The sequence below is a fragment of the Pleurodeles waltl genome, chromosome 7, assembly GCF_031143425.1.
Source record: "Pleurodeles waltl isolate 20211129_DDA chromosome 7, aPleWal1.hap1.20221129, whole genome shotgun sequence".
Lineage (NCBI taxonomy): Eukaryota > Metazoa > Chordata > Amphibia > Caudata > Salamandridae > Pleurodeles > Pleurodeles waltl.
The window spans coordinates 912,134,477-912,206,565 of NC_090446.1; the positions used below are offsets into that span (position 1 = coordinate 912,134,477).

Consider the following 72,089-nt stretch of genomic DNA (forward strand, 5'->3'; position numbering starts at 1 on the left):
AGATGATGGAGAATTGGGTAGCGGCAAGGCCAACAGTTGTGTTGGCTCACAACATCAGGTGTTGGGCAGCGCTGCTCTTAAAAACCTGCCCTGGAGCATTTTCTTCCTTTTCTGTTTTGTGTTGCCAGGCAACAGAAGGCCCCTTTGTTAAAGGGCCTGTCGGACATTATCAGGGAAGGAGAGGTGCGTTAGCAGAAGAGGAAGCAGCCAGATCAGACTGGCATGGCAGAGGAGCGTTTAACAAAGTGCTATGCTAGTGTTTCGAGGCCCAGGGGCTTGAAACACTGGCTGGGTCAGGCTGCATGGTCCATGTTTTTGACCCCTTCCCTGTACCTTGCAATGGGGCGCCCCCTCTAATGGGCCTCGCAGCACTGGATCAGGCTGCAAGGTCCAGGTACGGGGCCCGCTTCCCTGAACCTTGCTCCAGTGCTGCAAAGCCCAGGGAAGGGGGTCCCCTCTCCCAGGCCTTGCAGCGCTACACTGTGGCTGTGAAGCCCAAGGAATGAAGCTCCCTCCCCTAGGGCTCGCAGCACACGGACTAGCTTAATGGAACTGGGGAACCAGGTCATAGCATCTGCTCTAAACCCTGTGAACCTGGCAAATCACATACATCGCTCCAGGCCTAAAACAAAATGATCAAACCTTTTGTAATGTAACTGGTGCTTGTGTAGACCAGCCTTGAAAGACTTTGGGCTGGCTATTTTTCATTGTTTACAAAGAAATGTCATGCTAATGTTTAAGAATCCTTTTGAGGAAAGACCACAATCTACACACCCCGAGGCACTGACATTGAGTGGTAACATTTCAGATTCCAAAAATGCAAGCCTGGCATGTCAGGCTACATCCAGTTATTTTGGTATGCAAGGGAGTCTTCATTTTAGTGCAGGTGCCAGGGAGTTTCGCTATTTCATCTAAATGCTCTTTCTGCGTCCTCAGCGATGACGTGCGGACGTTAGAGTCCTCCCCCGACCCGAAGCAACCCGCAGTCCCTGATGCTTTACAGAAATAAGTAGTCTGTAACTTTCAGTAGAGTATCACCCAGGTAGTTTACCACAGGAGTGAGTTGAAGGACTGAACGGAGAGGCAAGGGTGTCTGCAAATAAAATAACAATGGCCAGAATTATTTTTCACTCTCTTGTCGAGCACAACATATAAGTCTAACTGCTACAGCCTAGATTCTTTGCTGCTAGAGCCCATGATCGTATTGCTTTCACTCGTTATAAATCAATCGCATCAGTGTCAGTACACATCCGTGTAGGCATAGCGCTGCATCCAAAATCTGTTTGAAGTCAACGTGTGCCCAGAATAAAGCTTATCATGTTCACATAGGTGGCCACGTGCTATTTACAAGGGGCAGTTAAGATACATGGGGTAGCAGTTGGAAATGAAACAAAACTTCCTTTCGAATATATATATATATATATATATATATATAGATAGATAGATAGATAGATAGATAGATAGATAGATAGATAGATAGATAGATATATATATATATAGTTCGCGTTAGAATGTGGCCAAACAAAATGGGGTAAGAGAAAACATGTTTTTCAAAAGTGTTTCACCTGCTGGGCCACTTGTGGTCATAGAGCCGACAAATCACTTCACATCTGAAAGTTAGCAGTAAGTACAGTTGATATGGGGACCGTGGACACGTTATTTACAGTTTTGAAAAATATCAGAACGTGATAGCAAGTGCTTTATACAAATAGGTTATTAACTAGTGCACTCAAAATAGCTCAGGCGCTAAATTAGTAAGTCACAGAAGTATATTGTTTGTTCTCTTACTTTGTTGCATCTTTCCATTTAAAAAATGAGAACACAATTTAAAACGAGTATAGGCTTAAAGAAAAAAATATTAACATTCTTTTTGTCTTATTACAATTGCATTTCTCAATTTTCAGAATTAATACACAGTTTAAAGCAAGTGCAGTCCTGTAGAGAAAACGAACATTATTGACGTTTCCAAACTGCAAAGAGCGCTAAATAAAGCTACAAAAACACACAACAAACCCAACAACAATGCCATGTCACAGTCACCTCACGTTCTGGGACTGGTGTTGTGCATGACTCGTGACTTCCAAGTTCTCAGACTGTGTAGGTGTGGCGTTTCTGTGTTTGCAATGTTTTTACATGTGGCATCTCTAAATAATAAGAATGCCTTTTTGAGTGACATCTAACTACTACTTGAATGTTAGACGTGTTAGTGATTGTAAATTTTACCATGTTTTGTAAGGTTCTAGAGTAGGGGTCTCCAGCCTCTTCTTTACTAAGAGCTACTTATGTTCAACGAAACTCATGTAGAGCTACTAGTTTTATTAGTGTGTAATAGTGTCCACATTGGATTCGGTTACATTAGTGGCCACCTTTTTACAAGGTTACTATCAGCAATCACCTCAGTGCATCAGCGATGGTTGCCAGCAGTAACGTAGTAAAGACATTCTCCATATGGAATGCCTCTACATGGATATTACATAGCAGCAATAGCTGCAATGCGTCTGGTACCAAGGTAATAACATTTGTAAAAAGTCCCCCCAATGCCACATGATTTATCACTTAAGTATCAACTTTACATATATTTTGGAAATTCAGCCATTTTTCTTCAAATATCAGCTTGGAAATAACAATATTTTCATCTTGAATGCCCAATCACTATCATGGTATATGAATATTAATTCAACTAAGCAAAAGATTCTAATTTGCACACAGAAGAGCTACTTACAGTAGCTGGAGAGCTACCAGTAGCTCACGAGCTACTCGTTGGTGAAGCCTGTTCTAGAGTAAGGATTATAGTGCTATGAGCTGTGCTTGAGATGTATATTGTATCTGTAGCAATAGGTATGGAGTCCAAAATAAACTGGACAATAGTGTATCCTCTGTGGCTTTATCAATAGCACTGTACGTCTGTCAGCCACTGCTAGCCTCCCGGTATGGCAAACTTCTGCAAAGCTCCCTTTAATAAAGTCTCACACTCCCTTCCCCACATTTCAGTCCCACTTGCTGACTCACCTATGATGCGTTCCCCATAGTAGGTCTGTCATACCAGTTCCCCCACCTCCCTTAGCTCAACGCCAAAGCGAGAACTCTTTAGTAACATCCTCGAGGCAATGTGATGCAAGAATGTCCTAATGACACCAAAAGCATGAGACCAATTCTTTGAAAAAAACATTAAGCATGCTGTGATCTCAAAGAACTGATATACGTGATTGACCACTTTATATGCGCTGATGCAGGGATTCTTTCTATTTGTATTAAACTAACACATGATGCATGAGGCCTTATTTACACAGTCCATAATAAGTGGTAGCTGTGAAACACAGCACAGCAGTGGATGAGCAATAAAGATGCCTTTACATTTTGCTTTTATCTTGTCACATTTGCTCTGTGTTCAAAGGTTGATGTCAAGTGTCAGGCTACATCTTCTGACAAATTGCTGCTTATTCCTTTAGCAAGGAGACTGGTGTTTAGTTTCCTTTCTCTGAGTGCAAAATGAGAGGATTTTGTAAATTCAACTAAGTGATAATCTTGCTTTGATACAGCCCTACTTTTTAATGAATGTTTTCCTTGCCATGGACCTCCTAGCCATAATGTATTGCTACGAAGCCCAGGAGATGGGCCCCCTTCCTTGCCCTGGTAATCGTGGATAATGGCTGACAAGCCCAGGAGAGAAACCCCTCCTACCCCCCCCCCCCCCAACATCCCCACCCGACCACACTAGTCCTCATCACAGCCAGGATCCAGACCTGTGAGGTGCAGGGGAGGGAGACACTCTCCTGGGCCTCAGAGTGCTACATTTTGGCAGCAAGACCCAGGGTAGGGAAAAACATTAATTTAAAGGCAGGATTGAACCAAAGCAAGGTGAGCAGTATAAACCCGGGATAAGGGCTGTCAGTGAGACAGGTTCCTCTAGGTCTTAGGCCATGTGGCAATTCAAATATTACTTTGGAAGAAGTCTATAGTGTGATTTATTTTGATACAGTTTAGAGGACAAAACCTTGATGAGTATCTCAACAATGACTTTGAAAAACAAAGTAATCCTTGTAAGTGAGGTTGCTCCCATTTACATTTCACACGTTTTGCCTAATTTACTTGCCTAAGAGTATTTAACTTTTCCTGGATTTTGTTGTAAAGTATTTTCTAATGTGGGATATCAATCTTTTATTGTGCATACTGTGGAATGACTCACATATTGGTATCTTTGTGAATTCACGTTGTGGCTGGGTGTTTATAACTGGTCTTCATTGAGATTATTGATCTCAATTTAATGCAGTCATGACTTCAGAAATTATAAAAACTTGTGAAGGCTCCATGTTGGAGGAGCTGTCCCCCATGTACTGGCTCACAATAATACTATGTAGTATTGAGTCATCCATGGAAAACCCGCACTGGAAGTTCTACTGCTTTCTGCTGGATTGGTGTCATGGGGCAGCCTCAGCCCGAGCCTCCCCAGGATCATCATCAAAAGTAGGTGAACCACCAAGGGGTCAAGCCACCCCTGTGCTTACCTTACTGCGGGATGCTGAACTACAAGGCACATCCAGGAGGGTATAGTCAGAAACATTAAGGAACTATCGCTCAGATAATCCCTTCTTCTTTGACTGCCATCTCCCCAGTAACTGCTTGGCACCACAGGATCTTGGTTTGGGCAGCCCTGGAGCAGACACCCCAGCTCCAGTATTTCATGGGAAGGGGGGGGGGCATCAGGTTTGCTGGCTTCTCTAGGGATGCCCTCACACCCCCTAATCACTGTCATTGGACTTTGCCGCTTTTAGATTCAATACATAGCATTGGCTATTTTTGCTCATGCTCCCGCAGTAATACTGTAGGTTTAATTGGGACGGCTGCAGTATCTATACCAGCTCCAATTTCGCTAGACACCTCTGGGCTCTCTTCAGGGCTCTCTTCAGTAACTATGCCAGACTATGGCAGGCCAGGTAATTTTGTAAGGTTGCAGCACCCACGAACTCTACCCTGGAACTGGGCAGGGTAGTCCCTGAAGTTGTTGCTTGGTCGTCCGACAATGCCGGTCCGGTAATGGGTTGCAGGAGGGGCTCCTTATCAATCTTCTGATAGAAGTTAGTTATTAGCCTTGGGGTGGATCTGAAGGCAGCCTTGCTCTCAGCACTTTCAATGCTAGCAGTCAGTAGAGTGGCGGGAGGGGAGATGAGGGGCCCTATTTGCTCAGGTCTATGATGGATGCCAATCATCCCCGCCATGGTGATTTTAGTTCTCGTCCTCCCAGATACCTTGCCTTGGAGTACGCCATGATCAATTTGTTAGATACTCCTCAGTGAATGCCTCAGGACCACCTGGTTCTTGTTGTTGTTTTGCCTACTCTTCAGAGTCTTGTCACTGTGGCGTGGTGCACAAGACCCCAGCTGGCGGCCAGCTATTTGAATGTCCAGATGCTGTGAGTGGGCTAGTACCATTAGCGCCACTTGACTACCCAAGCGCTATTAAAAGCTATTAAGCAGAGCACTTGTAACTGCAAGGGAGGGAAGCAGCTGGCTACGATGCGCTCTCCGTGATCCACATGATCCACATGCCAATAGCACACAATGAAGCTGCGGGGGTACGGCTGTCAGGGAGCACACAGAGTGACGCAAGCCCCACCGAGACTTAGCCCGGCCGCCTCCGCCCTATTCCTGCTCTACCCTTGGGTACAGGTTCTCACACCATGACCGCACTCACCTTAAATCCCATCAAATCACTCAATGCATGTAGTACACGGTGGATTGGTTGGCCTGATTAAAATCTCTTTTCTATCTCGCTTCTATCTTTGTATCCTTGGGTACTTGTTTCCTTGTAACCTTGTTTCCTTATATCTCTGTATCCTCGCTCACTTCAATAGGCAAGGGACTACTTAGCTGCTTGGTGTTCAGATGATTCTTTCAAGATTTATGCGGTTTCTACAGTTTGCACTGGTTGCAGGGTTGTTGTAGAATTGTCCTTAGGTAAGCAGATAGGATAGTAAAAAGATACCCCCTCCCACCACCCCAGGGCAGTGCAAAGCAAGGGAGAGGGCTCAGGCCAAAATATAGCAATAATAAAGCCAACCAGCCAAGCAACCCGCTAACTGGAGCTCCAGAAGGCAGGATTAGGCACAAATATATGTAAGCAGGTGTAATAAAACTCAGAGATGTAGATGCAAATGCAAATGAATGGACCGCCATCCCGGCTTCCTCAGGCCTTCCTCAATACTTTCAAGCAGGATAAGCAAAATTAGCATAGTTAGTGAGGGTGCAGGCTCTCACTGTGGGTTACCAGTGTTATTGATGCTGGTATTCGTCCAACTGGTTAGGTGGTGCCCACTAGGCTGTAGCGCAGGAGGCCAGGAGCTGCCCGCTCATAGTGCGGTGGCTGTGCAACGCACTTCAGGTAGTTCAGGCGCACAATGACTCAGCCTGCCTCAGCCTGTTCAACAGACGGCATAGGGGCCAAGATTGGTGGGGGCTGGGTCACGAGAGGGTCACCTGCCTCTCACCTTCTCCACCGGGCCACTTTCCACTCCCTCGCCGCACCGGTAATCCACTGATCCGGAAGCGGAAACTTCTGCTTATCGCTTCTCCTCTGCTGCATATCACATCTCTCCTTTGCTGCTGCGTATCACGTCCCTGCTCGTCCTCATTAAAAATGTACAGTTAATGTGTACACATCTGCTTCAAGACCATCAGATGTGAGAATGGCTGAACCGCATGTCACACTGACTGCTTGGATAGGGCTTTTCCCCAGTCTGCATTGGCTGGTGGGTTTTCATGTTGGACAAGTGACTAAAGCTCATCCTACATCTACCACATGCAAATGGTTTCTCCCCGTGTGAACCCTACTATGGGTGATCATGCTTGCCATGTCACTGAAACTCTTGCAACATTCACCACATGCATATGTTTTCTCCCCAGGGTGTCATCTGGTGGTTAAAGTTCCTTCCACATTCAATTCAAATATGCGTTTTTTTCACCCTGGCTCGTTTGATTTGTGAATGTCTGGTTGGAGGCTGGGTGACTGATCTGGATATTCAATGCGTCTTCGTTTTTTCTCATGCTTGATCTTTCCTTTTCAGTTATTTTCCTATTCTGCTTTTCCTTTAACTTTTCATGAGTTGTGCTTTGGTATTATCCCTTCATCCCAAGCTTCGATATCCTTCTTTAACCTTTTTCTGAATTTGAGTTCTGTAGGTGTTCGTTCATGTGCGATCACCTTTGATGAACTAACAAAACTCTTTCCACAGTGAACACATTTAAATGGCTTTTCCCCTGTGTGACTTCACCAATGGATAATCAGATTGGAATTTCGACTGAAAGCCTTCTCACACTCAGCAGAAGTGTGAGATTTGTTGGGGGGTGCTGTACTCAGGGGTAAAGCGGGGCTTGTGGGTGTACCAATAACGTTTTCACATTCATTAGATAAGTCTGGTTCACTTGCTGAAGAGATGTCTTGCTTCTTGTGGGTCTTATTCAGTCTTCCATATGCCTCTTTTTGATCTGATAACTGAACGATCTAAACACTGTACTGGCCCAGCCTAGTGTACTGCGCCTTCTCCATGATGCACAACCACACAGTGGTCGCTGGGGTCTGCCTCTGGTTCTTCACAATATTTAGTCACACATCTGTGACTAGGTTCAGCATATTTTTCCTGATTTTTCTCTGTGCATTCATTACTTTCATTTACCTTTTGCTTAACATTCAAGGGTGATCAAAGGATCTGTAAGAGAAAGAAAATGTTTGAATAGGAGAGAACTGACACACCAATAAAGGACCCAAAAGAGCAATTTTCCAATCAGTTTTTCCTTGCTCTTGTTGATCGGTCAGTTGCATGCAGACGATACAGCAGCTGAAAAATCAACAAAAACAACTTGGCTTTCTCTATAATATTTGCAGCTTCAAAGACATGATAAGCGGTGATCTACAAAAGTTTTGCAATGATCTGCAACATCTTTCCTTGCTCCTGTCTCCCCAGAAAAAATTAAATACTGTAGAGGCTTTTCAGTATATTTATATTAAAACAATGGAAGACATCTACCCAAATTGTGTGCTTACCTTAAGAGTTTCTTTCATAATTCCACTGACAGTAGCATCTGCTGAATGCAGCTTCTCACAATTCAAGCTGATAAATGTGTAATTATGCTCAGCAGTGTCTCAGGAATGACTTTCAGGATTGGCCATTCGTTCAACTGAAGAAAATACTGCACAAACATTGGCTACAGTTGAATGATTGATGTGTTTAGCAGAAGAAAAGCTAGGCTAGAAAGATCCCATTTAGCATGTTCCGCTACACCTGATATATTGGTTTGTCACAACGCGTCTCAGTACTGCGCTGCCGGGAATAATTCACTAAGCTCTTTACTGTGTTTTTTTCCAGAATTCAACTTCCATTTGGGGTTTTGTTCCTTTTTCTTTGTTGTTCCCTATTCCGGGAATGTGACGACTGGGTTGTGAATTGTATGCTGTTGTTTTGTGGCCACTCAGGTTCCAATGAACTTTTGGGGCATATCCTGATGGCCTCAGGCGCTCCTTGCCACCTAATCATTGAAGTAGTCAGTAAGTGATGCACTCATTTTATTATCTTGTATTACTTTTCTCTTAGTTATGATAACTGGTTACATTTATATATTTGTATTAGGATGTAGGTGAAATGGGGCACATTCTATCAATAACTTCCAGATGCCTACAGAATGTGATATGAAGACAGTAATTTCTTTTTTTGTCTATTGCTGCCGCATCCCTATTTTCCCCAAGGTGAGAAGCCCCATAATGTTGGAACCAAGCACAACAATGGGGCAGTCTTTTGGTGAGATGGAAGCATTTCCATCAGAATGCTGCCATCCTGTCGCTAACACCTTCTACATTGCCAACACCAAACCAAAAACCTTTGTATGAAATTCCCGTACATCTGCAGGATAACTTCATTTTAATCACCCCGATACTAAACATCCCCCTAATGAATCAATACAGGAGAGCCACACAATGAGGATAAACTAGAACGTTGAAGTTACTGTCTTTATATTTCACTGGAATTGTATTTTTATGTACTTATCAATTCACTCAGCTCCCCCATTATCAGATCGCAATGTTTCCTTTTCTCTGCTTCTTTCGAATTGTAGATTTGCTCTGTAGTTTTCAATGACCTTATCTTCTTGTGAGGAGAAAGTATTAACTCTGTATTCTAAAACCTAAAGCTTTGTTTCTACAGAACTTTGCTGTCCTTTCTTAATTCTGACCTGTGATTTATAAAGTCTTCAAATAAAAAATAAAAAGATGATGTATTTGAAATCAACTTTATTTTTGCAATAACTTGTTGCATAATTTCAACCAATGTATTTTCTGCAATGCCCTTGAATTTTGATCATGCACTAATCTGGAAACAATCAGTTAACATGGAGTAAGGATGTCCATCATCATGAGACCTGTGTCTAGCTTTTCTGTTCAATGTGACTACTGTAGCCCACTTAATACAGCTTTAAAAAAGAGGGGTTTATTTAATTTGGGTATTTATCTTTTTATCCCTGTTACTAATATCTACACTATGACACTTCAGGAATGCCAAAGAAGATCTATAGTGCTGTGATGCCACTTTCTGTGTTGTCACTCAGGGAGCCAAATCCCAATGATCTCCTGAACCCCAACATCGAATGATCCCCAAAATACACCTTAGGCAGCTCAGCTCCATGAGTTTTCCAATTGCTCATTGACCTAATGGCAAGCGGCTTCCCTCCCCATTAATACACAAGCTTAGCAGCGTAAAGTCATAATTATAAACTAGGACCGCTCAGAAACTGAGTTCTAGATCACCATTAAGTTTAAACAGTTTACCAAAAAAGCATCAAAAAGAGTATTAAAAAGAAATTTGCATATTCTGAAGGCCTGGATACTGAATCATGAATCATAACAGAAACCCTAGTTAGCCAAGCTATATTGTAAGTGTCAAACTCATAAGGAGTACTGAAGGCACCTTATGTAAGGAAAAACCCAAAATAATCAGAGACCCAGGAAGAAAATGGAAAGTTGCCCCTGATCCTTCAAATCTGGGGGAAGGGGTTATAAACAATCTATGCCTATTAATTAATAAACTACGAACTCGGCATGGCATAATCATGGTTAGGTTGTATTGGCAAACCAAAAAAAAATGGAAATTTGAAAGACTCTTAACACTACCTTAAAGTAAGAGAAAACTTCCACTTGCTTCCTCAGCAATTACACTCTGGAGATGTACAATTCAATATCTAACATTTTCTTAACAATTGCTCAACCAATTATATTCTTCTACTCACATCTGAAGTAGCGGCTCACAGAACACAGATATATAATAAAGGGGTTGCCCAACTTAACCCTCTTGAATCTTGGGCTTATTTATAACATGGTGTCTCCCTATCTTCATCACTGTTTCTCTTTTTGTTAAACAATCTTTCACTTCACTATATGGTTTGTTGTGTCGCACTTGGACTATAAATAAGGACACTTTTTGTATTGGAGGATTTTACTTGGACCTACATTGATACTGGGTTATTTTTTGTGTATTGATTTTCAAGTGAAGAGAACACACTCCTTATACAGTCCTAAAGAGGCTAGAAATGAATAGGCCGAAACGTGTTTTCCATAAGGAGTCCACAACAAATAATAATGAATTTGAGAACGTGGAGATTACCAGCCTAACCATATTACGTGTGAGATATTCTGGACATTAGGCATTTGGTTTTTGAACAATGGACTGACCCAAAGAGAAAGACTAAAAACGTTCCGGCCATCACCTATGAAATATTTTGTTTTAAGCACAGTGTGAGTTGTACATTATTTCTTTGTAGCATATGTCTATATAATTGTGTCACCAGATTGATTGGTTTTGTAATATATGTTTCCATAATCTGGTCTTGAGAAAGGCATTAATTGTTTCTATTTCCTAGCAGTATTTAACATAAGTGAAATAATGAAAAAGGATATGTGGCGAATACAAAAACCATAAGTCCAGAAATAATTGGTATATTATTATTGACAAATATTTTCTAGAAGTATCTATCCCTCAAGAGTCAAACCTTGATGCTATATTTGTATGTGGGAACTAGCAGCAAAAATCCTTCAAAATAGCGCACAAAGTACACAATGAAAGTTTAGTTCCCAATACATGCTTTCTAACACTACAGTGCAGTTACGTCATTGCTCTTCGTGTTCCGCGCGAACTGTAGAGAAAGAAGGCTTGCAGCAGGTAACTGACTGGTGCAGGGAATGAGAGGAGCAGGAATGAGCAAAACACTGCAAGCTGTGTCCATATTAAAAAATAATGGTGTCTGACATGAAAATGTGGCACAACTATACTACATTATTTATCACACTTCTATGTGAGATAATCATTTCCTTTTAGGCACAACATCATTAATTCATCTGTTACTGTCATATGCATCATTAAAATTACTAACTTCCACAATTAGTCAACCAAAATTGCACATTGAAAAAACTTTGACATCACTTCATGTGATGTCACTTCTAATGATGTCAAACGCAAATTAGGGGGCTCACATCATACTTTTCTCCCAGGGCCCCAAAAGTACTCGGGCCAGCTCTGCAAAAGAAGCAAAAAACATCAGGCTCTTCTGACCTCAGAAAGTGTGAAAGGGCATTGCTGCCTGTAACTTTATATGCCTCCTCTCCGTAGTGAGGAGAATGCGTCTGTGTCTGTCTTGTTGGGCCACCTCGCTCTGTCTCTCTATCTCTCTCTCACGTGTTCCTCTTCTTTCTATCCCCCTGTCTTCCTTGGCTCTGTTCTCGTTCTCGCTCTTTCGGGAATTGTATAGCTGTCTGTAGCAATATCCCACCTCTAGGTGCCCGCAGCACATCTATGTTTAGGGGGAAACTGTACACCAGAAATAGAGGTTTTTCGTTTCTCTCTTTCGTGCTCCATCTCTCTCTCGCAGCACCCCTGATATTTCGTAAATAAAGAACGCAGCTCTGTTAGATTACTGGGACGCTCAAGTAGTTGTCTGTGTATTTAACACCTGTTCTTCTAGGCTTGGGACCTAAGCACGTTTCTGCCAGTGCAGCTCAATCTGAACAAACAGGACTCCCTTCCTTTTAGGTTTTGCTTGCAACCCACATTGTGATTTCAGCGAAAGTTATTTTTCTTTTTTTTAAAAAGCTTAAAAGGGGCTTAGAGCCCACCCATTCCTTTCCTTTACTTACCATTGGTTGCCCCCGTGTCAATCTCATTTCCTTGCTTGCTATTTGTTGACAACTCCATCATCCTCCTGGGCTTTAGTCTTCATCCCTTCCTCCCTGCCGTGGTGCATGGACCAATTTCTGCTTCCTGTGGCCAGTGTGCTTCCAGTGACCACCGGCTCCTTAGGGTTCTTTTTTAAATTTACTTTTCGGCACTCCTGTCGTTCTTTATAACTCACTCATCCGCCACCTTTGTTTCCCACCCTCCTCCTTATTGTTGCTTTTTAAAAAAAATGTCCCCATGTTTATGATGCAAACTTGACCCAAAGGTATCGGAGCACTTTAAAAGAGCACATCTTACATTACACAAGGACACATTCGCGTTTGACTTTTCTGGCCCAGAGACTTTCAGTGATTTGCCCATAATCGCAGGATGTTGAGCGGACGCCGAGGCTCGAACCTGGTTTCCTTGTTCTGCAGGCAAAAGTTCTGCCATAACGCCACATCCTCTATTAAAAACTTTAACAAAGCCAAATAACCCACGCAGAGTTATTTAGCTTTGTTAATGTTTTTTTTAAAGATGTTGGACGCTGCTGTTCTACATGGCTTAAAATAAACAAAAATAAAGTGCTGCAATTTGGTCAACGCGGGGCACGCCTTAGCGCTTTTTTTTATGTACTTTGAGTCATTATGCACAACAGCTGCTGTTTCTGTGCGACATCTTTAAAAACACATTTTCACCTCCAATATGTCATGCAAAGGCGAAGCTATTGGCTTTGCCAATGCTTGTTCAGTACTCGAACGAACTCAACTCTGACGAAAGAAATGCCCCTAAACTACAGCATCCTTTTGGGCGCTGGGGCTCGAATATCCGGCTGCTCCAGTACAGATCCACCGTCACATATCATTTTTCCAGGTACTGAAACCCCGGCGCAGTCCTGACAGCCTCCACTGCTGTCACTGGCAGTGCCGGAGCAGAGAGCGCAGTGCCCCGGGCAGGTCACTCACTGACACAGCGTGTTCTCCTCAGCACACTCTATCATGCCTGTCCTTGAACCATGACACAAGCGCGATAACTTAGACAGCTAGGACCATTTTAGACCAGGGGCTGGGGGGTTAAATTGACATCATTCTTCAAATTCTTGGCCGCCCCTGATTGGCTGCGCCTCTCCTGTTATTTCCCTGTCACTGAGCTGGAAGGTGGCAGAGCGTAGGAGACATCAGCGAGGCCAGGGAGAGCGACTGTCACCGCCAGCAGGAGAGAAGCACCCGCGCGGGCCCTCCCCGACCATCACCATGATGGCGGTGGGCAGCGCCAGGGCTCTGTGCATCCTTCCCGTGCTGCTGTCCGCCCTCGCGCAGGCACAGCCCGACCAGCAACAGGTGAGAAGGGGCAGAAGACGAACGCCTCCCTCACCTGCGAGGACCCGGGGCGAGGGCGATGGCTTAACCGGGGGCGAGGGGACGCGAGTGGTAAGGGACAGGTATGTGGAGGGCCGGCGGGCGAACGGGTGTGGATGACGTGTCCTAAGGAGGAGTGCGTGAGGGGTGTGAGTGCGTGAGGTGAGGGTGTGCAGCTATGGCGAGCGTGAATGGAGACAACCGGGAGTGGAGGTAGGGAGGGGGGCTCTTGATATTGAGGGCGCGTGTAAGTGGAGGTGTGAGTGGAAATAAGGATACCGATTTGTGGAAATCGAAATGAGGTTAGGGGAGATGCGGGGAAAGTGAGAGGGAAGGTGGGAGTGAGCGGCGGATGGAGGGGCGAGTGGGAATGTGAATGATGTCAATGGAACTATGACGGGGGGAATAGAACGACTACGAATGAAATGAGTGACGGTGAGTGAGTGGTCATGTGGATGAAATGAGTGTATACACACAGAAGGGCAACTGTTGATACGAGTGAGTTTAGTTGAGATACAGAGATGTCAGTTTTGATACAAGTGGGTGGGTGACTCGGGAAAACTAAAGAGGGGTGCCAGCGGCTATACAGAGGGAGTGGAAATATGAGGCGTTAGTGGGGGCGTCAGAATGTGAGTGACGGCGCAGGAACGCTTAGTACAGATACACTGAAGATGTGGGGGTATTTGAAATGTATTTATAGGGATGAGTGAAAGTATCGAATTGTGGTTGTAGGTGCAGAGGGTGAGTGGTGATCTTGAGAGGTGAGTGATGATGTGCATGGAGTTACAGAGGGGAAGTGTTGACACCAGTGACACAGGGGAGATGGAGAGCCACGAGTGACGAGGTGCATGGGTGACCTGTGACACTGGACAGGGACAGAAATGTTGAAGGGTGAGTGGAGGGTGATCACGTGTGGTAGAGCTAGGCAAAGAGATGTAACAGTGAGTAGTCCTCTGGTGGCGAGAAGAAATAACTGAACACACGGAGGTGTGAGTGGAGAGGGGACGAGGCGCTGTCTGACGATATGGAGTGGTAAGTGGGGATGTGTGAGGTGATAGGGGGCTTTGCGGAAGTGTGATGGAGTAAGTAGCTTGCAAGAGATGCAGAATATTTGAGTGGACGATGCAAATTAGTTTTGTGAAGATAGCTTATCACATATGTGGTGTGGGAGAATGTGCAGTACTAAGGGGGTCTGAGAAGAGATTTGGGCAGGAAGAGATAGTCTATGATGACAAGTGATACCGAGGGCCCTGTTATGTTATGGATGGAGCAAACACTGATTGGATGGGGTGAGTAGTAAGTGATATAGGAAAGTGACTGAAGATATGGGGAAATGAGTGGAAATATGGTGGTCTGAGTGGAGAAGCAGAGGGGTATCGGGGCTGTGATAAGGGTCTGTGGTGGTGGTTGCCATTAGATCCACCAATATAATGTTGAGGTGACTGGAGATGTAGTTGACGTGATTGGTGGTATGGAAAAAGCAAGGGCAGATGCTGAGGTATTGAGGAGAAGTGCAAGGGTGGGAGGAAATAGGGTAAAGGGCAAAAAAGCTATGGATGATGAATTTAAATAGAGAAATAATAAAGGACGATCGCAAGTGGCACAATAGTTGTGGAGAGATGATCCCCTGTGCCCAGAAGTAATGGTACCGTGTGGTATCTCCTCACCATTAATGTACCATTATGAGATAAGGACACAGTAATGGGGAATAACATGCTGGTCAGACTTAACAATATCAATGTGTTTCCCATTACTTGGTAAACTAGCAAACTTGAGTTCAAAATTCTTTTGGCTGGTGGAACTCAGTTCTGGTTCCAGCACACCTGATGTTTCTGGGTACCGTGGACAAAGGTGGAGTGCTATCTGCACAAACAGGGGATGGTAAAATGGAGGGGTGACCGGGGATATGAAACTGAATGGAGACTTGAATCAGGGAAATTTGTCTATGAACAAAATGGGTGAAAATGTGAATGTTGAGAGGTTGGGTAGGTGAGTGGAGATACGTGCGTGTAGGTGTCAATGAGGATGAGTTGAATGGATGCACAGATTGGTGAATGAAGATGTGGATGACATGAGCAGACAAACCAATGAGGTGAACAGCAGGATGAAAGTTGTTAACCTAGAAGAAAATGCCAGGAACGAGATGTGGGTGAGTGGGGACCTACAAGAGTGAACATATGCAGGGAGGATCAGGAGAGATGTTGATGCACTTCATTACGATATGAATTAGGTGAGTGGAGACAAAGTGGACAACTTTTGCTCTAGCGACTGAATAGAGATGGGGGAAAGCAGCTGCTTTGAGTTAATGGCAATTGAGTGCTGGTGTCAGTGAGGTGAGAGGACTTACGCAAGAGATAAATGTCAATATATTGAGCTGTTATCATGTATATGGAGAGTAGATAGTGAGTGTAGTTATAGAGTGTAGTGAGTATAGTCATGGAATTGTGAATGAACATATTGAGTTGTGAGTGGAAGAGCAGAGGGATGCCTGGATGAGTTGAGATAAGGATGGAATAAGCACTTATATTGAACTCATCGATATTTGGAGAGGTGAGTGGAACAGTGGATGAGATGAGGGGAGATACAGATCTGCTGAATTTAAATACTTAGGACTAGTGTTCGATATTTATATATTTTGCAGGGGTGGGTGGAGATATGGAGAAGTGAGTGGTAATATGGCAGTAACATTGGCAATTAAAGTTCCCCTGGTAAATCAAAGTAGTCAAATGTATGTTTGTTCCCTTTGTATATCACATGCCAAACAGTTCATTATTAAAGTACCCAAATATTGAATTATGCATTATAGGTTTTCCAAACTAAGCTGCCATCATCATACGAAATGGCATTCTGAAACTCTTGTTTTTGGTGATTGCTCATGACCTAAGGATTGGTAAGAACATGCTTCTTACTTTTTACTAAATGGCTCGTACGTGTATCTCTTGCAAACAAGACAATATTCAAACTTTGCAACTGCTGGAGAATACCGTATGTAACCCACCCTTCAGACCTCAAACTGTCAGTTACTGCCAGGCTGATGAGATCTCCCATTTGTTCTCAGCCATTGTGCTGCAATTCCGATTTCAGGATAAAATTCAGGCAGTTTTCACCTGTTAGACAGACCAACTTGTGCACGAATATTATGCTTCCAAAATGACTCTTGCATAGAGGGCATCAGCTCTTCTTTATCAAGGTAATTCTTTGTGTTTATTCATTTATCAGCTGATTTTTTTTTTTTTTAAATAAGCTTTGGTCTGGGATTGTTGGGAAAGAGCAGGATTGCCACCTATGTTACTTCTTCCACTGGGTCATCAGAGGTAGGAAAGAGTCCACCATAAACAAAGCAATCCACCTCAATATATTCTTAGGTTTTCCGAACACAGAGTCAAAATTCACAAGAGTGTATGGCAAAACCTGGTTTCTAGATTGTTGTTTGGGACACCCAGAAATGGTGGAGAGTTCAGTACTAGTCCGAGTGTGTGTGCCAGAAAATGTGTTGGCAAAAAAGAAATCCGAATGGGGTATATGGCAAACATGTTTTCGACTGACAGTTTTTTAGATTGATAGTCTTGGCTGTCTACATATATTTGGATTGAAAAAATAAACGAAGTACGCATCTTTTCCCTGTGCCTCGACGGTTCATGCAAGCAAGGATGAAAGCTTTGGTATACTGCAGACATTTAAGACGAGGGAGTGATAGAACCACCTAAGAGAGAGCAGTAGTCATCATGTTGTCCTACTTTCATAGCAACCCTGAAAGAATCTCTGTCTGGGAAGGACCGAGCCCTCTCCTTTAGGGTGGGCTGAGCGTTGCCTGAGTTTGGTACTTGATCGTGGGCACCTTCTAGCTCCTGATTACTGCTTCAAGTCGTGCATGCTGCCCTTCCAGGAACCATCTGCATAGCCGCCATCTTCTTCCGTTCCTCTCCTTTCTTGGGCTGCAGCTGGATTCTTTGCCTAAAGATGGCGGGAGAGAGGCGCTGAAGAGTAGGTACTTACCCTTACCTACTCGAAAAACCCTCTGCCTCTGTGCGGAGTTCTTTCAGGCGGTGAGGATCTTCGGTTTTGTTGAAAGAGGAGGGTGCGAGGAAGGGATTCGCTTCTGTAAGCCGTAGGAGTAAGATTACATTTTTTTTATCACGGTTTGTGTGAGGCAAGTGAGACTTTGGACTGCCAGCGAGGCTGCCCCGTTTTCTATCCACGATGACCAGGATTGGAGCAGAGAAGAGGACGTCACCAACCAGGCCCAGTCACTGCACCCTCACAACAGCAGGGGGCAGGCGAGTGCACAGGGAGGGCTGGCGGTGTCAGAAGGGCTGGTGTGACAGGTCGTGTATTCTGGCTGCTCGTGGGCTTGTTTTATGGTCTGGTGGTCCAGATGTTACTGTTAATGTCCCAGATATTACCAAAACATTGGCTGCACCGAGCAGAAAGGCAGAACGCTGTACCCTGCAAACACTCGTCCAGCGTGCCTTCACAAGTTCAACACTACCCCGTTTTGCAAACGCGGATCACTAGTTTAGCTACCGGAATGGGGGACACTTATTTGTGGTGTTCTGGTCCTATTTTCTGTCCCACTCTGGCGCTGCCGTGCACACTCGGGGAGATGGAAACTAACCTAAGAGGATATTCATAAAATACGGGATAATTCTAACAAGCAACACGAGCGACCTTTCACTGCCCTCTTTTCCTTAGCTTTACTTTTCTAGTTTCCTTGCTCGTTACATCAGTAGATTTCTCTTTAGAAAACAGCTAAATGCAATTGCGTCAAGGCCTCCCCCTTACCCCGACAAGGCTCGAGACATGTTGTAAAGGGAAAGCTAGGCGTGGGCGGTAGAGACTGCTCAGTGAACCAAGCGACAAAGAAAGACATTATGAAAATGTCAACACAGGGCCGAGAGCATCACATGGAGTTACCACAAAAGAGAAAGGAAAGAAAGGTAGTAGATAGGAAATGGAAAAGAGAACGTGGAGAAAGAAAGATGTAAGAAATGGTGGACAAAAGGTGAAATTAATCTTGGAAGAGTAGAACATTGAAGAAAGACAGGTTAAAAAGAACAAATGAAAGAAGTGTTCATGGATGAATGAAAAAAGAATGAATTCACAGAAGAGTCCAAGGATCCTTCAAAAAATGGATGGATGGGTGAAAGGAAGAATGGATGAAAGCGTGAATGGATGGAAATGGTTGGATGAATGGACTGATGTGTGAACAGAATGGTCTTTGGATGGATGGAATAGTGTAGATGGATGTCATAAGGTAGCATGCAAGGATGGAAAATAAATGTTGGCTAGGTGGATGAAAGGATGAAGGGAAGGATGAAATTAACTGAAGGATGAAAAGCAGGAAATATAGATGAACGGGTAGGTGGAGGAAATAGTGGGAGGATGCATGGATAGCCAGATGAATATTAGGGAGAGCAAAACTATTCTAGGAAAGGTTGGACTTACTACTTTCATCCCCTCGGTGTCATTTCATATTTGATTTAAAGAGTGGGCCATTTTAATTTTCTGGTTACTCGCTTCTCCTCACGCAGGTCGTCTACGGCGCTTAGAACAGCATGAATATAGCGTCGCTGTGTGCAGTGAGGTAAGAAAACCCCAGTCACATTACCGAGGCAAACAGCTGACAGGCCCCGGGGTGCAGAGCGCTGCGCTCACGGTGTCAGCAGGGGACCTTCCCGTCCTTTCTGTGGAGTCACCGGGCTCGCTGTGGTGAACAGAAGCGGCCAGTTGATGTGTCAGCCCGCTTTCCGCTGACTCATCCCTTCAGCCCTAGTGTCTGTGGTGGCCCAGAGGGGCCTGGTCCGCCATTGTGCTCCTCCCTGCCTGGCCTGGAGACACGGTCGGATTGGGGTTACAATTAGGCCCGGGCACTTCCAAAACAAGTGGCCCACATTCCCTGATCGTCCCTTTCATGGATCTCACCATCTCCTTAGTCTCATTGGTATCTGGCCGGTTATTTTCTATTATTTCTTTGTAGTTTTTTTATGGTGTGAACTCCACCCAAAGATATTGGAGCAATTTACATGAACACCAGTTAGATTATTACACAAGGTAAAATTCATTTTTTTATTTTAGGTGAGGTGATTTTATTTTAGGAGAGATTAAGTGATTTGCTCAGTCACAGGATGTGGAGCTGACGCTGGGACTCAAATCTAGTTCCAACCTCTGCAGCTCAGGCTATGGCGCTACATTTAACCGCTTTCATCTGGAACACTGATCTTTTAGTAGACTTGTTTGATTTGTGTTTTATGCAGTTCTGGTGATGAAACACTTATGCATTTCCAGGTCGGTAATTCTTTTTTGGTCTTTTTTTAGTGCTTTTCAGCCAGGTGGACCTAACACCAGAGTACAAATAACTCAAAGCATTGCTTCCCTTTATAAGGCACACCAAGCAAAATAAACCACGTGGAAATGTGTGTTTCAGCTTTACAGGAGGGCTCTAGAAGAGCCGGCCCCAGTGACAGTAGGGCACTTTCCTCTCACATGTCCTTGTTCGGGTGGTAATCCCTCAAACTCCATTCCTTAGAAGTGCAATATTGAAGAAGCCTCAGTCTCCTTGTTATAGGAATGAAAGATAAGTGCAGCTGCTCACATCCATACATTTATTTACATTTTTACACTTGTTGAGAATTTTCTATGACTTTGTAGGAGTTGGGAGATGGTGCCATGAGATCTGGGATAAGATGCAATGACCCTGAAAGAAAACAAATAGAGACAGTGGTTGTCATTTAGAGCCTGTCGGTAATCAGTATTTGCCAGAAACTGGTAGTTGTCCCCTCCTATTGCATCTTCTGCCTCATTTAGGGTGTGATGTGTGTGATTTGCCTAATGGTGGAGCAACCACTGAATCCATCATCATGAAACCCATTGCATGGAGCATCCCCCAGTGGAAATTAAAGGGGCTGCTCTGATTTGTCAATATGTCGGACCTCCCTTCATTGTTTTTTATTTCTCCAAAATGGCAACCTCATGGGGACAGCAACCACTACTTGGGAAAAAGCCCTCCGATATTGCAGGTAGCCCTAAATTGTACAAGCTGGCCACACAGCTGAGGTACAAGAGATGCGTGGCTTCTTCTGCCCTCATTTAGCAAATGGCCCTCCATATTCTCAATGAGGCTATGTCATTCTTAAGAACTTCTGCAAGTGTGCCATAACCCAGCAATATGCCGTGATATTCAGCTAGTGCGCCCACAGAACACAGGCAAAGCACTAAAAACATTTCATACAGGGTCTCCTGTTATTCTAGAATTCGCAGTCACAGAAATAAAGTGAGTACCACTGAGTTGGGAAACAATGAACTTCTGATATGGATTGTCAAGAAGCCCATTGTGAATGTGTATAAGACTTCACACCAAGATGATCTGTAAATAGTTCTAGGTTTATTCAGATTACCCCTTCATCCACAGCCACCTTCAGCTCCTCCTCCACTTCTCTGCCGCTTCTATAAGAGGGAGATTCTGCATTCCACATGAGATATCAACAATCCCTCTCAGCTGCTAATCACACCTTCAAATGATGAGCTGCATCAGTGATACCACACCCATCAAACCTGGCCTTCAGCAGCCCTGCTACTCCAAGACCAGCACATGCACAGCTCTGCTGAGACCCTTCATCACTTTCCTGACAGCATCCCTTGGATTTTCACGACTCAAACCCACAAGCAGTTGTGCAATTATGCACAAGCTTGATCTGCAGCATGGGATTCTTTTCCTTGAGTTAGAGATGCACATAGCTCTCCCAAGGCACCTCATTCTTATTGTGCCAGAAACCGGTCCACAGATATCAGTATACTTAATTTCAATTATTCTTGACATATAGCTGTATAACATAGTATACAAAATACTGCCTAAATAAACTTGAAATGGACTATATAGACACTTTATTATAATGCAAAAATATTGTTTTATTGATCAAATGTAATTAATAACAGAAGGAACCCATTGCTAAGGTGAGCAATCATGATCAACCAAACCCTCTTAATTCGAAATGCCTTTAAAATGCTCTGAATGATACCAAATTGTGTTTGTTTCACCTGAATATACAACACAAATTTTTATTCGCCATAGACCCGCACCCGCCTGCTTAAAGATAGCTTAAAAAATTCAAAATTTGCTTATTGAGATTCAGGAAAACCCCAAATAATAATTGAGCCTCAGTGTATAAAATGTAGTGCCCCTGAGGTCGGTGGAACATTTTCATTCGCTGAGAAAAGGACTGAGTAGGCCATTGTCCCAACTGCCTGGCCAGCTGTTCAATGTAGGAGGAAATGTTTCTGCTGGGAAAATGTAGGTGTCTGGTGTCCCCCAACTTTTGGGGCTCTCTTTGACCCATTCTGCCCATTCTGTGGGGATAAAAGAGAGCCTTGAATCCCCTCAGTACAGTTACAGGGCCCATGAATTGAAAAAAGCCATCTAAAGCTTGACACTGTAACATCTGTCAGCACTGGGTCATAATGCCTATTCAGAATTTGTTGCTGTCTGTGGGGTGGATTTTATTTGCTTGGAGAGACTGGGTGGAAATAAGGTCCTGTCCACATGCTGTCAGCAATTGGTGATGGCTGAAGTCTTCCTCCAGTGGGACTGCATTGCCGTCAGGAATCTTTACCCATCATGGCCGGCCATGCTTAGCAGGAGGTTTGTATCTCCGAGCAATATGTATAGCTACTGTTGATGAGTATACACCATCCATTCACCTTCATAGACCAGTATGAATTAAGGCACATGCTACTGGTACGTGTTACTTCATTCAAAATGAAAAACAATGCTCTTGAAACGTTCCCCTAAAAGATACCTTTGAAATGTATTGTAATCAACACCCATAATTACCACTAATTAAATTATTTGCATGCCCTTCTTATACACTATAGTCGTGTGCTTTTGAAACATAGGCAATGTATTTAAATGCACAAAAATCTCCTCTAAGATACAATCGTCAAGAAAACTTTGACATTGTTTTTATAGATGCTCATTGAAATATTTAATTAAAATCAGGTCATTGTGATAATCCACCATTCAAAAATTTCGAACACATACCTAATATGTGTGAATGCCTTCAGCGAGCTTGGACAAAATAAGAAGAAGAAGTGAAGATGATTTAAAAAAAATAATAATAATGTTGAGAACAGCCGTACACTGAAGTCCTCGATGAGCACATATTCAATAGAATAAAGACCTAGGTCTCTCCTAAGAGTGTTGACCTAGGTGCCTGTAAGAAGGCCCAGTGTCAGCGAGCACACTTCCACTAGGCTACTTTGATTCTTTCGTGATAGGGCCCTCCATAGCTAAGCCTCTAGTGAACGCAGCAAAGAAACTACTTCAAGTACCGGCTCCCAAGAACACCAACTGTTCGGTTACAAGGAGAAAAAGTGATAGTAAACACCCAGAAGTAATGTCACAGTCTTTCAAGAATTGGTATTTTTCTCCACAACTGGAGAGAAACATGTGTTGCTGTAAATTTAAAACACACACAAGTATATTTTCTCACTTTCCCCAGTAAGACATTCTCAGTGAGCTTGATAAACCTACCTGGAGCTGAACCTAAATTCATAACTTTATTTAGAAATTAGTAACTATTAATCCGGAGAATACTGAAGTTTCTTATTTTCAATTCTAGTACACAACCTGTTGATGGGTATAAGCAATGAACTAATTGATCACTCGGCTCCTAATGATCAATTCATTTCAATCCAATCAATGTTATGGCTCTCAGTTCATCGCTCTCCACCTCAGCTATGCAATACATATTAGATTAATATGTATGTTCCCTATTGTACTGTAACAGTGTGAAATGTTTATTTCTGTAAAACACACCCTACTATTTTTTGGTTCAGGAGTGCAATATTAGACCGTTAAACGGACAAATAATGTGTGAAGATTTTCGAGCCCAACCATGATTGAACAGTCAATATAGAAATAAATGTTGAAGACTGTAACCACACATTGTGAATACAGTAATATTTCAAATATCAACATAAAAACCTGCTACACAAAGCATCTATGGGCCGATTTAGCAGTACTTTGTGCCAGTGCAAAGTCACAAAAAGAGAAGCAAAGTAGTGCAAAATGTTGAGAAAGTATTTACTTTTCTTGAACTGGAAAGTAGCCGTAAAAAGTAAACAAATAGCATTGTGCCTTACTTTGCGTTACTTTGCGTTAGGTAGCATCCTGTGGGTGTTAGATGGGCGATCCAGCACCACCACCCATGGTTTTTGACGCAAGGATCCATCTACTAATAATGGTAGACAAGGCTTTGTATGCAAAAATAGCATCTCCTTGAGACAGGCACTAATAAGGAGAATTGTTTAGGGATCTCCATCCTCTCACACATAGCCTGTGCTGCCTTCTACAGCACACAGGCAATGTGAGAAATGTTTTAAAAGATGTCTAAGCATATTATTTTGCACTGTGGTGTGAAGGTATGAGACTGGCATCAGGCAGCCTAAAAGAGCGCCCACCTGGAGAAGAAATCATCAGCTGCATACTCTATTACATATGGCACTGACCTGCTCTTTCCTTCTAATGTAACACAGCACAGCAACTTTGGCTGCGGTGCTGCACTGCTCTATAAACTAATACATCTCCGCCGGCCCCCTTGACTCCTATGGCTGGAGCCTATACTCATGAGTACCCAGGTACTCCAAACGCAAAACTAGCAGCTAATTCACAAAGCCAATTTTAGCACACATAGGTGTCTCTTATGATAGTATATCTGCAACTTTAGGTGTTGGCAAGAGGAGGAGCAATGCATTGTGGGATTGCTGATGCACATGATATGAACACTCGTAGAGTGGTTTTTTGTGCTTCCAAAACCAAAACAGAATGACAAAGGTGCAGGAATGGTAGCAAAGTGAATCAAGGTCCCCTGCCTACCACTAGCAGTTGAAGTAAGAAAGGAGTTAACATGGAATATGCTGTCGATGTAAAGAAAAAAAGCTCAGTGTTTTAAAAGTAGAATATTCCCAAATCCTAGGCATACAGATTGCCTGCAATTCAGGGACTCTGCACAAGTAAGGTTACAGAAAACAGGCACATTATAGGACATTTGACAAATCATTAATTTCCCTGGCCTTGGCCTATGTGTGTTGTGAAACAGGTACACAGTATTAGGTCTCCTCAAAGCGTAGGTGTATGTAGATTACAACTGTTTTTTTAACCTGACCCAACCTGTTCCCATCTCTCATTCTATCTCTGATACAACTTTGTCAGAGGTGAGTGCAAAGGTGCCAGGGGGTGGTGGCCGCTAGGGCCCGAGGCCCCAACAGTAATGCAAGTGGGCTTGTTTTCTGGAGACTGAATGTGGTGCCATCCATCTGCACTATGAGCGGAAGAGGATGAAGTGGGTTGCGACAGTTCAGAAGGCAAAAGGAAGGCCATTCACCTCCAGGTTCTGTTCACTATCGCTAAACACTGTCTTCATTCAAAGAACGTGAAAATGTTCATAGGTACCTGAGCATTGTCTAAAGGCCGGAGGACAAATGAATGTTTTATTGCAGTTGAAAGACATCTTTGACACTTACCAGACAGCACTATCACGTCAAAAAAGGCACGCCTAAAAATGCCCTTTCTTTACAGAAAGCTGATCTTTATAAACATGCCAATCAAGCCTACCTCCATTTTGCTTTAGAATGTGGTCACCTTCTACCCCTAAATATGTGGGAAAGTATATGTGACTTCACAATATGCAAATGTACTTTTAAAAGTTATTTTCATATTTCTATGTGTGGCAAAATCTAAAAATCGAATGCATTTGTTTGTTTATATCACTCACACTATCATTAGTCAGAGCACTAATAAAAATAGAAAATGATCAGAAATCTGTGGTGCAGTAAACTAAACGGTACACATTTTATCAATCTTGGAAGGATGAAAGGGTAGGTGGACCCACCAGAATTTAAAGCTATGAACCTTAGATAAAATCGAAATTTCTGCAAGAGATGCAATGCTCTGTTTACTGGGGATGTGCATAATTTCTGGAATTTTAAGTTACACTTGTTATGTAAAATTCCTGAAACTACACCATTACAGAATGTAAAAAAAAAAGTTATAGCGCAAAAGCGTGGGGACAGCCCAAACAATCAGAATGAGAGCATCTATTGGTCTAGGCAATTGCATTTTGTGTGTGTTTTATTAATACAATATACATCCTGGCATCAAAATTTGACACCAGGCGCATTTTGATATAAAATATAGAGCTGATTTGCATTACACATATTTACAAGTAATTTCATAGAAATTTCACATAACTACCCAAAAATAAAGTACACGATTTTGCACACCCCTAACATATATATTGGGTGTGATATGGATATATATAATGAAAGTTTGCACCTCGGTTTTGGCTGGAAAATATATCAATTTCCATTAAGATGAAGTTTAGGTAAGGGTGTGACGAAGCAATGTCATTACACGTTGTCTAGGTTACAAGTTCCCTACATTTTCAGGCTTGTTCCACATTGGCTTTAAAGGAGCCAGCCTGTGAACGATGTCACAATTGCTCTCAAAAGCCAAAGATGCAGCATCAAACAAAGTGGCAGGCTGGAATACTAATTTATGTGATTGTTAGAAATGCAGTACTGGATAAGGAGTACTGTGTTTTTCTCTGCACTGGATGGAACCTTTTAAGTAGGACAGCTTGAGTGCCTTGGTCTAGAGGGCTGATGCTGTACAAAATGTATAAATTAATGGTTTATGCATGATCTGACCTTTAAGAGTCTATGACCATTCCCACGTCTTTTCAGTTAGAATTTGGGTCCATCTGTGTGGGCCCCTGCGAGGCACCTGACTTTGGCTTTGACGTAGAACATTTAACATGGTATAGAACAACCAATATTTTGGTGAACTTTGCTCACATTACTGAAAGTAATCTCATCAATATATTGAGCACGTTAAATTTCCTTGAAATAAGAACTGGAGGGGAAATTATGTCATTCAGATACAAGTTCCTGCAGTACGGGGACTGGGATCTAACAGGTAGAAGCTGGATTATGTGTTTTTCCTATGAGATGCCAGAAACCACTAGAGACTCTAGCCACATTAATAGTCATCATGGCTTCCCATGCTTATGGAACATCCCTTACTTCTCTGTGAATAATTTGCTATTCCAGGGTCAGCATCTGAACACAGTTTCTCCAGCACATACTCTCAGGAGGTGCAGGATGTACTGATGCACCCCCTAAAATACCCATCCTGGAGTTCCAATGGTGAAAGAGCCATAAATATGCATTTTAATTTTGTGTTTACTTTTTACCTTGTGACATTTATTTTACATTCAAAGACAGAGGTCAAATGTCCTTTTATGTCTTCTGAAAAATTACAGCTTATTTTGCTAACATGGAGACTAGTGTTTACTTTGCTTCCAGGACTGCAAAGTCAGAGGATTTTTCAAAGTGAACTATGTGACTACTTTGCAGTTGTGAAGGGAAAGGTCATAGGATGCCATGTTATTCCAATTTACAACAAAACGTAAATGCTTAAGTCTGCACAATATTAGTGACCATTACAATGGAGAACGTACTGTCTTTAAACTGCAGTGTGCTAGCAAACCATGCTATAATCATATATGTGTAACAGTGTGCTCCAAAATACCCCAGCAGGTACTTTCACACCCACGCCACACTCTTGATGAATAGGAGTGGCTCACTTGCTACACTTGTTCTTTGTGTGACACTTGGATTTTTCCAATTCCTGTGAGTTTAGTTAGGGGCGAAGCTTGGTCAGTAAGATTTGTGGGGAGGGCTGAGCTTCACGTTTTCCAGCGATCACACTGGTGTATATTGTCAAAACACATTATAGGACAAGAACGACACATACTAGAGGCTAAGAGGCAGTGGAAAGTGAAGCGAATGCGGATCAGCAGGGGTACTAACTGAGAGAAAACACAATGGGGCATATTTAGGAGGCCCTAAGCCCCTAGCACTATTCCAATGTCACATTAGTGTCATTTTCTTACGCTAATGTTGCATTAGCAGGTCAAAAACACAGTTCCATATTTACAAAGTGGCACAATGCATCTTTGTAAGCCTTTGCACTACATTATGCCTGTGCCAGGCATAATGTATGCAAAGGGGGGCGTTCCCCCATGGGGGGGAGGGGCAAAAATAAATGGCGCAAGGAAATCTAACAGATTTCCTTGCGTCATGGTTTTTCGGCACTTTTAACACCTGTTCAGAGAAGGCGTTAAAAGGAGGCTTCCATTGCTTACAATGGGCCTCTGGGTGCTTTGCAGGAATACCGTCAGAATTTTTTATGCTAATCCTGCAAAACGATGGACTAGCATAAAAAATTCTGACGCTAGTCCCCTAAGTACCATCCTGGTGCGCCGTATTTTAAATACGGCGCACACATGGTGGCTTTGGGAGGGTTCTAAGGGACGCAGGAAAATAAACATTTTTCTTAAACATGCCCTAATATTTTGTAAAATAACCAACATTTTTTAACACTTTCAAAGCTGGGAGGGTAGGAACGTGTATGCCTTTTTGTCTGTGTTTATGCAAAACTTCTTTGCGAAATCCGACAGATATCTCACCATACCCTACTGAATTTTCCAGAAAATTAATTTGTTTATTATTTATTATTAAACACCCCCCTTAAGCTCTGCCCTTTAGTTTAGTGGTGGAATATTAATTGCACCACCTCCTCTCTGAAAATTGTTTAGCACCACTGCCCAACACACCCCATTCTGTATCCCATCTTCCCGTGTAAGTCGCCACTTGCACAGCTTGCTAAATAAATAACCCACCTCTTACGTACAGGGATTACAAATATAATCAAGAACGGAAATAGCATTCATGAAATGTGTCGTTTGACGCTATCAAGCAGCTGGTTTCCAAGCAACGGACATGTGCGTCAGAGCGGTGCTTCTAGAAGGGATTGTACAGGCAGGAAGACAGCTGTCAGCCGGACATTGTAAATGTGAAGCAGTAGGCGAAAACCTGCCCTAGACGGTCGCACACACGCACGGCACGCGCACACTTTCATTTATTTTGTGTTTGAGCTTGTACCTATTGGGATCGGTGCTCAGGCAGAAGGCATTGACGTCAATTCACCAGCATGCCAGGGGTACCGGAAGTGACATCACACGCCATTTGTCCTTTACACCGACTCACACTTACAGATACACACGCATTCACACATACAAACACTGTCGCTCACATAAACACTCTCACCCGTATACACGCAAACAATAGACATTAAAAAATCATATTTTACCTCAGCTGCCAGGAACGGTCATATTCCATGTATTGATATAGAATAATGTAGCCTTAATTAGTATTAGTCTAATTAAAAAAAATGTCAAAAAGAAAGAAAGTAGAGTTCCAGGCGACGTTCATAAGCAGTATCTGCCCATGTATTCCTGGCACTGAATTTGCCACCTCTGAGGGGTCAGTGGTCGCAAAGGCAGTGTCAGAAGGGACAAGCCAGGGGTTGCAGTTGTGACCCTCGGTGAACCCTAAATGAGTCTATAGCAGAAGGTGGCGCTTATAGAAATGAAATGTATGTCCAGGTTCGGCAGTCTGAGGGTCACGTTGGAGAGGTACGCCTACAGAACAGAGATGTGTCAAAATTCTACTCCATGCACTGCTTAAGACATCCTGGAAGAAACTAAGATTTTAAAAGCCTCCTGACATTTACAAATTCGGCTTCATATGAACTCCGGGCCTCTAGAGAACTCGTGACTATCAAAGCTGGGCCGAGCACACTCACGGGTGGGAGCCTAATGTTGGCGCACTTAAGATGCAGGTGCGGCTCGCAGACTTTGTTGGGGTGGTGCGGTCGAGGAAGGCTAATTAATAAAAATAAAAAAAATCACTTATCTGCTGCTCCGCCGCTGTGCTGCTCCTCTCCCGCACTGCAGGCACAGGCCGCCAGCTTGCCCTGCGGCCAATCCTGAAGCTGCTTAAAGCAGCTTCAGGATTGTCTGGGAGCGCCCAGCCAGGTCACTCCCAGGCAGAGTGGGAGCCTTTGCCTGCACTCTCCAGTCCAGCAACTGTGTTGCAGGGCTGGAGAGAGCCTACTGTGCATGTATGTTTGGATGGCCCGAGGCAGCCAGCCAAACATACATGCGCACTGAGGGGAGTGCACAGTGCACTCCCCTTGTCGTCGTCATCCCCAATGCCTCACCCCTTTAACAAACGAAACAGTAGTAAACACAGTTTATTTATTATCGTTTTGTTTTTCAAAGGATTTGCAGCGGCTCCTGATAGCGGGGGAGGGGGTGAGGCTCCTCCACCCTACGGAGGAGAGCCTTGCCTGTTAAGATGCCTCCCGTCAGCTCCGTACAGTCATTTCCTCCTCACAGCCTCTCCTCCAATCAGCAAAATGCCTTTGGGGAGGTGGGTGGGCCATACAAAGAAGTCCCGGGAAATAATCCCTGAACCATGCAGGACTTGTTGGGCTGATTTTGAGCACGGATTGCTCATGAATACCGTAGAAATACTCAGCACATCTGGTTTTGGAAAGCAGCTCAAAGGGCGCCCTAAACACTATGGGCCTGATTACAACTTTGGCGGAGGGTGTAAATCCGTCCCAAATGTGACGGATATCCCGCCCACTGTATTACGAGTTCCACAGGATATAATGGTCTCGTAATACGGCGGGTGGTATATCTGTCACATTTGGGATGGATTAACACGGTCCACCAAAGTTGTAATCAGGCCCATAGTTTCTTTAGTCGGTGTATTAAGCTTTAAAATAAATAGTTTTGGAGCCACTCAAAGGCGCAACAAAAAGAATGTTGAAGATGGTCTGCCGGGTGAGACATAACATTGGTAACAAACTATTTTCCAGGGCTACTTTTAGCTTGAAGAGTCGTGCTGACGAGAGGACTATAGGTGATCAAGAAAACAATTGCTTGGGTAAGGTAGACTTGACAAATCTTTCTCGCCTATATCCTGAACAATTTGAACATCAAGGGTCAGGTTAAATATAGAATTCTCTGTCGAAGAGAGACCATTGATAGAAGTGAGTATGCTGGAAGACATTATTTAGGCAGAATCATGCATGGGCGGATGGTATCTCCCCCCCATTCCTCTATCCTGCCCCATCCACCTCTGTGTCTGGCCAAATGTCTTTACCACCCAGATCGGTGAAGAGGCCCGAAGCATGGAAATGTGGGGCTTTTTTGGACATTGTTCTTCTTTCTTCCCAAGAACCATGTCCAAGCAGGTGTGGAAATTCCAAACCATAACCCGAAGAGGTGTTTTAGGTAGACTACAGTACCAAAGAGAGTTTATTATGAGTCTACAGCAACACCCACAATGTTCGGAGCCGGACTATGCAATGTACTACAGGAGGTTACCCAAGAGAGCACTAATGAACTAGCCATACCACCAGGGCATGCAGTGGACCAACCTTTTACAAACAGAGCACAGCAAATATCTTCACCCATGAGGAAAGTGGCTTGGCTGATGAATAATTAAGACATTCAGTCAATTAAGAGGTCTACCACAGAATTTGGCAGGTGTACTTTTGTGGGTCTGCAACCAAAAGGGCAGGTGTTTGTGTTAGCTTTGAATGAGTGGCACCTCGAAGAAAAGAAGGTCCGGACCACCCGGTTTCTTAGAGCTTCCCCCCTGCATGTTTGAAACTCTAAATCATCAAATTGTGCAATGGAGGTACACAGCGGTGGCTCCTCCGCTATGCCGGAGGAACGCCCCCCCCCAGCAGCAGCAGCAGCAGCAGCAAAACTTTAAAAATAAAATGATAATAAACTATGTTTATTATCCATTTATTTTTAAAGGGGCACTCAATTGGCATGACAAGCACGGAGGGGGAGTGCACAGCACTCCCATCAGTGCGCATGTGTGTTTGGCTGGCCGTCTCGGGTCAGCCAAACACACATGCGCACTGAGCTCTCTCTAACCCGGCACTGTGTTGCCGGGTTGGAGACAGCACGCAGAGGCTCTCAGTCTGCCCCGAAGTGCCAAGGCAGGGCGCTCTGGCTAATCCTAACACTGCTTGAAAGCAGCGTTAGGATTGGCCACAGGGCAGGTGGGGAGCCTGTGCCTGCTGTGACGAGGAGCGGCTGAGGCGACAATTTGGTAAGCTTTTTTTGTAAAAAAAAAATTCTGTTTGTTGTCCCCCCCCGCCACGTGCCGCTCTGCCCCGACCCTTTTCCACACCGTGAGATGCGACTGGAGGTACAGGTAAATATGATCCCTTGAAATTGTTAGACAGCTTGCCATAGCTAATCAGCCAGTTTGGATAATCAAGGCAGGCACCATGTACCCCTTTTTGTGTTGGAAGAATTAATGCCAAGATTATTGATGAAACCTAAAGACACAAGAGGAAAAGCTTTTGGAGGAAAATGTAGCAACAAGAAATGCTTGTTGCGTTCCTCATTAGAGAAAGGGCAGGGTCCAAAATGTTGTTATTGCTGAGGAGGTATAAGTTAAAGGTAGTGAATTTTACGGTAGCTTGAAACTCTTCTAGATGCAAACACATAATTAACATAAATGCCCCTGTCAAGGACTATTAGTATGTCTCGTACTAAAACTGACAATTCCCCCCAAAAAGGAAGAAATCCCATGTTCAGTACTGGACTATAGTGGTCTATCTTTAACACAGGCCATTATACCCTAGAGACTTAAGACTTGAGTTGCTAAACTGTACGGGACAACTCAGCGGGTGGTAGATAATAGGCGATAACTAGAGTGGAAGGAATGGGTGACAAGACACATATAATATTGCAAGGTAATGAGCAGCGAAGTTAGCAATAGTTCAACCTTTATGAGCCTTTGTGTTGGAGATGACCATGCTTTTGAATCACTAATGACTGAATAAGCTTCAAACTTTACAATAATAGCAACTGAGGGCAACTATGCTGACTCTGAGCAATGCAGGATGAAGAAGCAAAAGCTGAAAGCCAGGGTAACTGCTGCAGAGCAAAGGTTATTAGGATTTGATTAAAGTGGTGATGGCACAATGAGAAATCCTAAAGAGTGCTATTCTCCTGAAAACGAGCGTTCATCACCACTAAGGCATGCATACATTGCTTAGATTATATAGGAACAATACTTTTTCCTATGCCAGGAATGTGTTTTTGTGGCAAGGCGATCGTGTTAGAATGCTTGGATTCCTCCTGTGCCTTTTAATCTTTAAACAGGGAGTGTTTCTGTTGTTTTTATTCCTTCCCAAAGGCCATAAAAATATGCCTCTTCAAATTTCATACCCTGAATGATCCTCAGTGCTACCAATAAAACACTCCAAGCAATTTAAAATTAACAAATACTGGGCCTGATTCACAGAGGTCACACTGTTGAGTAAGTTTACACTTTTGAGCAAGTTTATTACTTTCGGTAATCATAAACTGCACTTTTGTAGTAACTTCGGGCCAGATTTATGGAAAAGTGGCGCAGCACAGTGCTGTGCTAAAATTGGCAGCACCACACTGCGTCACTTTAGAAACGCAGGGATGCGTTGTATTTAAGTGAATATGGCGCACCCATGTGTTGTCTGTCCCCTGCACTGGTGCTAAATTCAGCTACCAGTGCCAACGCAGGCATCCTTGCACCATTGTGCAAGGATGTCTGTGATGAGGGGGGTGATTGTCTATGTGCGGAAAGGTGTCCCTTCCTGCACATAAACAATCACCAATGGTGCTTTGGCACTTCTGTGTGTGCTGCACAATGCAGCACACTCAGAAGTGCCAAAGCATAATTTTCAAATGATTGTTTATGCGCAGGAAGGGACACCTTTCCGCACATAAATAATATTTTTTGGCATTTTGCTCTTCCTATGTGTGCTGCAGAATGCAGCAGGCATAGAAAAAGCAAAAAACAAGGAGGAATAAAATTATTCCTCCTCATTGCTCCCTGCTAACTTCACCCCAGGGGGTGGTGTTAGATTTTGGCGCTGCCTTAGGTTTACGAAATTTCATAAATCCGAGGCAGCGTCAAAATGCAATGGGTGTTGCTGTGGCACGCCCACAGCAACACCCATTGCGCCCCTTTCCACGCACAATGCTGCATGGGAAGGGGCTGTATTTAAAAGGTAACGTTAAGGCACAAAAAGTGGCTTAACGCCACCTTGTAAATACGGTGCAGTGCTTAGCGCCACAGGAGCGTCACAAAAAGTGACACTCCTGTGGCGCCAGGGGCCTATAAATACGCCGCTTACTTTTTTGTAGTAAGTTCAGCACTATAGATGGCCAACCACCGGCGCTGCAACACCCTCCCATAGAAAATAATGGTGGTAGGGACTTAAAATAAAACCCCAAAGGAACCATTGTTAAGTTAAATTAAACTATTTGGAATAGTCAGAAATATAAATAAATATACATTAATGCTAAAAATATATACAAATAGTGCATATTTATTATTTAATTTTAAATAATAAATGTGCATGCTTTTTAGTATTAAGCATTATTAACTTTAAATAATAAATATATCCTATTTAGTACATAGTTATTGTTTAAAATTAAGTAATAAATATGTACTATTTTATGTAGTTTTCATCGCTGCTGAGACATGGTGGCTTACAGTTCAGATTCGGTTCAGTCACATACCGTTCGCAGCATAAGGGGCATATGTATTAAAGTGAGCAAGGCATTTGTAGGTCTGGCATTAGCCAAGCCCTTTTATGTTTAATAAATGTTTACAATTAACAAAGTTACACAGGGGGCTTTCAGGCAGCCTTTTTCATACATTGGTCTGTTCAAGTGCCAATAACAATTTTCTTCTGCCCACCACAGTATACAGCGTGGGAAAGGCTAGCCAACTTGATCCATTGGTTCTTTTCTCAGTGAGTGACACTATTCTTCTAAAGTAGAATGCCTTTACCCACAGGCAAAGTAGATCCTTTCAGTACCACAGATTTTTGAGCCATTGTATGTTTTGTATGGGCTTGAAACAGATTTGACATGGCTGACCTTGTGCATGCATGCGCACATCAGTGGGCATCATTTTTGCAGTACTTTATTACAAGAACATGCCAGCCTGGAAGAGAGCATGCACGCAGCCCACAGGAGGCCATCTTTGAATACTTGAAAACTTTATTACAAAAAACATGTTCAAATGGCCTTGTGTTTGTCTGCACGTGCCTGCGTGCAGTGGCAATTTAAAAAAAATGTTTTTGCAATGAAACTTAAAAATGTTTTAAAAAAGAAACACAAACACCATTCGTATGCCAATTCCAGGCCAAATGGCTTTGCCAATGCTTAGAGCAGACTCACAAAAACCTGGAGTCCCTGCCTGTAAGGAAATGGTTCCCTGTTGCAGTTACCCCCCACTTTTTGCCTGATACTGATGCTGACTTGACTTAGAAGTGTGCTGGGACCCTGCTAACCAGGCCCCAGCACCAGTGTTCTTTCACCTAAAATGTACCATTGTTTCCACAATTGGCACACCCCTGGCACACAGATAAGTCCCTTGTAAAAGGTATCAGTGGTACCAAGGGCCCTGTGACCAGGGAAGGTCTCTAAGGGCTGCAGCATGTGTTGTGCCACCCTTAAGGACCCCTCACCTAACACATGCACACTACCATTGCAGATTGTGTGTGTTGGTGGGGAGAAAAAGGCAAAGTCGACATGACACCCCCCTCAGGGTGCCATGCATACAAAATACTGCAGGTGGCATAGGTAAGTCACCCCTCTAGCAGGCCTTACAGCCCTAAGGCAGGGTGCACTATACCACATGTGAGGGCATAGCTGCATAAGCAATATACCCCTACAGTGTCTAAGTCCATTCTTAAACATTGTAAGTACAGTGTGGCCATATTAAGTATATGGTCTGGAAGTTTGTCAAAAATGAACTCCACAGCTCCATAATGGCTACACTGAATACTGGGAAGTTTGGTATCAAACTTCTTAGACTAATAAACCCACACTGATTTATTGATTTATTAAAAAATGCACACAGAGGGCATCTTAGAGATGCCCCCTGTATTTTACCCAATCCTTCAGTGCAGGACTGACTGGTCTGTGCCAGTCTGCTGCTGAGAGACGAGTTTCTGACCCCCTGGGGTGAGAGGCTTTGTGCTCTCTGAGGACAGAAACAAAGCCTGCACTGGGTGGAGGTGCTTAACACCTCCCCCTGCAGAAACTGTAACACCTAGCAGTAAGCCTCCAAGGCTCAGGCTTCGTGTTACAATGCCCCAGGGCACTCCAGCTAGTGGAGATGCCTGCCCCTTGGACACAGCCCCCACTTTTGGCCGCAAGTCCAGGGGAGATAATGAGAAAAACAAGGAGGAGTCACCCACCAGTCAGGACAGCCCCTAAGGTGCCCTGAGCTGAGGTGACCCCTGCCTTTAGAAATCCTCCATCTTGGTTTTGGAGGATTCCCCCAATAGGATTAGGGATGTGCCCCTCTCCCCACAGGGAGGAGGCACAAAGAGGGTGTAGCCACCCTCAAGGACAGTAGCCATTGGCTACTGCCCCCCAGACCTAAACACACCCCTAAATTGAGTATTTAGGGACACCCCAGAACCCAGAAAATCAGATTCCTGCAACCTGAAGAAAGAAGAAGTACTGCTGACCTACAAGCCTGCAGAGAAGGAGGAAGACGACAACTGATTTGGCCCCAGCCCTAACGGCCTGTCTCCAACTTCAAAAACCTGCTCCAGCAACGCATCCGACAGGGACCAGCGACCTCTGAAGCCTCAGAGGACTGCCCTGGACTACAGGACCAAGAAACTCCCGTGAACAGCAGTCCTGTTCAAAACCTGCAACTTATTTGCAACAAAGAAGCAACTTCCAAAGACTTCACGTTTCCCGCTGAAAGCGTGAGACTTCACACTCTGCACCCGACGCCCCCGGCTCGACCTGCAGAAAACCGACACCTCAGGGAGGACCCCCTGGCGACTGCGAGCCCATGAGTAACCAGAGACGACCCCCCTGAGCCCCAACAGCGACGCCTGCAGAGAGAATCCAGAGGCACCCCCTGACCGCGACTGCCTGTAACAAGGGACCCAACGCCTGGAACCAACACTGCACCCGCAGCCCCCAGGACCTGAAGGAACCGAACTTCAGTGCAAGAGCGACCCTCAGGTGACCCTCTGCCTAGCCCAGGTTGTGGCTGTCCTGAGAAGCCCCCCGTTCCTGCCTGCAACGCTAGAGTGACCCCTGGTTCCCTCCATTGATTCCTACCTGAAACCCGACGCCTGGTTTGCTCACTGCACCCGGCCGCCCCTTTGCCGTTGAGGTTGTACTTTGTGTGCCTTCTCGTGTCCCCCCCCCGGTGCTCTACAAAACCCCCCTGGTCTGCCGCCTGAGGACGCAAGTACTTACCTGCTGGCAGCCTGGAACCGGAGCACCCCTGTTCCCCATAAGCACCTATGTGTTTTGGGCACCTCTTTGACCTCTGCACCTGACCGGCCCTGAGCTGCTGGTGGGGTAACTTTGGGGTTGCCTTGAACCCCCAACGGTGGGCTGCCTATGCCCCAAACTTGAGACTTGTAAGTGTTTTACTTACCTTCAAAACTAACCTTTACTTACCTCCCCCAGGAACTGTTGATTTTTGCAGTGTCCACTTTGAAAATAGCTTATTGCCATTTTTACAAAGACTGTACATGATATTGTTTTCATTCAAAGTTCCTAAAGTATCTAAGTGAAGTACCTTACATTTAAAGTGTTTAATGTAAATCTTGAACCAGTGGTTCTTAAAAATAAACTAAGAAAATATATTTTTCAATATAAAAACCTATTGGCCTGGAGTAAGTCTTTGAGTGTGTGTTCCTCATTTATTTCCTGTGTGTGTACAACAAATGCTTAACACCGTGGTACTCAAAGTACGGCCCGCAGGCCGCCAGCGGCCCCACAGACCTACCTTGGAGGCCCGCGGACATGTCGTAAAAATGCCATACGATAATGGCCGCCGTACATAAACATAGAAGAGGGCCGCGGGAGCATGCGCAATAGCGGCTTCTTTGCGCATGCTCCCGCGGCCCTCCTCTATGCTTACGTACGGCGGCCATTATTGTATGGCATTTACGTCAAGAGCCTGGCTAGTGGCGGGAAGCCAAAGCCCCTTAAAAGTCAGCGCTCGCAGCTAACTTTTACAGGGCTTTTTCGTCTGCTTCCTGCCACCGTCTCCACATCTGCCGCCCGCCCGCCTGCCGTCGTCTGCCTCCCACCTGCCGTCGCCTGCCTCCCGCCTGCCTGCTGCTTCATTGACCTTCACCAAGGGGTAGGAGCAGATGGCACTGTGTTTGATACTGGGGTAGGGGTGAGAGCAGATAGCGCTGTGTGTGTTACTGGGGTAGGGGTGAGAGCAGATGGCGCTGTGTGTGTTACTGGGGTAGGGGTGAGAGCAGACGGCACTGTGTTTGATACTTGGTAGGGGTGAGAGCAGATGGCACTGTGTGTGATAGACCGGACCCTGCAAGGGTAAGAACTATGCTGCTGTACCTTTGTCTTCTAATGCTTAGGCACCAATTTAGACCTTTGTTTGTGCAACCTCCAAACAATAATGCTTACTTTGATAACCCATACCCACCAACCCAGTACAGCCAGTGAGAAACCACCCACCTATGAAAACTGCCAAAAATCAGATGACAATCCCAATATAAATCAAACCATTTGGGAAGTATCCAGTGGGGTACACTTTGTGTGATGGGCAAACACCTTCAACTTACTCCTCCTCCCAGGGGTGCGGTTGATAAATGGCTGCCGCATTTAATTAAATGTCTCTTGTGATTAGGATAGGGATATACTCTAGAAGACTGTAAATGTTCCTGTTTGGTTCTTGTGATTAGAGTATCAATATACTCAGGCAGACTGTAAACATTCCCATTTGGCTCTTGTGATTAGTGTAGGAATATACTACTAAAGCCAGGGCTGTTGAAAATGTCTTACAATAATACACTTTTTTTATCTGGCCCCTGGCATTTCGGGCACAGTTGATTTCTATTGCTGTGTGACCCAGCGTGCTGAAAAAAAGCAATCTCTAAAAAGGGGCCCGTATACCATTCATTGGCCTCATTATCACTCTATGATGCCTAGCAGGTTGCAAGCATAATTGCAAAAAATACTTTTTATAACATGGTTCTCTGGGAATCGGCAAAGGCCAGCATGTGTGTTGACAATTGTTTGATCAGGGTGTGCTTCGTTTCCTTTTACACATCACTTTATATTACTTTGGTGTTGTGCACAGAGGTCTGTAGCGAGACGCAGTGTTGGTCCATTGGTCGTGAGGCAGTGTCAGTCCATCGGTCGGTCGTGAAGTGGTGTTGGTCCTTTGGTGGTGAGGGGAAAATCTGATTCCTGACCCTTGATACTCATTGCACAAACTCGCCTGAGACCAATGGCCTACAGTCAAGTTACCAAGCCTTGCAAATGACCCAGATCCATACAGAGTGAACACAGATCATTCCAGGCAGCATGGGAAGAAGAGTACTTGTGTGTTGAATGGCCAAAGGAGAAAGCCACCTGTTTGCTTTGCAAAGAGAATGTAAATGTTCTTAAGAGATATAACTTGGAACGGCACTACAAGACTCGACACGCAAGTTATACTGAGAACTTCCCATTGCACTCACAACTGTGTTCAGCAAAAGTGGCATCATTAAAGCAAACACTTCTTTCCCAGCAAAAGCTCTTCCTTTGGCAAATTAAGGAATCTGAGGCTGTTACAGAAGCATCATTCAAAATATGCTACCTGCTTGCCAAACATAAGAAGCCATTCACGGAGGCAGAGCTGGTGAAGAAATGTTTCCTTTCAGCAGCTGAAGTTTTGTTTGAAAACTATAGCAACAAATCCAGCATTTTAAAAGAAATTGGTGCATTACAGCTATCGGATTCCACTTGTGTACGCAGAATAGAGGCAATGGGTGAAAATGTCCAGGAGCAGGTGATCAAAGCTGTCAGAGAGTCACCGTTCTTCAGCATTGCCATGGATGAGTCCACAGATATAGGCGATGTGGCCCAGTTATTAGTTTGGGTGAGGTATTTGGACCAGTCGCTTCATCCCAAGGAAGAGCTCATGTGCCTTCTACCACTGCAAGGGCACACAAGAGGAGAAGATATTCTGGACAGTATATGCAACTACTTTGAAACACATCACATACCACAGGACAGTCTTGTTAGCATCACAACAGATGGCGCTCCTGCTATGGTAGGCCATGACAGAGGCTTTGTATCTTTGCTTAAAAAGAAGCTCACTGGACAGCCTGTAAGAGACTACCACTGCATTATTTATCAGGAAGTTCTGTGTGCAAAATTAAAGCATCGAGAACTGAATAACGTCCTAAAACTTGCAGTGAAAATTTTTAATTTTATTCGTGCCAAAGCCCTTAAACATAGACTTTTTAAGGCTATGCTGCAGGATTCTGAAGCTGAATATACTGTACAGATCTCTTGATGCACATTGAAGTGCGATGGCTAAGCAAAGGGAAAGTTGTGGAGCGGTTCATTGCTTTACTTCCTGAAATTGAACACTTTGTAAACAGCAGAGGTCAAACATTCCCAGAAAGGATGTGAAATGGAATGGCTTTTAATGCTCCATTTTATTTCAGATCTATTTGCACACTTCAATGCTCTTAATTTGATGCTGCAAGGCAAACAACAGCTTGTGTGGTCCATGATGAATGGTATTTACTCATTTGAAAGTAAGCTTGTGCTATTCAAAGAACAACTGGATGTTGCTGACTTCACCCACTTTCCAAAACTGTTAGCTGTGACTCAGAGGTTTCCAAATGCACAACAAATGCTGCCAACGCTAAATCTTGGTTCATGTCTTGAGGAAATTTCTGGGGAGATCAAAAAGCGATTTTCTCAATTCAGAACCCTCACCCCTCTGTTCAGGCTGGTTGAAAACCCCTGGATGGTGAGTGAACAAAATCTTGATGCTGTTGAACTTATTGGAGTGAAAAGACCGCAAGCACAAATGGAGCTGATAGACATGCAGCACAACTCAGCTCTCAAAGCATCTTTTTTGGGGGCATGCACCAGAAGAATTCTGGAACACTGTGCCTTCTGACAAATTTCCTGTTCTTTTTACAGTGGCCCAGAAAATAATTTGTATGTTTGGGTCAACATATGTTTGTGAAAGTTTGTTTTCCACAATGGGACTTTTGAAGAGTAAACTCAGAAATAAGCTAACAGACTTACATCTGGATCAGCTCTTAAGGCTTGCCTTTTCAGACATAATACCAGATTACAGAACACTAATAACAGACATGAAGTGCAAAATAAGTTCTTAGTATGTCTTCCTTTGACATACCTATTTTCCGGACTCAGATAAACCTGTGCTGGATTGGGCCTGTGCTGAATATCCTGTTCACAAGGATTACCATGCCATGCCTTTTAAGATTACTATTGTGAGATAATAAAAATGGTTTTCAAAATGTCCTCTTTGTAGGTTTGTAGTTATACCTGGATTCAAAATGCAGCATTGTCTAGCAATGTTTTGAACAAGGGGGTGGGGTGGTTGTGCCCCCTAGAAGCCCCGCCCACGACTCCACCCACCCTTCCCCGCTGGCGCTTCAGTGCGGCCCTCGGCCGCAAACCATACTGCAATTTTGGACCCCGAGAAAAAGTTTGTGAGTACCCATGGCTTAACACTACCCTCTGATAAGCCTACTGCTCGACCACACTACCACAAAATAGAGCATTAGAATTATCTACTTTTGCCACTATCTTACCTCTAAGGGGAACCCTTGGACTCTGTGCACACTATTTCTTACTTTGAAATAGTATATACAAGCCAACTTCCTACACTGCCTGAATGCAATGGGAATGTGGGCAGTAAGGGAGGTTATGGGGCTGGAGCGGATAGCAGTAGCTTTGACAAAGAAAGTTTCTTGGCCCTTACCCAGTTTCTTAGCAGAACCTGACAAGAAAGAGGTCGGGTAATCCGAGGAGTTGATAGGTGGTTGTTGGACACTTTTAGCCTCCTTAGGTTAGGGTGAGAGGGCCTGGAAATGTTAATTCTTCTTTGATGCGCATGTGGTCTATATATACGCTGCAGCAGTTATATATTTTGTATTGACGTACATCAAGGGATTTTACAGTTTTACATAAAATGTGATTTAACATGTGCATTGGGTAAAGGATTTCCCAGTAAACTGTATTGCTGATGTTGTTGCTTAGGCACTTCCCTACTATGCCTCTTGCTGAAGCACTTTCCCAGGGTCAGTGAATGCACCTCCTTCAGCCAGAGATGATTTTGAAGAAGGCATCCTGTCCTCCGTTCTTGCGAAGAGGATTTGGCCACATCATAGAAGACATCTTTCGCAAGCTCCATACCCTGTACTCACCAGACAGGCCTCGATTTGTAACTAAACTTGGGGCCAGATTTACAAGAAAGTGGTGTATGAGCTGTGACGCACCACTTTTCTCGTGGCCCCTTGCGCCCCCCTAATGACACCATGTGTGCACCATATTTACAATACAGCGCACCATGACGCACGTTAGGACAATAGCATAAAAATGTATGATGCTGTTGTGGTACTTTGCAGAATTAGCGCCATAAATTGTGTCACTAATCCTGCAAAGTAAAGGTAGTCCCATTAAAAGTAATGGGTACATCATTTTAACGCCTGCTCTGAGCACACATTACAAATGACGCAAAAAATGGCGCAGTAAAATGTTGCAAATTTCACAGTGTCATTTTTACGGGCCTCCCTGCGGGGGAACGCCCCCTTGCATATATTATGCCTGGTGCACAATCATTGCACCACTTTGTAAATATGTCAAAGGAGAATGGCCTCCTTAACACCACATTAACGTAACAAATTACGCTAGTGTGGTGCTAAGAGGCACTAGGGCCTTCTAAATCTGGACCTTGGTGCTCTGTTCTCCTTGATGCATAAACTTGTGGCGCCTCAACCAAGACATTGGTCATTGTTCTCTTCCTTGCCACATCTACTTCTAGCCAAATTCGCTTGGTACTGTGGTCGCACTCAAGAGCGTATTCTCGAACGGATTGGACAGGCTACTCTAGTTGGGGTCACTGATGAGCAATCCACCTTGCCAAGCAATAACCTACCTGGAGCATGCTGCTGAAATCTGTGTAACACTCAATCTTTGATTTTGTGTGGTTGCCCAAAACTATATTTAGAAGAAGGAAAAAGGCTAGATTGTCATGGGTGTTAAGTTTTTACTGGTCAGAATGACCCAAGTGGGACATGAAGTACAGCTTCTCATTTTAATATTTCAGGTGGACTGTTACAACTCTGTGGATGGAACTGCTCATAACTACGGTGCGCTCACCATCGATGATGGGCAGTTCATTCCGTTCAGGCAGTATGCTGGGAAGTTTCTTCTGATTGTGAACGTTGCCACCTTCTGAGGACTGACCCTGCAGTATCTAGGTAAGAATGCATGCATCCTTCTGGCCGTCTATGCGTATAGGTGGTACAATACAATGTTGCGAGCAGTGTGCATAGCGTTATAGAGTGCACCTGGTATATCACTGGGGTTGGAGCACATTGGATCCGGAGTCCCTGCTAACAGAGGAGTTGGGTTGCATAGAACAGATGGGGACTGCATGTGATGTGACTTGCCTGCCCTCCAGAGCTCTGCATTGACCTGTTAACTCTTTCCTGTTATGGAACACTGTGTAACTTTCTTCTCGACGTCTCATCAAACTTCCGATGTGCCATTTGGGCAAATCATGGGCTCTAGTCTCTCTTGGAGACAAGAACGCAGTCAGCAATGTGCCTTGTTTTCTGTTACAGAACTGAATGCACTACACGAAGAACTGGGACCCTACGGACTTGTCATCCTGGGCTTTCCTTGCAACCAGTTTGGAATGCAAGAGCCCGGAAGCAACGATGAGATCCTCCTCGGGCTCAAGTGAGTAGGACACAGATGGGGAAGGTTGGGGGTGTTGACGGCGGCATCAGTGTGACCTGTCTACTAATGGCTGCGACATCTGAATGTGGAGTTTGAGTGGATGTGATTAAATCAAGAACAAAGATTGTAGCTGAAGGCCTTGTCTCCAGCGGTTGGCAGGACTGGTCCATGCACGCTGGGCATCGCTCCAGCATCTGCACTTAGAAGCCTTTGAAAGAAAAGGCATTGGTTACCATCCTCCGGGGGTGGACTCGCCAACGCCCCTACTGTTTGGAACCTACATTAAGTAAAGAGATTACGGCGGCTCCCAGGCTGTTTTAGTTCTGTTTTCATGCGCGTCATCACATCACTTCTCATTAGCATCTCTAAAGATAAAACTGTTTGATAATTCCATGACAACGTGATGCAACAGCCCTGCATCCATGTAAGCACATTTTGCCATTCAAAATATTTTTTCTTCTATTTATTTGAATGCAATGTAATTGAAACTGGCCTCGCTGACTCTTTAAACAGAGCAGTAAATACATCAGAGTTAATATGTAGTACAGACACCAGCCTTTTAATCGAAACCAGAAAAAGGTTATTAATGGCACTGCATGCCATTATGCCATTGAGGAAAGCTAATCAAAACATTACTCGCTCACCAATCTCTGTATATTTAAAAACATATTCAAGGAAACGTTCATTACAATCGGTGAGGCCATAGTGCTGCGCTACATGTCACACAGAGTACATAAAATGATGTACTGTTAAATGCATCTTGTCAATGAACTACACAGCCAACTCCTAATGCAATATAATAAAGTGCCTGAGGTGTGTTAACAGACTTAAGGCAGACAACGGCAACATGCACATAGACAGCTTTTTTTTTAGGGTAGAGCCTGCGATAGCATGCACTAGTTAGTGCATGTGTCTGGCTTGCGAAACACCGTTAGCAAAAAAAAAGGCTTGGAGCATGCTGTTTGCTTACCATTTGTTGGCTTGCGTGGCACTTTTCTTTACAGCCTCGTAATTGATCACTGCTGGCATAGCATAATTTCCGTTCCTTTCTGTGGAGTAGGGGTCAAACACGGATTGATTCAACGTAATCAGTGTCCGTCCACTGCTCCCGACGTGATTGAAGTACGATTTTGTTCTTTTCAACTTCTAGTGCCCTGCAAACAGAAGGTGTGTGACTGGCAATAATTTGTCCATCAGGACAAACAAAATTGGAATGTTTTATATTCTGTAGTGAACTTTCTTTTATTTTGCCAAGTCTTCTTTCCTCAGTTTGCACTCATGTTTTGTTTTTGCTTGTGGGCACTGATCTCAAGAGATGATGGTTATCTTGTTCTAAATGTTGCAAAGCAACATTGTTACTTTCTTATGTGTAATTTCTGAAATTATGCTTTAACATATAATCATGCAGTGCACCTTAATCTAGCCCTCGCCAATCCAATCCACCCCACGCCAATCCATCCAACACCAATCAACTCAACTTAGTTCAGTCCACCCCAGACCAATCCAGTTCACCGCACTCTAGTCCACCCCACTCCAATCCAAACCATTGGCCCCAAACCAATCCACTCAAATCCACCACACTCCAATCCTCCCAGCCCACCCCAATCTGCCTCACTCCAGTCTGCCCTACCACAATCTGCCCCACTCCAATCTTCCCCAAGCCAGTCCAATCCATTCTGGTCCAATCCACTCCACTCATTCCAATCCCCCCTCGTCAATCCAGCCCAATCCAATTGAGCCCAATCCAATCAAGCTCTAGCCAATCAAACCCAATCCAATCAACCCGACTCCAACTCAATCCACCTCACCCCAATTCAATCCAACCCACTCAATGCAATCCAAACCACTCCAGTCCAATCCACCCAGTCCAATCTACCACAATCCACCCCACTCAGATCCAGTCCACTCCATCCAAATTCAGTCCATTCCAATCCAATCCACCCCACTCCATTCCACTCCAGAAACTCCACCCCACTCAAATCCACCCCACTCCAATCCAATCCATCCCAAACACAATCCATCCCACTCCAATCCAATTCACTTCACTCTTATCCAATCCAGCACAATCCAATCCACCCCACCCCAATTAAAATCCAACTCACCCCAGCCCAGTTAATCCACCTCACCCAATCCACCCCACTTCTATCCAATCCACCCGTACAATCCACCCCACTACAATCCAACCCACTCCACACCACTCCAATCACCCCACTCCAATCCAATCCACCCCACTAAAATCCACTTCACTATATTCCAGCCCAATCCAATTCACCTCACCCTACTCCAATCCACCCCACTCCAAACTAATCCACCCCACTCCAATACAATCCATCCCAATCCAGTCCAATCCATCCCGCCCACCCCACTCCATCCCACCTCAATTCAACCCACCCAATCCAATCTATCCCAATCCAACCCAAACCAACCCATCCCAATCCAATCCACCTCACCTCAATCCACCCTACCCAGTTCAATCCACATCACCCCACCCAATCCACCCCACCCAGTTCAAATTACCCCACTCCAAACCAATCCACCCCTCTCCAATCCACCCCACCCCAGTTCAATCTACCCCACTTCAATCCAAACCACTGAATCCAGTCCACTCCACTCTGCTCCACACCCATCCACCCACTCCAACCCACCATACTCCTATCCACCCTTCTCCAATACAATGCACCGCACTCCTCTCCAATCTACTTCACCCACTCAACTCCAATATACCCCATTCTATTCCAATCCACACCACTGCGGTTCAGTCCACCCCACTCCAATCCAGTCCATCCAGCCTACCCCACTCTAATCCACCCCACCCCAATCCACCACACTCCAATTCAATCCACCCCACTCCCCTCAAATCCAACCCACCCCACTCCAATCCAATCCACCCCACTCCAGTCCACCCCAATACACCTCATCCCATTTCAATCCACACCTTTTCAATCCAATCCACCCCATCCAGCCCACCCACTCCAATCCACCCCACTGCACCCAATCCACACCACTGTACCTCTATCCAACCCAACCCACTTTCTCAACTCACTCCAACTCACTCCACCCTATTCCACCCCACTTTGTGACACTCCACACTACTACACTACACTCAATGACACATTTTGCTACTGAACTACTGAACTTTACTCCCCTCAGCTCAACTCTATGACACCCTACTCCCCTAATCCACACTACAACACCATACTCCAACAAATCCACTCTACAACACTCTACCTCCCCACTCTTCTCTACAACACTCCATGCCACTAACTTTTAGCCATGCTGAACAACAGCCACACTGGTGTACAACATGAGAAAAACACATTGCCAAAGCCAATAGCTCATGTAAAGGCATGACCTATTGGCTTTGCCAATACTTGTCTCTCTTTGCGTGTTGTTAATCGATGTGTGTGTGTGGCCTACCCCAAAGTGCCTGCCAATAAATACCATAGCAAAGTTGTGTGCGTGGTGGAGCTTGTGCAAGAACATTCTACACAAAAGAATGATTAAAAAAAAATCTTTGCACAGCTTTGAGCACTTCAGTCTGTGCACTGCAAGCACGTGTGTAATTTTGTATACAGTACACATAAAGACAACTGACTCGGTGCAAAACATGCTACATAAGGTCAATGGATAAACTTTTTGCACCACATTGTGCAAGAACTTTTGTAGACGGATTGCGGAAAACAACATCAATACATGGACTTCTACAAGAAAATCCTGTGCACATGTGTGTGTGTGTGTGTGCATATAAATAATAGTTGGAAGTTACTGCTTCTATCTGTGGTGTGCCTTCACTGTGTGCAGGATACTGGGCTGCTCATCCCTGTGTGGCACCTGTATCTTGCATATGTGAGGTAAGCTTCCTATTTTCAAACCTGTGCCTGTCTGGAGGAAGCTGGCACTGCTGCTGATTGTGCTTTCACGTATGTGTGTAAGGGTCAGGCTTGCTCTACTGCTACTTTCATGTAATGGCTCTGTGTGTTTGTGAGCCTGTGTGGTGGGTGGTATCGTTGCCTGTGCTATATGCTCTGTTTTTGAGGCAGGCTTGCACTATGGTAGCCATTTATTGCTCATAGTCACTCTGAACAGTTGCCATTTATTGTCCATAGTCACTCTGAACATATGTGCTTGAGCATTGGCATGTGTTTGTGCATGTGTGAAGCTTGAATTGGCTTAGCATATCTGCACCTATTTGAGCCAGAGTGAACACAAACTTTCTCACACTAAGATCATTTGCCCAATTAATGGTCCAGATGCGGAGGACACGCTCCATTCTTCTTAAAAAACAGTTTTTGATAGTAATATTCATCTTAGGTAGATCTCTTCAGCCTCTGACATATGACCTCCCCCCACTTCCAACACCCCTCAGATGTGTAAGCTCATACACCCCCTTTTTAGATTTCTTTGCACCACTTTTTCGGTCCCCCTAACAGGGCAACACCCCCGGCAGAGGAATAATGTAGCACAAAGAGTTACAAAGTGGTGCAATGCATGCATTGCGCCACTTTGTAAATTTGGCACCACGATTTTGCCCTCGCTGGGCCACATTAGTGTAAAAAAAACGACTCTAATGTGGCACAAGGAGGTGCTAGGGACTCTTAAATCTGCCCCTTAGTGTGCCAATGATTCAAATGTTCATAGCTGCATAGAAGTGATTGTGTGAGACTTGGCTGATTTTTCCTCGAGTTCCCGTGAAGTGCCACAGAAACAGGACTGGTAATCCCAGGTGTCTGGTGGCTTGGGAGGTGGTATCCGGAATGGTGCTCAGTTCACCACACTTTGTGATGAACGCTGAACTCAGAATTCCGGGACACAGTAACTTGCTATATTTGGTGTTCTGACATATTAAGACTACAGTATAAGCTGCAGAGCCTGGATTTAATAGCGCAAACTCGACCAAGTAAGGGGTGACGGAAAAGGAGGGAGACGAGGATGACACACAGGGCTGGATTTAGCTCTGGTGGCGCCCTGTGCGACAGTCTTTTTTGGCACCCCCACCCCATGACCACCTCGGATTCCCTCACTACCGCCCAGTAAATGTGCCCCTCATCTTGCCATAGCCCCCCTTTCACATATATTCATTTGTTTTAAAGCGCTTGTAAAGGCTGGCTTTACTAATCCACTCAGCTATCCACATAAAATATAGCTCTGTTCTTTGCAGCAGGCATATTAACCCTCTACGCTACTTTATGGAGAGTCAAAGCTGCCGCTAAACAACAATTACAATCTCTCTTTCTAGCAGGAACATTAATTACAAGAGTTATCTTTACATTTTAATTGTTTCCTGAAGACTGGACACACAAGGAACTCTTCAGCAAGTCAATGCAAATCGCAAGTTTCCTAAGTCATTGCTAAACACAGTGCCGCTCTGAGGTCAGTGCCGCCCAATCCAGGTCAACACCTGGTGCGGCCGCACCTCTCGCACCGCCCTATAGCCGGACCTGGTGACACAGTTGGGATGGGTCTGTTCTTACTGAGCACTCCAGAGGAGCTCTTTCTCCACTATTGTGAACTGAGGGAAAAAAGAAACTTTAATCTCGGAGCAAACCAGAACTCTTTTTGGCCTTGTTACTCATCTGCTAATTTTAAGTTTGTGCCATTGTTCTGAATGTTGCATATGTTAGAAAAAATGCATGGCATGCCTGATAAGGCCAGACCATTTAGTTGTGCCAGAGCTTTATTTACCTAGGATTTCTGCCTTCTCGCCCTTTTGACGGCGGACAGGAAATATGGGGTGAAATTTGAAATCATATTAAGCAAACCAAGGAGGAGAGGGGAAGAATAGAGAACACTCCCTGGAGGGTCACTGTGCAGCAGTAATAATAGGAGGGTGGCTTTGCATAGCGTGCTAGGTGCCTGAACCACCCAGGAAGCCGCCTGCTTCTTGGCACCCCTCTTTCAGCACTATCCCCTCCATGCCCGGTTCCTCCCACACCTGCAGCACTTGCCGGGTGATTATTTCGGGAGAGGCAGGTGGAGGCCTGCAGGATGCAGAAACGTTACACAACAAGAATTCAGTCCGAATGTGTGAAAGCAATGATGACATGGCAGACAGAGTGAGTGCCTGCTGTGAGGCAGGGCAGGCCAGGCCCATGTTTGTTAAGCCAAGCACACAACTTCCAGCGGTTCTATCTGTTTCTGTATGAATTACTGCGCGCGCCTGGGCGCAATTCTTGCAGCGTGTTTATGAGCGTGTCTATGCGTCTTGGTGGGTTGCAACGAATTAAGGAGTTAGCTGTTTGTGGCAGACTTGCGCATTCATTCGTTTGTACTGCATACAATTGTGTTTGAGGATACTTTGGGACAGATTTAATAAAAAATGACGGTGCGCTGCGCCAAATTTGGTAGCGTCGTGCACAGTCATTTTCAAAACGCAGGGATACGCGTATGTACTAGAATACGGCGCACCCCTGTGATTCCCCCTGCGCGGGAGCTAAATGTGCTGCCGTGTGCCAACGCAGTGCTGCGTTGAGGGGGAGATTGTTTTTGTGCAGGAAGGGATACCTTCCTGCACAAAAACAATCCTAAATGGAGATTTTCCCTTTCCATGTGTGCTGCAACATGCAGCACACATCGAAAGAGCAAAAAACAAGGAGAAATAAAAGCATTTCTCCTTGTTGTGCCACTCTAGGCGCTGCCTCAGGTTTACGAAAACCTGTAAATCTGAGGAAGCGTCAAAATGCAATGGGTGTTGCTGAGGCAACACCCATTGCACGCCCCTTCCACGCAAAGTGCTGCGTGTGAAAGGGCCGTATTTACAAGGTGGCGTAAAGCTGCAAAAAGTGGCTTAACGCCACCTTGTAAATACGGGGCAGGGCACAAAAAGTGACGCTCTGGTGGTGCTGAGTGCTCTTAAATATGCCCCTCTGAATGCGTCTGATAGTGTTTGCGGGTACAAGACCTATTCCGGTCGCTGCTCGGACTCTTGTATTATCCCTCTGCTTTTCTTTGCAGGCACGTGCGGCCCGGAGGAGGGTTTGTCCCCAAGTTTCAGCTTTTCGAAAAGGGAGATGTGAACGGAAAGAAGGAGCAGAAGTTGTTCACCTTCCTGAAGGTGAGTTTAGTACACACAGGGGGCTGTGTACTCACCACCCTGGGGGAGGAAACAGCACTTGTGTGGCATCCACCAGGCCACCCTTGAACCATCCTCCCCTCTCTGCCTTCGCTTGCCCCACTCACTGTTGCCCATGATCACACGATTTAAGGCGTGGATCGAGTATGGAAAAAAAATAGGGGCCAGAAGAGGTTTCTCACTACACACACCAAACCTCACACCAAAGAAGTGAAATAATATGGACGTTATGGAGATAGTTTATTTATATATTTAGAGTTTTCTACAACCTTGTGTCCTTGGTCTAGACTTCACTGGAGTGCTAAATGGAATACAGAGAGGGAGTTAAAGTCTGGAGCTACCCAGACCTGTTTTCAGCAGTCACTGAGGAATTTAATTAAAGGCATGCTTAAACAGTTTAGTTTTGAGGAATTTGGTTGTGTGCTGAGGTTTCATGCAGGGAGCTCCATATTCTGGATACGTGGACTTCTGCGAATCTGCCTGTATAATGTGCTCACATGTGTACCCAGTTGAGAACACCCCTTCAGTTCCTAAGCACATACAATACATAAGACAGACCAGAAATGTGTTGATATTCATAGTAGACCTTCGCTTTCTTTACTTCTAGTCCAAACACCAATCATATTAAAATTTACACATCATTCTTTTGCAGGTTTCTTTATGACAGAACATTGGTAGCCATCATCAGATTCCGGGCAGCCTCAGACAGCCAACCAAAGTCTACATTGCTGCAATTATAATTCTTTAAATAGCTCATCATTGTGCAACATATCAGAATCACTTATTTACAAGTGAATTCAACCAGGAATTCAATGGTATCATCTCTACTCGGAGGCTGACCCAGTCACACCTGAATGAACTGCCCATCTCTGGGCAAACCCAGGGTAGGGCCAGAAGGTCTGGACCACAAGCAGGCCAGTCCCCCCTCCAACCAACCCCACATCCACCAAAGCCTCTCGTAGCAAGAGCAGACGTCAATAAACATATCATGCTCTCAGGTGATAATGTGAAATATTTGATAGTCATTTCCAACTTCTAGTCCCCAGACTTTATAATAGCAGAGCATGGGTGGGTGGCATTTTTACAGCCTCTGCATGGTCTTTTTCCAAAGGTGGTGAGAACAAAAGAGATCTATAGCTCTGCAACTCAGATATAAAAGCTCATTGCCCATCCCATTAACTGATGTCACCCAGGTAGACTACTATCCTAGGAGCTGTGCTTTTAGCAAAGGTAGGTAATGGGACAAAGAAGCAGAAGGGATATTGCCCACAATACAGGCTAAATACAGCTGGCTCTCTGGGATCGATTACTGATGCCCCCTGGCCTAGTAGCAGGGTGCCCTTTCTGGACTTCTTGAGCTTATTGGTTCTTTAGGATATAAGGTTGGCTATTGTTGAGCACAGGATTCTGTTGGGCAGAGAGAGGGTCGCCATTATCTACAGATATATTGGTTATGTTTACAGAGTAAGCCAGATGCATAAAGCATAGAGCTTTAAACTTTATTCTTGCACCTACTTGGAGCAGATAAGTAGTTTAAAAGTTGGTTTTATGTTGTCACGTGGCCTTAGGCTGTGACACATTCTTGGCATTGATGCCTGTCTGAGTTTGAAAGTTCCTTGTAAACAATGATTACTATAGTCTAAGCAAGCCTTTACAAGGGTTCTCTCCTATCAGCTCAAACCTATTGCCACTTGGCATAGTGGGAGGATTCTTCAAAGAAAGAAGAGCTGCAAATTAGTTAGCACGTCATTGACCTGCCAGAAGGAGAAAAGTTCAGCATCAAATGTGTTTCATGACTTCCGTGCTGCTCCTAAATTGAATGGTCACTCGAATGCCACTGAGGTGGATTCTTGTGCTTTGAAGATGAAGATGGCTAATATGGCTCTGTCCAGGCACAGAAAAACTGTTTTATCCAGAAGAATGCATGCTCTGTAGAAGAGGACATGTTGGCCAGGTTTGCTGGACTGTTTTCTAGGTGGAAGCGAGTATGAGGATCCACTGCTCCAGAAGCAGTAACAGTGGACGCATGCAGATCTTGAAGAGCAGACACGACAGGGATGGCAGCTGTGGTACACCACTCGGGACTTTATTGAATGCCATTTAAAGGAAGGGGTTAAACCAGAAAAAAGAAAGCTGGTTAAGTGAAACAATGAAATATTGCAAGAATAATAGTTTACAAGCCACACAAACAAGTAAGGAATTTACAGAAAACAAAAGGTGAATTAAAGAAAAACAGTTAAAAGCTGAAGCTTTATACGAAACAAAGAGAGACAAGGAATGGGTCTTGTAATGCTAACAATAAAATGTTAAGAGATTAGGAAGGAAATTGCAAAATGTATCATGGATCAAAGAAAGAAAGAAAAACGATATAATATCAAACAGCATAGAGTGAAAGGCCTTACATGGGGACATAATGACATGATCACGACTGAAAAGGATACTGCAGGTGGAAGGAACAAAAAAGAAAAGAGTATCTGTGAAAAAATACATTGTTAGAGAGACAAAAAAAAGAAAAGGGTAACACATTCAAAGGAGAAACAATAGGAGGACACACTACAAGGGAAACAATGAAAGGATGAGGGAATAAAGAACTGAACAATAATAGGATGAATAGATCAGAAAGTAAGCAAAGTGTAAGGGATTGGATTAGAAACAATAAAAGAATAATGTGCTAAAACTCTAGGAATTTTTATTTAGGACGAGGGCTTAGAAAAATGGCTCCCGGTGTTATGCTCCACGTTTTGCCTGCTATTGATGCTGACTTGACTAAGAAGTGTGCTGGGACCCTGCACTAGTGTTCTTTCACTAAAAATGTACCATTGTTTCCACAATTGTCACACCCCTGGCACACAGATAAGTCCTTGTAAAAGGTACCAGTGGTACCAAGGGCCCTGTGACCAGGGAAGGTCCCTAAGGGCTGCAGCATCTGTTGTGCCACCCTAAGGGACCCCTTCCCTAACACATGCACACTGCCAGTGCAGATTGTATGTGTGGGTGAGGAGAAAAAGGCAAAGTCGCATGGCATCCTCTTCAGGGTGCCATGCCCACAACCGACTGCCTATGGCATAGGTAGGTCACCCCTCTAGCAGGCCTTACAGCCCTAAGGCAGGGTGCACTATACCACAGGTGAGGGCATGGCTGCATGAGCACTATGCCCCTACAGTGTCTAAATCCATTCTTAGTCATTGTAAGTGCAGGGTAGCCGTATTAAGTATATGGTCTGGGAGTTTGTCAAAAGGAACTCCACAGTTCCATAATGCTACACTGAATACTGGGAAGTTTGGTATCAAACTTCTCAGAATAATAAACCCACACTGATGCCAGTGCTGGATTTATTACAAAATGCACACAGAGGGCATCTTAGAGATGCCCCCTGTATTTTACCCAATCCTTCAGTACAGGACTTACTGGTCTGTGCCAGCCTGCCACTGAGAGACCAGTTTCTGACCCCCTGGGGTGAGAGCCTTTATGCTCTCTGAGACCAGAAACAAAGCCTGCACTGGGTGGAGGTGCTTCACACCTCCCCCCTTGCAGGAACTGTAACACCTAGCAGTGAGCCTCAAGGATCAGGCTTCGTGTTACAATGCCCAGGGCATTCCAGCTAGTTGAGATGCCCACCTCCCCCCCCCCCCCCCGGACACAGCCTCTACTTTTAAAGGCAAGTCGGAGGAGTTAATGAGAAAAACAAGGAGGAGTCACCCTCCAGTTAGGGTAGCCCCTAAGGTTTCCTGAGCTGAGGTGACCTCTGCCTTAGGAAATCCTCCATCTTGTTTTGGAGGATTCCCCCCAATAGGATTGGGGATATGCCCCCCTCCCCATGGGGAGGAAGCACAAAGAGGGTGTAGCCACCCTCCAGGACAGTAGCCATTGGCTACTGCCCCCAGACCTAAACACCCCCCTAAATTGAGTATTTAGGGGCAACCCTGAACCCAGGAAATCAGATTCCTGTAACCTGAAGAAAGAAGAAGGACTGCTAACCTGAAAGCCCCGCAGAGACGACAGAGACGACAACTGACTTGGCCCCAGCCCTACCGGCTTGTCTCCCGACTCATAGAACCTGCACAGCGACGCATCCAGCGGGACTAGGGACCTCTGAGGACTCAGAGGACTGACCTGCACCTAAAGGATCCAGAACCTCCAGAGGACAGCAGCTCTGTCCAGAAACAGCAACAAGAAACCAACTTTAAAGAGACTCCAACTTTCCACCAGAAGCGTGAGTCTTCACACTCTTCACCCGACGCCCCCAGCTCGAGTTCAGGAGAACCAACTCTGTAGAGAGGACTCCCAGGCGACTCCAATGACGTGGACACCTTGAGTCGACCTCTCTGCACCACCACAGCGACCCCTGCAGACAGGATCCAGAGGCTCCCCCTGACCGCGAGTGCCTGGTAATAAAGGAATCTGATGCCTGGACCAAGCACTGCATCCACAGCCCCCAGCACCGAGAGGAACCACCTACCAGTGCAGGAGTGACCCGCAGACGGCCTTCATCCTAGCCCAGTCGGTGGCTGGCCCAAGAAGCCCCCCTGTGCCCTGCCTGCATCGCCAGAGAGACCCCTGGGTTCCTCTATTGTTTTCAACAACAAACCCGACACCTACTTTGCACACTGCACCCGCCCGCCCGCCCCTGTGCCGCTGAGGGTGTATTTTGTGTGTCGGTGTGTGTGTTCCACAGTGCTCTACAAAACGCCCCTGGTCTGCTCCCCGAGGACGCAGGTACTTACCTGCTAGCAGACTGGAACCGGAGCACCGCTGTTCTCCATAGGCACCTATGTTATTTGGGCCCTCCTTTGACCTCTGCACCTGACCGGCCCTGTGTTGCTGCTGCTGAGGGTTTGGGGTCACCTTGAACCCCCAACTGTGGGCTCCCTATGCCAGGAGACTGAACTTGTAAGTGCTTTACTTACCTGAGAAACTAACAAAAACTTACTTCCTCCAGGAACTGTTGATTTTTGCAGTGTCCACTTTTAAAATAGCGTATTGCCATTTTAACCAAAACTGTGTGCACTACTGTTTTAAATCAAAGTTCTATACTTACCTGTGTGAAGTACCTTACAATTTATGTACTTACCTAAATTCTGATTGTCTAATTTTGCCCCTATCAACCTCTAAGGGGAACCCTTGGGCCCTGCACACTATCTCTCACTTTGATAGTAAATACAGAGTCAACTTCCTACAGTAATGGTGTATTTTAAAAGGAGAATGATGGTGATAAAAAGTCAAACACATGTAAGGAAGCCCAAATCCAACCAGAGTTTAATGCAAAATAACAGGTAGCCAACTAAAAACATCATAAACAGTTGGCATTTCAGTTGACTAGGACTCACTCAAGACAAGGGTCAAATGGAGCAGTGTGCCAAAAACATTTACATTTGATCTAGCATAGATATAGTTTCTCCTAATGCACGGCCATGTAGAGAGATTGTGTGTCAGCTATTAGTTTCAGCAGCAAGAAGGTATTTAACAGCGCAGAACGACCTTGAAAGGAAGATAGCATGCATTTCCACAATACTAGATTCTTCTCACAAAACACCACTTCCTTTGCCAGGTTTAAAAACAAGGTCACTCCAACTAAAATGTGCAATGTACAACATGAAGCTCCATGGTTCCTGGGCCAACTTTGACCCAGCAAACTATCACCAAATGCCTTTATAGAGACGGAAACTATATTGCTATTTGTCACCAGTGCTTAATTTGAGCCGGTGATTTCCGGTGCAGGGCACCCCCACTTATTTTTTAGGGCTGGTGCTTATTTTTCTGCTTCAAGCATTTACTGCGAGCAAAAGACACATATGGGAAAGACGGAGGAAGAGAAAAACGAAAAAGCCTCACAAAGGTAAAAAACAAGGAAAAAGCTGCAAGAATGAGCTGAAGGGACAGGGAGTGGCTGTAAATGAATTGTAAATGAATTAAAGAGGCCCGAGGTGGATTCAGGATTACGCTGCCTCAGTATTCCGTGTTCTCAAATTTAATTGCAGCAGCCGCTGGTTTCAGAGGAGGGCTTTGGGCACCGGCACGTTTTATTCACAAATTAAGCACTGGTTGGTACACAATGCATATATTCACAAACATTCCTACTTTTACTTTTCCTTTCTTGCAGAACTCCTGCCCACCTGTTGGCTTAAGCTTCGGCAATCCCACCAATCGTCTCTTCTGGGAAAACATCAAGGTCAATGACATCAAGTGGAACTTTGAGAAGTTTCTGGTTGACCCCGAGGGGAAGCCCGTCAGACGCTGGCATCCCCGAACCAATGTGTCAGTGGTGAAGCGAGACATCATTGAGGTCATGAGGGCTGCGCGCAGTCCACAGAAAAAGCTTTTCATTCAAACTGAGCAAAAGTAGAGACCCCGAGTGCAAAAGGAGGCTGCGAATGAGAGAGGATGCGCGAGTTTCAACAAAGGCCACTGATTCTGGGGGTAGACCTTCAGAGACATCTTGTTTTAAAAATTGGGTCTATGTGCCATCCAAGTGTTTGCCATAAGAATTTAACACCCCATTTTCCAACTTCTAAAACCCTGAGGCAACAACAAAAAAAGCCGAATGGGCCGAAGGTACACCTTCAAAATCTCTGCTTCTTTGCCACCTAAAAGCCCACGTGTGTCCTTGTGTGTAAGCCACTGTTGATAGAAGAGCAGGAGTTTGTCTAAGCTGAAGTAAAAGCAGGTTTTGCTTCTACGACTGTGTGTTATAAAGTGTTTGAAGGGTTGTATGTGTTACAGTGCGTTGCTCTTTCAGGCGAGAATTGGAGTTGGTATTTTAAAGGAAAGTGTTTAAAAATAAATTATTCTGTGTAAAGGATAGGAACAGGAAATGTATGTTTGCATCACAGATGGAACATCCAAGAAAGATGAGGCACAAAATGTGTGAGTGAATGGTGTGTCAGGGCCACTGATTACTTTTGGGTGACTGAGGAGCAGGAATGAGGAATAACCCAGAGAGCACATCTGCTGAGACATTCTTGTCCATTTACTGCAGCCAGGAGCTTACAGCTGTAGTGTCCTCAAGAGACAAATAAAGCAGAAATTGGATAAAAAAAATGCGCAAGTGTGTTAGGAGCCCCCTAGTTTCACCACAATCCCTTAATAAATACGCCTGTTTTTAGTCTAAAGCTTGTAGGGCCTAGTGCACGTGTAGCGGCCTCTAGGGCAAGGGTCCTAAGGTGTAATCAGAGTTTAGCGCTGCGAAGGAGAGGTCCCTGAAGATCAGAAAAGCGCACCAGCATGAAGGACCGGTCCAAAAACACGCCGTGGAAGGACCAGCCCAGAACCCACTCTGGCCTCAGAGCAGTTCTTTTAGTGCATTCAGTCTGCTCTGGGATCCCATTTTGGGGGTGCACTGCTTCCGGACTCTCCAGGAACCTCTTACCAACGTACCTGATTACTGCCAATTCCTAATAAAAAGCAAATTGTGAAGCACATGTGTCATATTTGTGCATTGGTGTTTTGGAGCACACGTGTGGCATGAAGGGTGGGGTTCATGGTCCATTCTACCTATTCAGAGGTACAGTATTTACATGTTCTCGGGCCAGAATGTGAACAAGCACGTGTGCGGGCATGTCAGAGTGTGAACTAATCATGGATTGTTTCCAACACCTCCAGGCTAGGTAGGCCCCAGAGAACCACAATTTTATGATGTTGGGAAGACATGCCATTTATTATCCGGCTATACTTTCCTTGGTCATATTATAGGAATTGCATTACTGAATGTGATAACCTTTCCTGGACACACCCATGCACACTAACTGGATAATGGATTAGGTCATTTACTATTTGACACAATCTAAAAACACCCAACCAGGAAATAATAGTTAAACCCATGATAAATGTATTGCATTTAAAAGTGACCCTTATTATCTTATTTCAAAGATAATTATTTAAAAAGAAAAACATTTACTTTTCCCCTTCATTGTTCATAAACTAAACTCTGTCTCATGGGTTTCGTTATTATTTTTACATAATATTGCATCAGATTCTTAAAAGGTTTCTCAGTTCTAGCCCAGCAGTATCTAAACAAGCAAATCACGATTTCATTCAACAGTGTCCTTAATGTTACTTTATATTTTAATTATATTTTAGTGAAGTAATGTAGTTCAATAACGATTATATTCTCAATATCTTCGTTATTTCCATGTTGATGCTTTTCCAAAATATGCATTCTTTAATTTTTGCGGGAGCACACAGAAAAAACCGAGTGCAATTTTGTTTTTCTGCTCCAAATATTGAAATTAGGTGCATCATTTTGTTCAGCCTTTTAAAATGTTACGACCAGTTGACATCTATTTTGCTTGGTCACCATTTCAAGGATGTTTCGAAAAACATATTTCAGTATCAGGACTACTCATTTGTGTTGAGGAATAACTCACAAAAGTAGGATTAATGTTGTCTGCATAGGTGTTAGATTAGGCTGAAACAAAATGTTGGCAAAATTCCCACATTCTTCTATTATTGGCCTGTACTTTGCCCCCTTCCATTAATGAGGAACTCATGTTTCACATTGTTTTGAAGCTACAGGAACAGAATCAGAAAAAATAGGGAAATCCTATTAGTTTTTACTGAATGAAGTTCGATAGGTTATTTAAATGATAAATCTCTGTTTTTGTTATATAACAGCAATAGACTAATTGGACTTCTTCATTAAAGCGTTTACGACTATGGGAAGCAGTACTACAGTACTCCTTTATGTTCTCTTATTTGCCTCTGTGAATCGGTCCTGAAATATCCAACTCTCTATTCGTACAAGTGCAAAGAGGACACGATCCTTTGTACTGACGGCCATATTTATGGCAAAGTCACGAGGCGCAGCACGTCACTTTGCTGTGCTCTGCTGCATCACAGAGAAATGGCAGGAATGCGCAGTATTTATTTCAGTATGGCGCACTACTGTTCTTTCCCCGGTGCTGGCGCATAATAGGCTGCCTAGCGCCAACGAAGGCACTTTTGCACCATGTTGCAAGGGTGCCTCCAGTGCATGCAGGATTGTTTTTGTGCAGGAACGGGCACCTCCCTGCACAAAGCAATCCTCTGAGGCATATTTCTCCTTTATGAGTGCTGCAGAATGCAGCCCACTTAGAAAGAGGAAGTAACTATGAGAAATAAAGATAATTCTCCTCGTTATGCCTCCCCTGGGAAGGCGTCTTATTTTTGCGCATTCCCAGGTTTACCGGTTCTGGCAAATCTGAAAATGCATCAAAATCCATGGGAGTTGCATGGGAACACCCATTCAACACCCATGGAGCGCCTTCCCGGGGCAGAGTAACACAATGGAGCTATTTTCGCCATGTTGCGTTACTCCTGATTTATCAAGCTCTTAAGGCCACGCAAAGTGGCCTTGCATAGCTTGATAAATCTCATTTGGGGTTTGTGTCATGCATTTACCACATTGTGTGGTGCAAGCGTGACACAAACTCCCGCTTACATATGCCTCTAAATGTATATTAATATACCCTGAATATTCCCATTTTAGATGTTTTGAGGGCAGTTCACAAATGTGAATAGGATCTTTTGCTTATTGCGAACTTGACTTTTAAATCACCGTGATACACAATGAAACAATGCTAGTTATGTTTGAACATTTGCCCTTCTGTGACTTTTGGTGATGTATAATTTGAAATAGAACCCTTTTAGGAATTTTAATTGCTTTTACTCAAAAAAGGGTTTACAAGAGTAGGACGTTTTTCACTTGCAAATTGGACACCCTCTCTCATATGCAGTATTCTCCACTCAAAAGCAAGGAATATACTTCTGAAATGTCTTTTAAGGGGTAGTATCCCTTTCATAAAAACATACAGAAGATGTGGATATTGGCAATAATGTCCTGCATTACTGTCATGTTCCTTGTGCGTAGACCCACGCTCCCTGAACTTCATGTTAGTCATGATTGAGTCAAGGATCTAGTCGTTTGTCATAGTGATTTGGGAATGGACAGAGAAGGGATGGAGAAAGACACATTCTCTCCTGAGCTGGACTGGGCACCGGTCAGGAATGGTACACGAGGATTCACTGTAAAAAAACATCAGGGTTCCACGAGGTGAAAGGGATGCAGAGACCACAGGTAAACACTGGATACAGATATGCAAGTATAGTATGCCAAGACTACAGGTTACCAGTTTCAGTGGTGGATGTTGCAGTGACAAACACCCTCCAAACCCTGATACCAGGAGGAGACCCCAAGACTGCAAGGCAAACCAAACCGAACAGGACTTGAGGAAGCAAGACAGAGAAAAACGAGATACCCGAAGATACCAAGAAAACAAAATAACCACAAGGGGAGGGGCTAGGTGGACTAGGGACTTGAAGGGACCAAAACAAGGGAAAGCCAACAAAGGTGAGGGATCCAAGTAGATGAGCAAACTAGTATGTCAGAGAACAACTATTGGCACGCACTGGATATATGGTAGTTAGGGCCAGATGTAGGTACAAAGCAAATTGCGACTTGTCTCGTCTGCGAGTCGCTATGGTGTCGCAAAGACCCACCTCATTAATATTAATGAGGTGGGTCGCAAATTGCGGCCCCATAGCGACTATGGGCACTCACTGACATGGAGGCCTGCTGTAGTCAGCAGACCTCCATGTCCGTGACTGCTTGCTAATAAAGCCGTTTTTTTTTTTTCAAGTGTAGACCATTTTCCTTAAAGGAAAACGAGCTGCACTTGGACCACTACCTGCCCTGAAAAAATATTTTGGGGTCCATTCACAAAGGGGAAGGGGTTCCATGGGGACCCCTTCCAATTTGCAAGTGGGTTACCATCCACTTCAAGTAGATGGTAACTGCGACTCCATTTGCGACCGCATACGCGGTCGCAAATGGAATTGCATACCACTGCGAGTCGCAAATAGGAAGGGAACACCCCTTCCTATTTGCGAGTCGGAAATGCATTTTGCGAGTCGGTCCCGACTCGCAAAATGCATTTCTGCATAGGAAACTCCGGTTTGCGACTCGCAAACGGCAATTTTTGTTGTTTGCGAGTAGCAAACTGGTTCCTACATCTGGCCCTTAGTGCCCTAAATACTGACTCTATCCCTTGTACCCAGGAACAATCTGAGGACCAGGACATGACTGCAGGCTTCAGGTATTTGTCTGATTCGGAGTCTAGTGTTTCAGTCATTTGACATGCCACAGACTCACTCTCCAAAGTCTCCAGCACTGAAACGTCCTATAGATAATCAATGCCTCTGCGTGACAGAACCCTGACAATTATGGAAATTATATTTTTTTATTCTGTGTTCGTCTTTTACCTACCATTCCTTTATGCAGTTAGGTTTAGAGAAAAAAAAAAGATCCTCCATCTTAGAATCTCCATGAACAAATATGCATCTGGAACATTCAAACACTTCCTATTGTGGTTAATGGCCATTTTCTGTGCTACTTTATTTTTGCTTCAATACATCATGAAGGTTGGGTTTTAATGTACGAGGAGGGCCTTTTAACTTTTTATTTACCCTAGAAGCAAACATTTCTTTTCAATTTTAGCTTCGATTGATGATCATTTCAACTCATAGGCAATAATATGAATTCCATGGAAGTAAATTTAGTTATTTGTTGCCAATTAATCTTTATTGATGCTTCAAATGTATTAGGAACAGGATTGTGACAACAGCAATATGAGCATGGTATACCATTCATCAATAGAATCTTAACAACTAAAAGAACACCCCACCCCAACCCCTCTCTTCTCCTGAGAAAGTATCTTGCAAACATACAAAGTGACATAAAACACATCAATTGGTACCGTGGAACTTCACAAAACAGTATTGCTGTGAATTCGAATTCCGGAATGCCCGGAATCCTCCTCAGCATTACAGTCTTTAAGGTCTGTCAACATGGTTGCCCATGCCATGAGGTCACCCGCAAGTTTATCCTCAGTGCCTACATGCTTCATTCAAATCTCTTCTGCTGTGGCCCACTCGATAGTATCCCTGAGCCAGGCTGCATACAGGGAAGGAGTAGGGCTCAGCCATTTGATTGCTATGCAAAGTTTGGCCAATGTCAAACCCAACATAAGGAACTTCCTACTGAGTTTCTTATTTGACGGGGAAGGGAGGATACCTAGAAATATGTGCTTCACGCCAGGAAGTATAGTCCAGCCCGTAGCCTTATGAAGGCTGTCTAATATTTTGGTCCAATAAGGGGAAAGGGCGTTACATTCCCAGACATATGCATAAAGTGCGCCTTCGGAGTCTGGCAATGGGGGCACATGTCTGAGTGTGTGGGGGTAAATCGTACTCAGCGTGTTGGGGGAGAGATAGGTTTGATGGAAGAAGTTATATTGCGTGAGGTTATAGTGAGCATTAATGCTTGCTGTGCGGACCCCATCATGTATATGTTCCCAGTCCGTGTCTTTCAAGTACTCAGGTAGTATTTCCTTCCATCTGGCTTGGATTCGAAGCGGGCAGAGGTCCACGCGCAATGCTCAGTATAAATGTGTAATCAGGTATCTTCTCCCCACCATGTGAAGCATCGTAGTGAGGGTGTTAGTAATAGGCGGGGCACCAGGGAATGTGGGCCATATTTCACAGGCATTGGCTGAAATTTTTTGATATTGCAGCAACTGTCCCACACCTAGGGTAAAGGTGTGTATCGTCTTTGCACAGGGTACAGATCTCCAATGACAAACATCCCCCCACTTTCATGTGTTGCACCAACATGGAATCCTCTATTTTCTTAAAGAGTTGTAATATCCATATTGGGAGTTCTAGGGCATAGGGGGCTCTCTAATCACCCTCTTAACAACATCTTTCTATATCTCGGCCACTAGATGGATTATGTAGGGTGTACCCTGGGGAAGTCTCGAGCCGACCATCAACAGGTCACCGAGTGGCCTGTCCCTGTAAGTACCCTCCAGGAGTCGTGACCCCCACAAGTCCTCTTCATCCAACCACTAAATAGAATGTTGCAGATGTGCAGTCATATAGTACAGTTCCAGATGGGGGACTTCAATCCCACCCGAGCCCAGGGCCTTATAAATGTAGGGAGGCTGACATGTCTACACCTATCCTCCCCACAATACGTCAGTCAGCATACCATCCAGTTGGTGGAAGAAATGCATGGGGATTTTAAAAAAGGTACTCTGGATGATATACAGACAGCGAGGAAGGATAATCATTTTAGCAACTGTCATTTTACCCATGAGGGAGAGCGGTAGGTCTCTCTAGAAACGGATTGATGACTTAAGGCTTGTGAAAACCCTGCCTATATTAAGTTCTAGTAATTCTGTTTCCATAGGGGCCAGATGTATCCCCAGATATCAGACGTGTTGGGTCCGCCAAGGAATTCCCATGTAGGGCAAGACAGCGGCCTCAACTGTCGCTAAGGCATCCAGAGGATACAAAATAGACATAGAAGGGTTGACACATAACCCAGAAACCACTCCGAGTTCCTGCATCAATCGTACAAGCTGTGGGACAGAAATGGACGGATTCCGGAGACAGATTAGTGCATCATCCACGTAAAGGGAGACCACAAGTGTGGTTTTTCACAATACAATTCCCCAAGGGTGCAGCAGTGGCGGCTGGCAGCTTTAGGAGGGAGGGGGGCGGGCGGGATACACACACATACACACACACGCACACACTCATTCTTTCACACATAGACACGCACGCACATCCATTAACAACACTCCTATCATTCAAACATGCACGCACGCACCAAACATTCATTTTAAGCGATCGCACACACTCATTCTTTCACAGACACACGCATGCACGCACATCCATTAACAACACTCATAACACTCAAACATGCAGGCACCCACCAAACATTCAATTTAAAACATCACACACATACACACACACACACACACACACATACTTACCTTCAGCCTCCAGGTCCCAGGAGGGTGGGGACTGCTGCCTTCCCTCATTGGCTGACCCTAGGTCAGCCAATGAGGGAAGGCAGCAGTCCCATCCTCGTCACAGAGTGGGATGGGGTCAGTGAGACTGCTGACCCCACCCCACTCTGTGACGAAGTGTCACTGATTGACACTCGCCCTGGGCACTTCAGGGCTTAAACCTGAAGCGCCCAGGGAGAGTGTCAATTGGTGGCGCTTTCCTCATCACCCAGGGAGGGCCTCGAGGCACCTTTGCTGAGCTGAGGAGGTCACGCCCATAGGAGCTGTGACCTCCTCAGCCCAGCAAAGTTCAGCTCAGGCAGCTAGGAGTGTGCGCAAATCGCGCATGTCTGCTCCTGGCTGCCTGAGCTGAACATGGAGAGTGTCTGTCAGGCTGACCTTTGTTCAGCCTGACAGACACTCTTCATGAGGGGCAAAAGGTGGGGGGGGGGGCGTGGCCCCTCCGCCCTAAAGGACCGGCCACCACTGGGGTGTAGTACATGGCATAAACAGATCACCAGGGGCTCCATTGCCAACACAAATAGAATTGGAGAGAGTGGGCAACCCTGTCTGGTGCCCCTATCTAACCGAAATGCATCAGAGATCAGCCCTCCAGTTTGCACACAGGCACATGGGTTTCCATATAATAATTGGACCCATCAGGTAAACTTGGGGCCACACCCAATCCTACCCAGAGCCTGCCAAAGATATGCCCAGTTTAGGGAATCAAACGTTTGCTCGATATACAGGAAAGCCAGGGCAAGGTCTTTGTTGAGGTGTTGAGAGGGGTGATGTACGTGTGTGAGTCGTCTCAAATTGTGTAAAGTATTTCTACGAGGAATAAATCCCAATTGGTCCACTTGTATAAGGGGCGGGGGATGTGGACAAAGACGATTGGCAAGAACACCACCTGGGATTTTAACATCCATGTTAAGTAGAGAGATGGGATGATACGCAATGGCATAGTAGGGTCCTTGCCTGGATTATGTATCGTCACCACCATTGCTTCTCGGAGTGTTGGGGCAAGAACCCCTCTCTGAAGAGCCTCCTCGAAGACTTCTAAAAGCTTATCAGTAAGAATATCTGAATATTTTATGTAAAATTCCACTGGGAAACCGTTGTTCCCCGGAGTTTTGGCCGTTTTCATTGCGCGTATAACTACAAGGAGCTCTTCTCGTGTGAGAGGGCTCTCGAAGGTCGCCCTGTCCTCTGCAGACAAGATAGCTAGTGGTGTAGCAAGAAAATAGTCTGCTATGCTATTGGTTTGGGGCTGGTCCCAAGCTGCATGCACCTCACTCAGGTTAGCACAGAAAGCATTGTTGATTGTCCTGGTGTGGAGGGTCAGGATCGGAACCCTGGAATGCTCCTGCGCAGTCAGTTAGATGAGCAAAGTACCCATTTTGTCCCCCTCTGCATGAAGCCTCTGGCAATGGGCTGAAAAAATATGTTTTTCAAGATGGCGCCAGTGATCTAATAGGAACCAACGGGTTTCCTGCCAATTCTCTAGGTGCTCAGAGTGTGATGGAAGGTCCCTTTCAATATTACTGAGGGTCTGTTCACTCAGAGTAATCTCTCTTTCAAGTTGTTTCTTTACTCCATAAGTAGTCTTGAGACAGACCCCTCGGATCATTGATTTAATTGTGTCCCAATCATTTACTTTGCTAGAGGAGGTCCCCCAAGTCTCCTGAAAATAGTGGGTCAGGGTTTCTCTATTCGTATATGCAAAGGGTGGAACTGTGAGGGCTTCAGCTCGAAGTCTTCAAATTGGTATTTTGGGTATGCCCTTTAATTGTCCCATCTCAAACAGGACCGGGGAATGATCAGATAAGTACCTTGGCAAATATGAAATATGGTGAACCCAGGGCACTAGGGCATTGATATTAGACCATAGTGCAATCTACTATATGTGCCCAAAGCTGGGGTATAGCAGGAGAATTGTTGAACGTCAGGATTGCGGACACAACAGAAGTCACATAAATGTAAGTCTCTCATGATATCGTGTATTGCTTCCGTCATATGAGGCTTGGTGTGCTGTCAGGGGGGATGACGGTCTGTCTTACCGTCTAGTACACAATTATGATCACCCGCCATGATCACTTCAGCCCCTAAATGGGGGGCAGTGGCCTGGGCTACCATAGTATAAAATTCCGGAGAATCAGTGTTGGGGGCATAAATGTTAATAAGCCAGAGCTCCCTACCATCCAGAGTCCCATGTAGTATGATGTAGCATCCCTCTGTGTCCAGGCCATGGTGGGGGTGTACAAATGGGAGCCCTTGGGCCACTCAGATCAGAGCCACTCGGGCATAACTGGAAAAGGACATAGCATAAAGCTGCCCCTCCATTGTTTATGAAGAGATGGTATACAAGTGCTACGTGGGTCTTCTTCAGGAGAGCGAAAGAGACTTTATATCTCTTTAAGTATGAATACACCCACCTCCTTTTTTACAGTTGGGCTATACTGCGGACATTCCAGGACATCAATTTAGTCATCTGCACCGTCATATATGTAATGAGGTATATCTATCATAGGATCCACCCTCTCATGACATGTAAATGAGGACTTTTCTCATTCCCTATCTAGAGGGGAGGGCTGTCGGTGTTGCTGAATGTCACAACAATACACAGGAGCAGAGTACAACCCACGGAACCTAATAACTCCAGTCAATCACATCAAAGAACCCAACTCCCCCTGCCCCTGGGCAGTAACTCTGCATCCACCCACTGCTGTGGTCCTGGTTGAGGGATGAAAATAGCCGTCCCATTTCCCAAGTCCTAAAGAAGTGACCTATTACAGATCAAAACATATAACACAAACTATACTGGAAACCAACAGTTGTTTTGCTAGAATCGTGGGCAGGAAACAGGGGAACGAGACATAAGACCTCAAGTACCCTCCCACACAACTCTCTCCTAGATCTTCCCAAAAGAGGAGTCTGAAAAACAGGGTGTTAGAAATGGGGTCTCTAGTTGGCAGTCGGTTTGCACCCTGTCCAAGTAGGGACCCTCACTCTAGTCAGGATAAGGGAGATACCCGCTCAGATAACCCCTGTTCACCCCCTTGGTAGCTTGGCACGAGCAGTCAGGCTTATCTCAAAAGCAATGTGTAAAGCATTTGCCCATAACACACAGTAATAAGTGAAAACACTACAAAAGGACACCACACCAGTTTTAGAAAAATAGCCAATATTTATCTACATAAAACAAGACCAAATGTGATAAAAGTCTAACATACAGTAAGAAAAATATGAATTCTGCAAGATTTACTCAAAACTACAGTTCCTTGAAGTCGATAGCTCCACCTGGGGCTATCACGGCGTCGTGATCAACAAAACCAACAGTTCAGGTCGGCCGCGGCATTGCGGGCCAGCTACGGTGTCGGGAAGACCCGCAAACAGTATCTTGGATTTGTAGGGCGTCGTGATCCTCGCGGTGAGCTCCGGAGAGCGGTGTCACTGACGTTGCGGTGTCGGTTCCGGAGTCGGTGCAAGAGTCGTCGGGCCTTTGACGTCACACGCAATGCAGATCGAACTCCATGCTGATAAAGTCAGGTGCGCTGGCATGGATGCCGTCGGGGCTGCGGTGCGAAGCAAGACAATGCGACGTGTGGTGTCCACAGGTCGCGGTGCAGGCAGCGGCTCGGTGACGGCGTCCAGCGGCGTCGGTGAGATCAGGGCTGCGGTGTGAAGCTGGGCGGTGCGACGTGCAGTGTCCACAGGTCACGGTGCAGGCAGCATCGTCGTTGTTGCTGAAGCGCTGTCGTCGGTAGGCTCAAGCCAGCGGTGCGGGACGGGACGGTTCTTCGTTACCCTCACGAGCGGTGTCCACAGGCCACGATGCAGGCAGGATGCCTGGTGACGACACAAGAGTCGATGGTCCTGGCGTCGGTGAACTGGGACTGCGGTGCGGGATGGGACGGTGCTTCATGTACCTCACGAGCAGTGTCCACAGGCCACGGTGCAGGCAGCGGCACCGGTGTCAGCAGGAGCAGCGGCCTCGGGGATGCCCAGGCTGCGGTGTGAGCAGGCGATGCCGGAGTGCGGGGCCCACAGGTCACGGTGCGAGCAGCGGCTCGGTGAAGTCGTCCGATGACGGCATCGGGGAGACCAGGGTTGCGGTGCGAAGTGGGGCAATGCGACTCCATGTGGCGTCGGCAGGTCACGTGCAGGCCAACGGCATCGTTAGCCGCTTCGCGGTGGTTTCTCCTCTTGAACAGCCCAAAACACACAGTTCCCAGTGCTGCAGGCCGAGGAAACTGAAGTCTTTGGTGTCCCTGAGACTTCCAACAGGAGGCAAGCTCTTTTCAGGCAGAAGCAGCAACTGCAGGCTAGTCCAGCAAAGCAGCACAGCAAAGGGACAGTACTCCTCCTTCAGCTCTTCAGCTCTTCTCCTGGACAGAGGTTCCACTTGATTCCAGAAAGATTCTAAAAGTCTGGGGTTTTGGGTCTTCTTCTTATACCCAGTTCTGCCTTTGAAGTTGGCAAACTTCAAAGCAAAGTCTCAAGTGTTTGCAAGATCCTTCTTTGTCCAGGCCAGGGGGTCGGAGACGGCATTGTGTGAGAGCAGGCACAGTCCTTTCAGGTGTGAGTGACCACTCATCCCCTCCAGCACAGAGGGCTAATCAAGATATGCAGGCTACACCCCAGCCCCCTTTGTGTCACTGTCTAGAGGAGAGGTGTGGACAGCCCAACTGTCAAACTGACCCAGACGGGGAATCCTCAAACAGGCAGAGTCACAGAAAAGATTAAGCAAGAAAATGCCTACTTTCTAAAAGTGGCATCTTCAAACTAACAATCTAAAAACCAACTTCACTAAAAGACATATTTTTAAATTGTGAGCTCAGAGACCCTAAACTCCAAATTTTTATCTGCTCTCAAAGAGAATCCGCGCTTTAAGGATATTTAAAGGCAGCCCCCGTATTAACCTATGAGAGAGATATGCCTTGCACAGTGAAAACCGAATTTGGCAGTATTTCACTGTTAGGACATATAAAACACATTGTATATGTCCTACCTTAAACATACACTGCACCCTGCCCATAGGGCTACCTAGGGCCTAACTTAGGGGTGCCTTACATGTAGTAAAAGGGAAGGTTGAGGCCTGGCAAGTGGGTGCACTTGCCAAGTCGAATTGGAATTTTAAACCTGCACACACAGACACTGCAATGGCAGGTCTGAGCCATGTTTACAGGGCTACTAATGTGGGTGACACAGCCAGTGCTGCAGGCCCACTAGTAGCATTTGATTTACAGTCCCTGGGCACCTCTAGTGCACTTTACTAGTAAATCAAATATGCCAATCATGGATAAACCAATCAACAGTACAATTTCTATAGGGAGCACTTGCACTTTAGCACTGATTAGTAGTGGTAAAGTGTGCAGGGACAATGAACCAGCAAAAACAAACCTAAAAAAATAGGAGGAAGAAGGCAAAAAGTTTGGGGATAACCCTGCAAAAAGGGCCATTTCCAACACAGAGTATGCAGCTCACCTATATTTCAATATCACAATTTAGCCATCTGTATGAGCAAATAAGACATTCATATGTATTCTGCAACCCCGTGGACCTAATGGAAACATGACTAAGCCCCAACAGTCAGCAATAAGGCCTTTCAGAGCAGGGGAGCCAACTTCATGTTACAAAACTGAGATTCTGAGTACAGCCACCAAGTTCAGGGGTCATTCCACCTCAACCGAGAGAACCCTGGTCTCCTGGCAGGAGTCTCCAGCGTCTGTGATAATTTCCGCCGATTGAAGCGTTCCGTCCGAGCATACTGTAATTTTCCCAGTCTGAGTGGAGTTGAAAACAGCCTTTTTTGGCCTTTAGTCAGAGCACTTGGAGCAGGCCGAATGGTTACACTGACTTGGTGAAATAAGGGTTTAAGACCCATCCAGGGACAGAAGAAGCGTGTCCAGCCCGTCACTCCCCTTTGAAGGATGAAGGAAAAACTTAGTTATGCCATTATATTGAACCCGGAGCTCCTCCAGGAAGAGGAGGCTCTCTTTAAGGCCAAGACTTTGGACTTATTTTTTGACTGACATAAAAGTATTTTGCTGCTCCTGCACACGCTGCATGTGATCAGGGAAGATGGTGATGGGCACCCCCTGATACACTGGGGGTTTGGAGACCCATGCACTCTGCAGTACAGCGTCCTGATCTCGAAAGTTGAAAAGACGGGCTAAGATGGCCCTCGGAGGAGCCCCAGGTCTTGGGAGGGGGCACCAACGCTCTGTGGGCACGTTCAATGGTAAAGAATTTAGAAAGGCATTTGTGTTTAAGAGTCGTTTTGATCCAGTCCTCTAGGAATAACTCCACGGAAGGAACTTCTGCCTTCTCGTGGAGGAACCCAACAAATCGGAGATTGTTCCTCCTGAATCAGCCTTTGGCATCTTCCACTCATTCATCAAGACGGGCTAAGTTTTTGGAGTGATATGACAGTAGTGCGCAAATCACGAGCTTCCTGGTGCAGCTCCTCCACATTGCGTTCAGCCTGAGACACTCTATCTGAAACTTTCCAGAGATCTGCTCTTAGAGGGGTGAAGTCCACTACCACTACCACAATCTTGCTGACCACTCCGGTCTTAGAGTCACAGATTGCCCTCATTAAATCCAACAGTGAGGGGCCCAGACTCGCCGGGTCTGTGGAGGGCGTGTCAGCACTGCCGCCCCCCCTGTCCTCCACATGATCTGAAGGTGGGAGCGATTCTGTATAGTTACTTATTTTATTTACCTGGGCAGCTTTTAAGCGCTTATCCTTTCCCATGACAAGTTTTATGTGTTTCAGGATATCCAGTGTCCAAAGCCAAGCAATGTCCAAGGACGGACTCCCGGGGAGGGGGCGACCTGACCCTTCGAGTAGATAACGTGGAAATGTAGTTATTGTTTTTTCATGGTTTCAACTTCCATAGTAGGTCATCCATTTTTATTGCAAATTTCTATTGTTATACACAACTCAATTAACAAACTGCATAGTAGTACATTGTATGATGATTATAGGTTACACACAGAAGTAGTTATTAATAATCACACATTTTGAAAAACAGAAGAGCATATCAAATACATGCCAGGTTACATTTGCATTACAAGCAAATGTCAGATTCATTCCGCTGTTTCGGGTTACAACATAGAGGCCAGTCCTCTACAGCAAACCCAAATCACATTCAGAGGCGTGGTATACAGCACTGTCCAGGTACAACAAACGGAGGCCGGCTCTAGTAGAGAGGGCATTGCCAGAACAGCTATCAGGCCCACCGTGCCCATCTATTCACCTCACAGTTACAGTCAGTCCTTTAGAGTGGGTTTGTTTAACAGATAGGGTTGCAGGGGACCTCAGGTGTCCTTTGGTCTATTGGCAGGAGGCATGGTGGAGTAATATAGTTCTAATTGTTGGTTGTTAGACCATAACATTCAACTATCTCTTAATAGTGGGAGTTTTATCTCTACCCCCAGTGCATGCCACCTGTTTCTTTGCCAGTAAAAGAGTGACAGAAACAAAGCATTGTACGCTATGCTTCACGTTGGCAGTGCATCCCAATAGTACAATCATGAGGAGAGGCTTATGGCTTTGCTCCTAAGCAAACAAAAGCATCAGCATGCTGTGTAGAGTAACATCTCATCTACAAAAGGCACACTTTTTTGATAAGCACTGCTTAATTTGAGGCGGAGTTTGCCGGTACAGGGGAAAATAGTTTGTTTGAAGGGCCGGCAACTAAGTTTCTGCATCAGGCATTTACTGTGATAACAATAGAAACTTGGAAAAGGCATTTTGATGAAGCAGAGAGCTGCATGAGTATGCTGAACAGGCAGGAAGTGGTTCTAAATAGAGTACACGGTAGGGTGACCAGACGTCCCGTATTTCCCCGGACAGTCCCGGTTTTTGGAGGACTGTCTCGGTGTCCGACGCTTCTCTTAATTTTTATCAAATGG

General features: G+C 45.0%; 1 protein-coding gene across 1 annotated transcript; it reads left to right on the plus strand.

Annotated features, from left to right (window-relative positions):
• Window positions 1-13,040: 13,040 nt before the first annotated feature.
• Window positions 13,041-57,753, plus strand: GPX3 (glutathione peroxidase 3). The gene is made up of 5 exons (XM_069199566.1): window positions 13,041-13,527; window positions 42,634-42,787; window positions 43,154-43,271; window positions 50,223-50,322; window positions 56,441-57,753. Exons 1-5 carry the CDS (start codon window positions 13,441-13,443, stop codon window positions 56,681-56,683), a joined length of 702 nt encoding a protein of 233 aa, XP_069055667.1. The 5' UTR covers window positions 13,041-13,440; the 3' UTR covers window positions 56,684-57,753.
• Window positions 57,754-72,089: the final 14,336 nt, after the last annotated feature.